The sequence below is a fragment of the Saccoglossus kowalevskii genome, chromosome 14 (assembly GCF_978046115.1).
Source record: "Saccoglossus kowalevskii chromosome 14, keSacKowa6.1, whole genome shotgun sequence".
Taxonomy (NCBI): domain Eukaryota; kingdom Metazoa; phylum Hemichordata; class Enteropneusta; family Harrimaniidae; genus Saccoglossus; species Saccoglossus kowalevskii.
Genome location: NC_140654.1, coordinates 34991562 through 35063650, shown reverse-complemented (window position 1 = coordinate 35063650; position 72089 = coordinate 34991562). Strand labels below are relative to the sequence as shown.

Sequence of the window (72089 nt, the reverse complement as noted above, 5' to 3'; positions counted from 1 at the left end):
GTAGTGCATTTACCATGTTATGTAGTGCATTTACCTTGTTGTGTAGTGCATTTACCATGTTGTGTAGTCCATTTGCCATGTTAGTAATACATTTACCATGTTGTGTAGTGGATTTATCATGTTATGTAGTACATTTACCATGTTGTGTAGTGCATTTACCATGTTGTGTAGTGGATTTATCATGTTATGTAGTGCATTTACCATGTTGTGTAGTGCATTTACCATGTTGTGTAGTGCATTTACCATGCTGTGTCGTGCATTTGCCATGTTATGTAGTGCATTTACCATGTTATGTGTTGCATTTATCATGATTTGTAGTACATTTACCATGTTGTGTAGTGCATTTACCATGTTATGTAGTGCATTTACCATGTTATGTGGTGCATTTACCATGATTTGTAGTACATTTACCATGTTATGTAGTACATTTACCATGTTATGTAGTGCATTTACTATGATATGCACTGCATTTACCATGTTGTGTAGTGCATTTATCATGTTATGTAGTACATTTATCATTTTGTGTAGTGCATTTACCATGTTATGTAGTACATTTACCATGTTGTGTAGTGCATTTACCATGTTATGTAGTACATTTACCATGTTGTATAGTGCATTTACCATGTTATGTAGTGCATTTACCATGTTGTGTAGTGCATTTACCCTGTTGTGTAGTGCATTTACCATGTTATGTAGTGCATATACCATGATGTGTAGTGCATTTACCATGTTGTGTAGTGCATTTACCATGTTATGTATTGCATTTACCATGTTGTGTAGTGCATTTACCATGTTATGTAGTGCATTTACCATGTTGTGTAGTGCATTTACCATGTTATGTAGTGCATTTACCATGTTGTGTAGTGCATTTACCATGTTGTGTAGTGCATTTACCATGTTATGTAGTGCATTTACCTTGTTGTGTAGTGCATTTAACATCTTCTGTAGTGCATTTACCATGTTGTGTAGTGCATTTACCATGTTGTGTAGTGCATTTACCATGTTATGTAGTGCATTTACCTTGTTGTGTAGTGCATTTACCATGTTATGTAGTGCATTTACCATGTTGTGTAGTGCATTTACTATGATATGCAGTGCATTTACCATGTGGTGTAGTGCATTTATCATGTCATGTAGTACATTTATCATGTTGTGTAGTGCATTTACCATGTTATGTAGTGCATTTACCATGTTGTGTAGTGCATTTACCATGTTGTGTAGTGAATTTACCATGTTATGTAGTGCATTTACCTTGTTGTGTAGTGCATTTAACATGTTCTGTAGTGCATTTACCATGTCGTGTAGTGCATTTACCATGTTGTGTAGTGCATTTACCATGTTATGTAGTGCATTTACCTTGTTGTGTAGTGCATTTACCATGTTGTGTAGTCCATTTGCCATGTTAGTAATACATTTACCATGTTGTGTAGTGGATTTATCATGTTATGTAGTACATTTACCATGTTGTGTAGTGCATTTACCATGTTGTGTAGTGGATTTATCATGTTATGTAGTGCATTTACCATGTTGTGTAGTGCATTTACCATGTTGTGTAGTGCATTTACCATGCTGTGTCGTGCATTTGCCATGTTATGTAGTGCATTTACCATGTTATGTGTTGCATTTATCATGATTTGTAGTACATTTACCATGTTGTGTAGTGCATTTACCATGTTATGTAGTGCATTTACCATGTTATGTGGTGCATTTACCATGATTTGTAGTACATTTACCATGTTATGTAGTACATTTACCATGTTATGTAGTGCATTTACTATGATATGCAGTGCATTTACCATGTTGTGTAGTGCATTTATCATGTTATGTAGTACATTTATCATTTTGTGTAGTGCATTTACCATGTTATGTAGTACATTTACCATGTTGTGTAGTGCATTTACCATGTTATGTAGTACATTTACCATGTTGTATAGTGCATTTACCATGTTATGTAGTGCATTTACCATGTTGTGTAGTGCATTTACCCTGTTGTGTAGTGCATTTACCATGTTATGTAGTGCATATACCATGATGTGTAGTGCATTTACCATGTTGTGTAGTGCATTTACCATGTTATGTATTGCATTTACCATGTTGTGTAGTGCATTTACCATGTTATGTAGTGCATTTACCATGTTGTGTAGTGCATTTACCATGTTATGTAGTGCATTTACCATGTTGTGTAGTGCATTTACCATGTTGTGTAGTGCATTTACCATGTTATGTAGTGCATTTACCTTGTTGTGTAGTGCATTTAACATCTTCTGTAGTGCATTTACCATGTTGTGTAGTGCATTTACCATGTTGTGTAGTGCATTTACCATGTTATGTAGTGCATTTACCTTGTTGTGTAGTGCATTTACCATGTTATGTAGTGCATTTACCATGTTGTGTAGTGCATTTACTATGATATGCAGTGCATTTACCATGTGGTGTAGTGCATTTATCATGTCATGTAGTACATTTATCATGTTGTGTAGTGCATTTACCATGTTATGTAGTGCATTTACCATGTTGTGTAGTGCATTTACCATGTTGTGTAGTGAATTTACCATGTTATGTAGTGCATTTACCTTGTTGTGTAGTGCATTTAACATGTTCTGTAGTGCATTTACCATGTCGTGTAGTGCATTTACCATGTTGTGTAGTGCATTTACCATGTTATGTAGTGCATTTACCTTGTTGTGTAGTGCATTTACCATGTTGTGTAGTCCATTTGCCATGTTAGTAATACATTTACCATGTTGTGTAGTGGATTTATCATGTTATGTAGTACATTTACCATGTTGTGTAGTGCATTTACCATGTTGTGTAGTGGATTTATCATGTTATGTAGTGCATTTACCATGTTGTGTAGTGCATTTACCATGTTGTGTAGTGCATTTACCATGCTGTGTCGTGCATTTGCCATGTTATGTAGTGCATTTACCATGTTATGTGTTGCATTTATCATGATTTGTAGTACATTTACCATGTTGTGTAGTGCATTTACCATGTTATGTAGTGCATTTACCATGTTATGTGGTGCATTTACCATGATTTGTAGTACATTTACCATGTTATGTAGTACATTTACCATGTTATGTAGTGCATTTACTATGATATGCAGTGCATTTACCATGTTGTGTAGTGCATTTATCATGTTATGTAGTACATTTATCATTTTGTGTAGTGCATTTACCATGTTATGTAGTACATTTACCATGTTGTGTAGTGCATTTACCATGTTATGTAGTACATTTACCATGTTGTATAGTGCATTTACCATGTTATGTAGTGCATTTACCATGTTGTGTAGTGCATTTACCCTGTTGTGTAGTGCATTTACCATGTTATGTAGTGCATATACCATGATGTGTAGTGCATTTACCATGTTGTGTAGTGCATTTACCATGTTATGTATTGCATTTACCATGTTGTGTAGTGCATTTACCATGTTATGTAGTGCATTTACCATGTTGTGTAGTGCATTTACCATGTTATGTAGTGCATTTACCATGTTGTGTAGTGCATTTACCATGTTGTGTAGTGCATTTACCATGTTATGTAGTGCATTTACCTTGTTGTGTAGTGCATTTAACATCTTCTGTAGTGCATTTACCATGTTGTGTAGTGCATTTACCATGTTGTGTAGTGCATTTACCATGTTATGTAGTGCATTTACCTTGTTGTGTAGTGCATTTACCATGTTATGTAGTGCATTTACCATGTTGTGTAGTGCATTTACTATGATATGCAGTGCATTTACCATGTGGTGTAGTGCATTTATCATGTCATGTAGTACATTTATCATGTTGTGTAGTGCATTTACCATGTTATGTAGTGCATTTACCATGTTGTGTAGTGCATTTACCATGTTGTGTAGTGAATTTACCATGTTATGTAGTGCATTTACCTTGTTGTGTAGTGCATTTAACATGTTCTGTAGTGCATTTACCATGTCGTGTAGTGCATTTACCATGTTGTGTAGTGCATTTACCATGTTATGTAGTGCATTTACCTTGTTGTGTAGTGCATTTACCATGTTGTGTAGTCCATTTGCCATGTTAGTAATACATTTACCATGTTGTGTAGTGGATTTATCATGTTATGTAGTACATTTACCATGTTGTGTAGTGCATTTACCATGTTGTGTAGTGGATTTATCATGTTATGTAGTGCATTTACCATGTTGTGTAGTGCATTTACCATGTTGTGTAGTGCATTTACCATGCTGTGTCGTGCATTTGCCATGTTATGTAGTGCATTTACCATGTTATGTGTTGCATTTATCATGATTTGTAGTACATTTACCATGTTGTGTAGTGCATTTACCATGTTATGTAGTGCATTTACCATGTTATGTGGTGCATTTACCATGATTTGTAGTACATTTACCATGTTATGTAGTACATTTACCATGTTATGTAGTGCATTTACTATGATATGCAGTGCATTTACCATGTTGTGTAGTGCATTTATCATGTTATGTAGTACATTTATCATTTTGTGTAGTGCATTTACCATGTTATGTAGTACATTTACCATGTTGTGTAGTGCATTTACCATGTTATGTAGTACATTTACCATGTTGTATAGTGCATTTACCATGTTATGTAGTGCATTTACCATGTTGTGTAGTGCATTTACCCTGTTGTGTAGTGCATTTACCATGTTATGTAGTGCATATACCATGATGTGTAGTGCATTTACCATGTTGTGTAGTGCATTTACCATGTTATGTATTGCATTTACCATGTTGTGTAGTGCATTTACCATGTTATGTAGTGCATTTACCATGTTGTGTAGTGCATTTACCATGTTATGTAGTGCATTTACCATGTTGTGTAGTGCATTTACCATGTTATGTAGTGCATTTACCTTGTTGTGTAGTGCATTTACCATGTTATGTAGTGCATTTACCATGTTGTGTAGTGCATTTACTATGATATGCAGTGCATTTACCATGTGGTGTAGTGCATTTATCATGTCATGTAGTACATTTACCATGTTATGTAGTGCATTTACCTTGTTGTGTAGTGCATTTAACATGTTCTGTAGTGCATTTACCATGTCGTGTAGTGCATTTACCATGTTGTGTAGTGCATTTACCATGTTATGTAGTGCATTTACCTTGTTGTGTAGTGCATTTACCATGTTGTGTAGTCCATTTGCCATGTTAGTAATACATTTACCATGTTGTGTAGTACATTTACCATGTTATGTAGTACATTTACCATGTTATGTAGTGCATTTACTATGATATGCAGTGCATTTACCATGTTGTGTAGTGCATTTATCATGTTATGTAGTACATTTACCATTTTGTGTGGTGCATTTATCATGTTATGTAGTGCATTTACCATGTTATGTAGTGCATTTACCATGTTGTGTGGTGCATTTATCATGTTATGTAGTGCATTTACCATATTATGTAGTGCATTTACCTTGTTGTGTAGTGCATTTACCATGTTGTGTAGTGCATTTGCCATGTTATGTCGTGGATTTACCATGTTGTGTGGTGCATTTACCATGTTGTGTAGTGCATTTACCATGTTATGTAGTGCATTTACCATGTTGTGTGGTGCAATTATCATGTTATGTAGTACATTTACCTTGTTATGTAGTGCATTTATCATGTTATGTAGTACATTTACCATGTTATGTAGTGCATTTACCATGTTGTGTGGTGCATTTATCATGTTGTGTAGTGCATTTATCATGTTGTGTGGTGCGTTTGCCATGTTATGTAGTGCATTTACCATGTTGTGTGGTGCATTTATCATGTTATGTAGTGCATTTACCATGTTATATAGTGCATTTACCATGTTGTGTAGTGCATTTACCATGTTGTGTAGTGCATTTACCATGTTATGTAGTGCATTTACCATGTTGTGTAGTGCATTTACCATGTTGTGTAGTGCATTTACCATGTTATGTAGTGCATTTACCATGTTGTGTAGTGCATTTACCATGTTATGTAGTGCATTTACCATGTTGTGTAGTGCATTTACCATGTTGTGTGGTGCATTTACCATGTTATGTAGTGCATTTACCTTGTTGTGTAGTGCATTTACCATGTTGTGTAGTCCATTTGCCATGTTGTGTAGTGGATTTACCATGTTGTGTGGTGCATTTATCATGTTATGTAGTGCATTTACCATGTTATATAGTGCATTTACCATGTTGTGTAGTGCATTTATCATGTTATGTAGTGCATTTATCATGTTATATAGTGCATTTACCATGTTATGTGGTGCATTTACCATGTTATGTAGTACATTTACCATGTTATGTAGTACATTTACCATGTTATGTAGTACATTTACCATGTTATGTAGTGCATTTACTATGATATGCAGTGCATTTACCATGTTGTGTAGTGCATTTATCATGTTATGTAGAACATTTACCATGTTGTGTAGTGCATTTACCATGTTATGTAGTACATTTACCATGTTGTGTAGTGCATTTACCATGTTATGTAGTACATTTACCATGTTGTGTAGTCCATTTACCATGTTATGTAGTACATTTACCATGTTGTGTAGTACATTTACCATGTTGTGTAGTGCATTTACCATGTTATGTAGTGCATTTACCATGTTGTGTAGTCCATTTGCCATGTTATGTAGTGGATTTACCATGTTATGTGGTGCATTTATCATGTTATGTAGTTCATTTACCGTGTTATGTAGCGCATTTACCATGTTGTGTGGTGCATTTATCATGTTATGTGGTGCATTTACCATATTATGTAGTGCATTTACCATGTTGTGTAGTGCATTTACCATGTTGAGTAGTGCATTTACCATGTTATGTAGTGCATTTACCATGTTGTGTAGTGCATTTACCATGTTGTGTAGTGCATTTACCATGTTATGTAGTGCATTTACCATGTTATGTAGTGCATTTACCATGTTGTGTAGTGCATTTACCATGTTATGTAATGCATTTACCATGTTGTGTAGTGCATTTACCATGTTATGTAATGCATTTATCATGTTATGTAGTGCATTTACCATGTTGTGTAGTGCATTTACCATGTTATGTAGTACATTTACCATGTTGTGTAGTACATTTACCATGTTGTGTAGTGCATTTACCATGTTATGTAGTGGATTTACCATGTTGTGTAGTCCATTTGCCATGTTATGTAGTGGATTTACCATGTTATGTAGTGGATTTACCATGTTATGTAGTGCATTTACCATGTTGTGTAGTGCATTTACCATGTTATGTAGTGCATTTACCATGTTATGTAGTGCATTTACCATGTTATGTAGTGCATTTACCATGTTGTGTAGTGCATTTACCATGTTATGTAATGCATTTACCATGTTGTGTAGTGCATTTATCATGTTATGTAGTACATTTACCATGTTGTGTAGTGGATTTACCATGTTATGTAGTACATTTACCATGTTGTGTAGTGCATTTACCATGTTATGTAGTGCATTTACCATGTTGTGTAGTGCATTTACCATGTTGTGTAGTGCATTTACCATGTTATGTAGTGCATTTACCATGTTGCGTAGTGCATTTACCATGTTGTGTAGTGCATTTACCATGTTATGTAGTGCATTTACCATGTTGTGTAGTGCATTTACCAAGTTGTGTAGTGCATTTACCATGTTATGTAGTGCATTTACCATGTTGTGTAGTGCATTTACCATGTTATGTAGTGCATTTACCATGTTGTGTAGTGCATTTACCATGTTGTGTAGTGCATTTACCATGTTATGTAGTGCATTTACCTTGTTGTGTAGTGCATTTACCATGTTGTGTAGTCCATTTGCCATGTTGTGTAGTGGATTTACCATGTTGTGTGGTGCATTTATCATGTTATGTAGTGCATTTACCATGTTATATAGTGCATTTACCATGTTGTGTAGTGCATTTATCATGTTATGTAGTGCATTTATCATGTTATATAGTGCATTTACCATGTTATGTGGTGCATTTACCATGTTATGTAGTACATTTACCATGTTATGTAGTACATTTACCATGTTATGTAGTACATTTACCATGTTATGTAGTGCATTTACTATGATATGCAGTGCATTTACCATGTAGTGTAGTGCATTTATCATGTTATGTAGTACATTTACCATGTTGTGTAGTGCATTTACCATGTTATGTAGTACATTTACCATGTTGTGTAGTGCATTTACCATGTTATGTAGTACATTTACCATGTTGTGTAGTACATTTACCATGTTGTGTAGTGCATTTACCATGTTATGTAGTGCATTTACCATGTTGTGTAGTGCATTTACCATGTTATGTAATGCATTTACCATGTTGTGTAGTGCATTTACCATGTTATGTAGTGCATTTACCATGTTATGTAGTGCATTTACCATGTTGTGTAGTGCATTTACCATGTTATGTAGTACATTTACCATATTGTGTAGTACATTTACCATGTTGTGTAGTGCATTTACCATGTTATGTAGTGCATTTACCATGTTGTGTAGTCCATTTGCCATGTTATGTAGTGGATTTACCATGTTATGTGGTGCATTTATCATGTTATGTAGTGCATTTACCATGTTGTGTAGTGCATTTACCATGTTATGTAGTGCATTTACCATGTTATGTAGTGCATTTACCATGTTGTGTAGTGCATTTACCATGTTATGTAGTGCATTTACCATGTTATGTAGTGCATTTACCATGTTGTGTAGTGCATTTACCATGTTATGTAGTACATTTACCATGTTGTGTAGTACATTTACCATGTTGTGTAGTGCATTTACCATGTTATGTAGTGCATTTACCATATTGTGTAGTCCATTTGCCATGTTATGTAGTGGATTTACCATGTTATGTGGTGCATTTATCATGTTATGTAGTTCATTTACCGTGTTATGTAGTGCATTTACCATGTTGTGTGGTGCATTTATCATGTTATGTGGTGCATTTACCATATTATGTAGTGCATTTACCATGTTGTGTAGTGCATTTACCATGTTGTGTAGTGCATTTACCATGTTATGTAGTGCATTTACCATGTTGTGTAGTGCATTTACCATGTTGTGTAGTGCATTTACCATGTTATGTAGTGCATTTACCATGTTGTGTAGTGCATTTACCATGTTATGTAATGCATTTACCATGTTGTGTAGTGCATTTACCATGTTATGTAGTGCATTTACCATGTTATGTAGTGCATTTACCATGTTGTGTAGTGCATTTACCATGTTATGTAGTACATTTACCATGTTGTGTAGTACATTTACCATGTTGTGTAGTGCATTTACCATGTTATGTAGTGCATTTACCATGTTGTGTAGTCCATTTGCCATGTTATGTAGTGGATTTACCATGTTATGTGGTGCATTTATCATGTTATGTAGTGCATTTACCATGTTGTGTAGTGCATTTACCATGTTATGTAGTGCATTTACCATGTTATGTAGTGCATTTACCATGTTGTGTAGTGCATTTACCATGTTATGTAATGCATTTACCATGTTGTGTAGTGCATTTACCATGTCATGTGGTGCATCCATCATGTGGTGTATTCATGTTGTTATTGTAATGTTGTTGGTCATCTTGTTACTGTAGATTTTTATGAACATTTATAAATGTAGTTGTATAGATTCGATACCACGCCCTATGTACGAAACTGGTTGAAGGGCTCTCAGATCCAATGTGATGTCACATTCAAAGTTTCTGTCGTTTGGGATGGGTTCCAACCGCGCTATGTTAAGTTTCTAAATATTCGTTAAAAATAACCACAACAACTTGTTGTTAACCTGAAATGAGTGTAAAATATTGAGAATATATCATCAGATCGATATTTGTTTTTTCTCAGCGTGACCCTTATATTTTATTTTAGTAAACAAGACACTTCGCGGTGGGCATCTTTTGCGATCAGTAATATTTACGAAAATTTGTGTTTACTATTTTATAAACTGGCCTGGCAATTCCCACCACCAATTAGACAATGTCACAGCATTTCGGCCACTTTCCCATTAAATCCAAAATCACTCGATAATTTTGTTTACTTTACATTTGTACTATGATTACATTTGAAGTTTTGATCATTTCAGTGCACATATGAACACTCACAAAAATACCCCCAAAATAAAGGAATTTAGTATATAGCCTTGACAAAAAACGCATTTTCCTTAATATTGCATTTTTTTCGATCTGTGTAACTTCATGTGGGAATCCTAATGAGATTTAAAGTTCCGCTCACAACTGACGGTTTTGCAATATTAGAGGTTGTGAGCTTGTCCATGGAGGCTGTAAACTGCATTTTTTTTTATAAATATTGTATTCACTGACATTTATTTTGTATTTACATTTGCCATGAGTTCCACAGTATCTTTGTTTTACTGGTGTAACTAGAGAGTGTAGTGTACTCGGCAGCTTTTTGTTTTGTCAATTGTTGTCAGTTGTTTTGTTTTCTGTTCTTGAAGTTTTGTACAAAAATCAACAACGGTTAAATAGGTACCGATATATTATTTCCACTTTGCAGTATATCGTAAACAGTACTTGCATACTTTGTTCTCCCGTATAAATATCGGATTGTTCAGAAGCATGAGATTGTAATGTAAATGTTGTCTATGTCTCGGGCCGTTTACTTACTTGTTGTCAGTGTCTGACTGGTATATACAACATATGACCAGGTAAACTTCAGTATATTAAAAAAAAGAAACCTAAAAATCAGTTGCCCACGCCAAGAGAGCCACAGAACCAAAACATCTGTCAGCCGTCGGCGTCCACAACAGCAATATGATTTTACACATCGAAATTGAGAATAGCAAGTGTAGACATATTGCATAGAAATGAACACTAAATACATCTATCCCAGCCAGCAATCGAATCATAAATCTTCATGAGTGATGTAATTGGTATTTCCATCTACATGCTTCTATTCCCTACAAAGGTTGTGGTATATTCTGTTAAAGGGGGAAATGTTTACAATATTGGCCAGCATATATTCAAACGTGAAATCTTGTGTCCACACCCCAAATGGAAAAAAACGAATATTTTGACTGTTCTGTAGGTATTTGGCAAGGCTGCATGTTGAGTCTTTTTTTATAAACGAACTGTCCTTTGAACTGCAGCAACGCAATGATCATGGCATACAGCTATCCCCCGACCCTGTACTTGTCTGCTTATTATTTGCAGATGATGTAGCAATGTTTTCAGATATCGTGATCAGGTTGCAAAGATCTTTTAAAATATTAAGTAGTTACTGTGACAGATGGAAAATGAAAGTGAATAGGGAAAACACAAAATTTGTGTTTTTTGAACCTAGTGGACACTTGTCTAAGAATGAAATATGGTTTTATAAAGGTGAAGAAATCGAGGCAATTTCCTACTATAAATATCTTGGGGTTATATTTTTTGTCGACTTCTATGGTCGACAGCAACAACGGTTTTAGCACAACAAGCCAAAAAGGCCATGTTTGCCATTATGAAAATAGGTGACAAAACAGGTCCGCTAAATTATGATGTACTTTTTAAACTTTTTTGACTCCAAGATTTTGCCAATTTTAACATATGGTGTTGAAATTTGGGGATTTCGACAGTATGATTGCCTCGAACGAATCCAGTTTCTTCCTTGTAGATATTACCTCGGTGTCTCACAAAAATCCCCCAAACAGTTGTTTATTAGGTGAGTATGGGAGGTATCCCATTTTTCTGTATACCGCGAAACGCTGTGCAAAATATATTAACATGCCCCATAATAGATATCCCCGCAAACGTTTCCGTTGCTCTTTCGTCAATTGTATCTTCCAAAATACTATTTCAGCCCTCCATCTTATAAATTTGTAGAATAATTAACTTCACAACAAACCAATATAATTAAAAGTTTGGCAGCCTATGCTTAACACACATTGAAACTTAGGGCGATATTGCCTTGAAGATAAAAACAAACAGACTGTTAAAAGTATATATATATACTAGTAACTGTGCGTTCAAGATATGCATTTAAATACTTAAACCCTACAATTACCGCCAAAGCTTCCATAGTTGTGTTATCCCGGTTTTAGTTTCTCCAATAGTTAAACCTTCTTGTCTCTCATATATGTCTTCATTTCCGTCTCACATTCTGATAAACATTTGAATTTTATAGTTATCTAAGGAGAAGCCAATACATTTATGACAATATTGGCATAACCAACAGAATGTTCGTAATGTAATAGCATTTATATCCCTGCACTTAAACTGAACCACTTCTGGTCATTTTGCTCTGTTTGTGGGGAGATAGACGACAATAACACAAATGAGATGGAATGAAAGGCCAAGTATTCTTGACATTTATTGAAAAATGAGAGGCTTGTAAACCATAAAAAATCCCTCGCCAGTTTCCTCAAACTGAAAGATTACAATAGAAAAACCTCCAAGGAGGTCACAGGTCAAAGGTCAACTGGCGAGGAAAACTTTCAAAACAATAAATCAGTGAAAATTAAGCACAAATTAATCTCCGACAAAGGTGTGGGCCCCAGAAACGCCCACACCCACCTGTGCCATAATTACAATGGAGGTACACGGGGTGGTGGAGGGTGACTAAAATTGTAGAAGAAACAAACTGCAAGCCGGCAAGTCGACGGTGTAGTTCAAAAGAGGTAGATCAATGTTGCTGCCCTCCCTCTAAGGCACAATTAAACAAGAATGCGCCAGCCATAGAGGGCGCTCTCCAACTGGTATTAAAATACAATTGCATGTATATAAATCTGATTATCTGTCTATAATCTATGCTTTATATCCCTGCACTTAAACTGAACCACTTCTGGTCATTTTGCTCTGTTTGTAGGAGATAGACGACAATAACATAAATGAGATGGAATGAAAGGCCAAGTATTCTTGACATTTATTGAAAAATGAGAGGCTTGTAAACCATAAAAAATCCCTCGCCAGTTTCCTCAAACTGAAAGATTACAACAGAAAAACCTCCAAGGAGGTCACAGGTCAAAGGTCAACTGGCGAGGAAAACTTTCAAAACAATAAATCAGTGAAAATTAAGCACAAATTAATCTCCGACAAAGGTGTGGGCCCCAGAAACGCCCACACCCACCTGTGCATAATTACAATGGAGGTACACGGGGTGGTGGAGGGTGACTAAAATTGTAGAAGAAACAAACTGCAAGCCGGCAAGTCGACGGTGTAGTTCAAAAGAGGTAGATCAATGTTGCTGCCCTCCCTCTAAGGCACAATTAAACAAGAATGCGCCATCCATAGAGGGCGCTCTCCAACTGGTATTAAAATACAATTGCATGTATATAAATCTGATTATCTGTCTATAATCTATGCTTTATATCCCTGCACTTAAACTGAACCACTTCTGGTCATTTTGCTCTGTTTGTAGGAGATAGACGACAATAACATAAATGAGATGGAATGAAAGGCCAAGTATTCTTGACATTTATTGAAAAATGAGAGGCTTGTAAACCATAAAAAATCCCTCGCCAGTTTCCTCAAACTGAAAGATTACAACAGAAAAACCTCCAAGGAGGTCACAGGTCAAAGGTCAAAGGCGAGGAAAACTTTCAAAACAATAAATCAGTGAAAATTAAGCACAAATTAATCTCCCACAAAGGTGTGTGTTTCGATACGGGCTTATAAGTGAAAGTAGTCACGAAGAGACCGTGGTCTGGATGCGTTGCAGACGCAACATTTATTAAGCCGACATATTGAGTAAAAAACAACAACAACACAGAGCATGCGCGTAACGGTCATAAAGGTCATGCAAACAAAAGAACATCAGCATATTGTAACATCCTTCCTTTTCAAAGAATGAGTTGATGAACTACAATTTGTTGTATATAAGAGTTCTGGCAGTGCTTGTGAATAGTTCATAATGAAACAGATCGCATTCACATTAGGGTATGAATATAAAGTACATGCTCCATCTGGATATGCTAAATACTGAATAACATTTATAATAATAACATTTCAAACAGTAAAAATACTCAACAGGTGCAAACCAATAACAGTAAACTGGCTACTAAAACAGACTTTCATGTCACATAGTCAGTCAAGTGGTGTATTGGTCAAGGTAGGCTGGTGGTTTGACAGTACGTCCACTTCGTGTCTTGGTGGGTGATTTGTATGGTGCAGTCAGCGTGGGTGTAGCTGGCATTGCAGCAGCTGATTTCAAATCAGATGTGGTATTCGACCGAGTATTTGTGGGTACTGTACGTCTGTCATGAGGTGGTGATGTTTGTCTGTCAGGAGATTCAGCAGATTTTTTCAGGTGCATTCTGTTGCGTCGGTAGGTGCCATCTGGTGTGTCTATGGTATAAGATCTCTGGTCGAGACATTGTGTCACGATGCCTTTACGCCATTTCTTCTCGCCGAGGACAAACGATTTCATCCTGATGACATCACCCTTCTCTAAAACTGGTAGATCATGGGCTTGTCTGTTGTAATACTTAGCTTGTATGAGTTGTTTGTGTCTCATTTTTTCCCGCTCTTGTTCTGAGTTGACATACCTTGGTTGTAGTAGTCTAGCTGTTGTAGGGAGTAGTGTTCTTGTACGTCGATTCATGAGTCTTTGTACTGGACTGGATTCTACTCCTTGTGTAGGGGTGTTGCGCTGGTCGAGTATGGCAAGGTATGTATCGCTATTGCAGTCCTTGCACTTCCTTAGAATGCATTTTGCTTTCTTGACTGCAGATTCTACCTTTCCATTGGCTTTGCTATTGTAAGGACTGGTGACCAAGTGTTCAAAGTCCCATGCTTGTGCAAATGTTCTAAACTCAGATGAAACATATTGGGGTCCATTGTCGGATACGACTTGTTCAGGTATACCATGTCTTGCAAAATGGCTCTTTGTTGCCTTTATCACAGTCGCTGATCGTGTGTTTGGTAGTTTGTCTAGTTCGTAAAAGTCGCTGTAATAGTCAACAGTCACGAGATAGTCAGTGTTGTCATGTGTAAAGAGATCAGTCGCAACCTTCTGCCATGGGCGTTGAGGTAACTCATGACTCATCAGTGTTTCCTTTGCTTGACTAGTCTCGTAAGTTCTGCAGGTTTCGCATGATGAGATATGATGTTTCACTTCTGCTGACATGCCCGGCCAATACAGGCTAATGCGTGCTCTTCGTAGGCATCCCTCCACACCAATATGAGATGAGTGTATGCGAATTAGCATGTCTTTTCTTATGCTATGCGGAATAACTACTCTCTCTCCTGGAAATATCAGGCCATCTTGAATAGAGAGTTCATCTCTACAGTTGAAGTATGGTGTGACCTGCGCAGGAAGTTGGTGTTTGCTGTGTGGCCATCCTGCGATAATTGTTTTCTGCAGCAGTTGTAATGACTCATCATTCTCAGTAGCGTCACGAATTTTGGCCAGTCGTTCTTCTCTGATGGGTAGGAAACTAATCATATTAATTCTGTCAAAGACCGTTTCTTTTGTACTTGCAGTGGTGGGTGGGTGTGCCCTTGACAGTGTATCTGCAATGTACATTGTTTTACCTTTGCAGTACACAACACGAATGTCATAATTCTGTAATCGTATCATCATACGTTGTAGTCGTTTGGGTGCTTTGTGTAGCGGCTTCTTCACTATTGATTCTAGTGGTTTATGATCACTATAAACAATGGTGTGGTGGCCGTATGTGTACTGGTGGAATTTCTCCATAGAGAAAACTATCGCGAGCATCTCCTTCTCAATTTGAGCATACCTGACTTCAGTAGGTGTTAGTGCTTTACTGGCATAGGCAATCGGACGACCCTCTTGCATTAGAACAGTACCAAGTCCAAACTGACTACTATCGCATTGTATTTCCAGGTCTTTGCTTGGATTGTAGTAGGCTAGAATAGGTGCTGAACCAATCTTAGACTTATGTTCAGTGAAAGCTGATTTGTGAACTGCGCTCCATTCCCATGGGGTATCAGAATGTGTCAGCAGTCGAATTGGCTTCATTATATCAGACAGATGAGGTAGGAATCGGCTGAGGTAGTTCACCATGCCATTGAGACGTTGGACGTCTTCAGTATTTCTTGGGGTAGGCATGTCTTGTATTGCCTTCACTTTATCCGGGTCAACTTTGAGACCTTCTGACGTTAACAAATGTCCATGGAAGCGAATCTCAGAACAACAAAGTTCAAGTTTTTCCTTATTGAGCTTTATCCCTTTCTCACGACATCTGTTCAGCAGTTTCTCAAGGTGAGTATCATGTTCAGTAACAGTCTCGGAGTGAACAATAACGTCATCAGCAATACATATTACACCAGGCAAGTTTTCTAAAGCTTGATGTAATCGTTTTTGAAATATCTCACTTGAGACATTGAGACCAAATGGGAGTCTAAGCCAACGGTATCTGCCATATGGAGTATTGAATGTAGTTAAAAGACTAGATTCTTCGTCAAGGACTAGATGCCAGTATGCAGAAGACAGATCAACTTTTGTGAAGACTTTAGACTTTGCTAAATCAGGTAGGTACTCGTCAAGTGTTGGCAACTGGTACCTTTCTCGTCAAAGAGCTTCGTTGAGGGGTTTCGGGTCAATGCATACTCGGATTTCACCTGATTTGTTAGTGGTAGTAACAAACTGACTAGACCATTCTGTGGGTTTGTCTACAGGGGCTAGAGCTCCTAAGTTCTCAAGTCGGTCAAGTTCAGCTTTCAGTTTACTTCGAACTGAAACTGCGACTGGTCGACACAGAAGAGTGACAGGGACTGCAGCAGGATTCACATGGAGGTGCACTTCGCCCTCAAACTTGCCTGGGCAGTGTCATCGAACACATCAGGATAGTTTGCGATGATATTATCTTTGCTGTCAGTCTTCACTGCATTGACTTGCTTGAAATTTCCCCTATGTATTGACAATAAGTTCATTTGTTCAGTAGCACGAAGACCAAGTAGTGGAGTTAAGTTATCTCCCACTATGATGAACTCTACGGAAAATTTCCTGCCCGACTTAGGATTGCAAATATTCAATCGACAAACTCCAACAGGCTTTACTTTAGTACCATTCCACATTACTAAGGTTGTGGTACAAGGCTTGATTTGTCTCTCTTTAACGTATCTAGCAGGCAAAAGGTTGACACTAGCTCCACTGTCCAAATGAAATTTCACTGGTTGCCTATCAATGACCATTTCAGCGTAGACTTGTTTCCCTTGAGAACCAACAGTGTAGACTTTTACACAGGATATCCACTCAGGGTCAGAGTCAGAGTCACTGTCAGGTCGGTTGTTAGTGTCATAGTCGCAGTCAAGTACAGCATGTGCCCTACTAGATTTCCTACATTTCTTTGAAAAATGATTTCTACCCTTACAGAATGAACAAGTTTTACCCCACGCTGGGCATTTCAATTTGTCAGAAACATGTTTATAACCGCAAAATTTACAGTCAATATCCCTAGTTTTTGCTTCAGGCTTTGAATATTTGTTCTCCATTTTCTTTCGTGGCTCTCTGGACTGAGTTGACTTCACCTTGTGCACTTCATGTTGACCTCCCATTTCCTTCAGTTGTGAGGCAGTTGCTTCAGCCCTGCGGCAAATATCAATACAGGCGTTTAATTTCAGGTCACGCTCTTGTAGTAGACGTTTACGGACTGCGTTGTCTTTTATACCAATCACTATCTGGTCGCGGATGATGGAGTCATGCAGACACTGACAAAAATTACACGTTTTTGCTAGTGTTCTGAGAGCAGTTACATATACATCAATACTCTCACCCGGCTCTTGGACTCTCTTGTTGAATAGATATCTCTCGTAGGTTTCATTCGTTTCTCCAATAAAATGCTTGTCAAATTTCTTGACAACTGTATCAACTAGACTTTTATCTTCCCCAGCACCATAATCAAAGCTGTTGTATACACTTAGAGCTTCAGGCCCAATAGAATGTAAAAACAGTGCTAGTTGGTACGCTGGAGCTTGGTTCTGCAGGTTAGTAATAATGCTATAATTGCTCCAAATCTGTTTCCAGAGTTTCCATTTGTCAACACTGGTGGCGCTGTCACCCATATCCAAGTGGGCAGGCAATGGAATTTGTGGTGCAGTTGGTGGTAAGACAGGGTTTGGTACATTCTGGCTAGGTTGTTGATCGATAACAGGGGGGTCAGCCATAATTAATTCAACAATGTCTATATTTTGATGTCACTGGCTAATTATGTAGAGTTTTTAACTCGACACGACCAGGTCACGTGATTACAGTAATGCGGGAAAGTTCAATTCACTCACTGCGTTTTGTGATCAGAATTCAGTTCTATCGACAGTCTGTGGATTCTTTCACTTGTTCAGAAATCTTCAAGACTTCCAGTCGCTACGCTGCCACCATGTTTCGATACGGGCTTATAAGTGAAAGTAGTCACGAAGAGACCGTGGTCTGGATGCGTTGCAGACGCAACATTTATTAAGCCGACATCTTGAGTAAAAAACAACAACAACACAGAGCATGCGCGTAACGGTCATAAAGGTCATGCAAACAAAAGAACATCAGCATATTGTAACAGTGTGGGCCCCAGAAACGCCACAAGCCACTTTATTGTGTGGCCGCCCCACCCAAAATGACCAGAAGCAGAGGTAACTCCTTATGAAAGTACATTACTTAAGTGAACACTAACTAAATTGCTTGAATCCGAATACAGCGGCCCCTGCCTGACCTATATCGAATACAAGGAAAAACAGAACAATATAAGGTACCCATATATAGCGGCCCCTGCCTGACCTATATTCAAGTGCAAAACATGTTTCGTCTATTCCTGTAAACATGTTACCATACTGCTGGTTGCCTAATATATCCCTTGAATGCATCTGACTTCCATCTACCTAAAACACAGATCTGAGCATCAGACAACCCATCTGAAGCAGCTTGTGAGGCTGCTCCTATACAAAAACTATGTCCCTTGAACCTATCAACATTAAAGCCACAAAACTCAAGAGAACGCCTAAGCTGAGCTGTGAAATCACACCGTCCAATGCCCAATGCTACAGGCAGGCAAAAAAGTGGGCCCGCATCTACTCCCCGTAACTGGCAAAAATCCCACATTGTCTGCACAGGCGAAGATCAGTCACCTTCCTCCTACAAAATGAAATAACAAATGCTGTGCCTGGTTTGCAATGCTTAAATTTGGATAAGGTTAATCTCATTGACTGAGGTTTACCCATGTTTCCAATGAACTGCAACTGATTGAAAAGAATGGCCCCACCCACATCTTGTCTATTTTTAATTGTAATTGTCCTAATCCAGAGGAACCCATGGAATGCTGTTAAAAACATTGCTCTAAATAAACACCCTTGATAAGCAGATGAAATAACGTGTGGAATAGCCTTAACTAGACAATGCAAAATATCACGAGTGATAGAAAGACGGTCATCCAGTTGAAGTTTTAACTTTCGATATGACTTCACCAATTTGTGTACCATAAAAGACTTGGTTGGGTCTGAAAAACCTGCAATTTTATGAACGTAGCTAATGGCTGACAAGTAAGTTGAAACAGTGGATGGTGCCAGGTGCTGCCTAGAAAGGTAGCCAATAAACAGAGCAATGGTTGTTTCCGGAAGTGGTAATGATGGACAATGTACCCCCAACTGGCTATACAAAAATTGGGCAAAAACCCACCATGCACGCTGATATGTTGTCCTAGAAGAGCTGCAAATGGCCTGCTGTAAAAAGTCTGCCTACTTCCATTTCCAATTGACTGGTAGCAAATGTGATGGAATTGGGGTTGGATTGGTATCCATGCCATAAGCCATTGATCTGAACTGATCCACCTGCAAATGAGAAAGACAATGGAATATGTTTTGCTCTAAAAAGAATGTTAAACTGAAGGCCAATGAGCACGATCCGACGAACCAAAACCATCAGGTCTTTATCCTTTGCCGACTGCTTATTCAAGACTGACATTAGGGCCTCATTGTCAGTGAACAACACCTGCTTGTTACTGAGATAATGCCCCCACACTTCAAGAGCCAGCCTGATTGGAAATAACTTCAAGACTGCAATATTAAGAACTTTCCAGTCAGCTGGCCACTCCCCAAAAAACCAATGAGAACTAAAAATGCCACTGCACCCCAGTGACCCAGCTGCATCTGTGAACAAAGTAAATCGGACGAATGCCAGATAGCATCCATAAAAATTGTCTTCCTATTATAACTATCCAAAAACTGCTTCCACACAAGCAGGTCTGCTTTAACCTCTTTGGTCAACCGGATATACCTTTTGTCAAATCAATTAACCTACGCAAAAATGCCAGGCCTGGAACCACCACAATACATGAAAAATTTAAGGTCCCCACCAAAAACTGAATTTCCTTGAGTATCACCTTTTTCCTTACTAAGAAAGTATCAATTAAGCTGCGGCAACACAACAGTTTATCCTGTGGCAGTCGATACTTGCTTTGAACTGTGTCTAACTCAATACCTGCAAACACCATGGAAGTGTTAGATTTCATAGTCTTTTCCTGTGCAATTGGAACCCCAAGGACAGCACACAAATCCAAAAAAGCCTGCAAAACTGAAAAAACAGCGCTCCCTAGTTCGTGCCAGAAATAAGAAATCATCCAAAATGTGGATAGTTGCCTCAACACCCACAACTTTAAGCAAAAATCCACTCTAAAGCTGAACTAAAATGTTCAAAAATGCGGCATGATGTTGAGCACCCCATTGGAAGACATCTATCGAAAAAGAAATTATCATCCCACCTGAAACCCAATAAACAACGGTCATGTGGAGCTACTGGAATAATTCTGAATGCTGATTTGATGTCAGTTTTAGCCAAGAAACTGCCTAGACCCAGATCCCTAATAATCTTAACTGCATCATCAATATTGGCATACTGAACAGTTGCCAACTCGGCTGGAATACCATCATTTATTGATTAGCCTGATGGACAATATAAGTGGTGTATTAAGCGAAACTTGTTATGTTTTTCCCCAAATGTAATGCTTGTAACCATAATTCCCAGTGTGTTTTGTCCCAGGGTAGTGGGGTTGACTGCTTCAGAAAGCGAAATTGCTCATCATAAAACATCCAGCCAGCCTTTTTTGGCTGCCAGGTCACGCACCACCTCTCCATATTTCATAAGACCTGAAATATCCTCAGGCTTCTTTAGAGTATACATTGCTACAAAAATGTTAAATGTAGAAATCCACTACTCAATTGACGCAATTTTCTTAGTACTAGCAGCGGGCTCAAGACAAAGCGGAGGCCTACCCACACCATCAGATAATGCAACGGTGTACCTACCATCCCGCAGGAAGGGATTACTAAGCAGAGTAGCGAAATCAATATAATCACCTGCCCGGATTTTAGATTTAACCTTATCTGACACTCTTGCTACCAAAGGTACAGACTGGCTAGTGAACAGTGTGGTTGGCTGTAGCTCTCTCTCTCTCTCTCTGAATCCTGAATTATAGGTTGCTGTGTAACCTGAATTACAGACAAATCACTAATCTAATCCAGTGGCTGTCTAGCAGCCTGAACCCCCTGTACATTACCCGTAATGTCATTGACAACTGGTTGGACGACTTGAGATGCAGTAGCTGCTGCTGGGCTTGCAACGTTGCAAAGAGCAGCATCCTTCAAACCTTGAATGACTGCACGTGAGATAGAGGCTGCTAACCCTTCTGGGTCCAAGTGTTGCTCTGCAGCATTATTACGTATTGTGACTGCAGCAGCTCGCTGTTCACCTTGTTGATTGGTAGTGGGGACTTGCAGCACCGCAGAAGGATTACTTGATGTTTCCACTGGATCAGAAAATGTGGTTGTCGCTGCCTAACGCTTTGCTGTAGCTGCCCTGGTGACTGGTGCTGTACGCTTTGGTGGCATACTGTTGACAAAATAAATTATTGACAGAAAATAAACTGTACTAAATATTCTATCGCATGATAAAAAACCATGGTAAGAAGTGAAAAGGATACCGTTAAAAATTACATGCACGTAATTATGAATAAACAGAATCAATTTTGTACAGACAATTAAATAATAATAAATGTTTAGCAAAACAAAATGCATGCTAACTAAAGATAATAACCTTCTAGTTTCAAACAGAAGGTACATACAACCAATACAATTGGTAAAACCACTCTGCCATAACAAGGTATGTCATTGGGAGAAGGTACAAAAACAGTTTCAAACAGAAGGTACATACAACCAATAAAATTGGTAAAACCACTCTGCCATAACAAGGTATGTCATTGGGAGAGGGTACAAAAACAGTTTCAAACAGAAGGTACATACAACCAATAAAATTGAGCATCAGACAACCCATCTGAAGCAGCTTGTGAGGCTGCTCCTATACAAAAACTATGTCCCTTGAACCTATCAACATTAAAGCCACAAAACTCAAGAGAACGCCTAAGCTGAGCTGTGAAATCACACCGTCCAATGCCCAATGCTCCAGGCAGGCAAAAAAGTGGGCCCGCATCTACTCCCCGTAACTGGCAAAAATCCCACATTGTCTGCACAGGCGAAGATCAGTCACCTTCCTCCTACAAAATGAAATAACAAATGCTGTGCCTGGTTTGCAATGCTTAAATTTGGATAAGGTTAATCTCATTGACTGAGGTTTACCCATGTTTCCAATGAACTGCAACTGATTGAAAAGAATGGCCCCACCCACATCTTGTCTATTTTTAATTGTAATTGTCCTAATCCAGAGGAACCCATGGAATGCTGTTAAAAACATTGCTCTAAATAAACACCCTTGATAAGCAGATGAAATAACGTGTGGAATAGCCTTAACTAGACAATGCAAAATATCACGAGTGATAGAAAGACGGTCATCCAGTTGAAGTTTTAACTTTCGATATGACTTCACCAATTTGTGTACCATAAAAGACTTGGTTGGGTCTGAAAAACCTGCAATTTTATGAACGTAGCTAATGGCTGACAAGTAAGTTGAAACAGTGGATGGTACCAGGTGCTGCCTAGAAAGGTAGCCAATAAACAGAGCAATGGTTGTTTCCGGAAGTGGTAATGATGGACAATGTACCCCCAACTGGCTATACAAAAATTGGGCAAAAACCCACCATGCACGCTGATATGTTGTCCTAGAAGAGCTGCAAATGGCCTGCTGTAAAAAGTCTGCCTACTTCCATTTCCAATTGACTGGTAGCAAATGTGATGGAATTGGGGTTGGATTGGTATCCATGCCATAAGCCATTGATCTGAACTGATCCACCTGCAAATGAGAAAGACAATGGAATATGTTTTGCTCTAAAAAGAATGTTAAACTGAAGGCCAATGAGCACGATCCGACGAACCAAAACCATCAGGTCTTTATCCTTTGCCGACTGCTTATTCAAGACTGACATTAGGGCCTCATTGTCAGTGAACAACACCTGCTTGTTACTGAGATAATGCCCCCACACTTCAAGAGCCAGCCTGATTGGAAATAACTTCAAGACTGCAATATTAAGAACTTTCCAGTCAGCTGGCCACTCCCCAAAAAACCAATGAGAACTAAAAATGCCACCGCACCCCAGTGACCCAGCTGCATCTGTGAACAAAGTAAATCGGACGAATGCCAGATAGCATCCATAAAAATTGTCTTCCTATTATAACTATCCAAAAACTGCTTCCACACAAGCAGGTCTGCTTTAACCTCTTTGGTCAACCGGATATACCTTTTGTCAAATCAATTAACCTACGCAAAAATGCCAGGCCTGGAACCACCACAATACATGAAAAATTTAAGGTCCCCACCAAAAACTGAATTTCCTTGAGTATCACCTTTTTCCTTACTAAGAAAGTATCAATTAAGCTGCGGCAACACAACAGTTTATCCTGTGGCAGTCGATACTTGCTTTGAACTGTGTCTAACTCAATACCTGCAAACACCATGGAAGTGTTAGATTTCATAGTCTTTTCCTGTGCAATTGGAACCCCAAGGACAGCACACAAATCCAAAAAAGCCTGCAAAACTGAAAAAACAGCGCTCCCTAGTTCGTGCCAGAAATAAGAAATCATCCAAAATGTGGATAGTTGCCTCAACACCCACAACTTTAAGCAAAAATCCACTCTAAAGCTGAACTAAAATGTTCAAAAATGCGGCATGATGTTGAGCACCCCATTGGAAGACATCTATCGAAAAGGAAATTATCATCCCACCTGAAACCCAATAAACAACGGTCATGTGGAGCTACTGGAATAATTCTGAATGCTGATTTGATGTCAGTTTTAGCCAAGAAACTGCCTAGACCCAGATCCCTAATAATCTTAACTGCATCATCAATATTGGCATACTGAACAGTTGCCAACTCGGCTGGAATACCATCATTTATTGATTAGCCTGATGGACAATATAAGTGGTGTATTAAGCGAAACTTGTTATGTTTTTCCCCAAATGTAATGCTTGTAACCATAATTCCCAGTGTGTTTTGTCCCAGGGTAGTGGGGTTGACTGCTTCAGAAAGCGAAATTGCTCATCATAAAACATCCAGCCAGCCTTTTTTGGCTGCCAGGTCACGCACCACCTCTCCATATTTCATAAGACCTGAAATATCCTCAGGCTTCTTTAGAGTATACATTGCTACAAAAATGTTAAATGTAGAAATCCACTACTCAATTGACGCAATTTTCTTAGTACTAGCAGCGGGCTCAAGACAAAGCGGAGGCCTACCCACACCATCAGATAATGCAACGGTGTACCTACCATCCCGCAGGAAGGGATTACTAAGCAGAGTAGCGAAATCAATATAATCACCTGCCCGGATTTTAGATTTAACCTTATCTGACACTCTTGCTACCAAAGGTACAGACTGGCTAGTGAACAGTGTGGTTGGCTGTAGCTCTCTCTCTCTCTCTCTGAATCCTGAATTATAGGTTGCTGTGTAACCTGAATTACAGACAAATCACTAATCTAATCCAGTGGCTGTCTAGCAGCCTGAACCCCCTGTACATTACCCGTAATGTCATTGACAACTGGTTGGACGACTTGAGATGCAGTAGCTGCTGCTGGGCTTGCAACGTTGCAAAGAGCAGCATCCTTCAAACCTTGAATGACTGCACGTGAGATAGAGGCTGCTAACCCTTCTGGGTCCAAGTGTTGCTCTGCAGCATTATTACGTATTGTGACTGCAGCAGCTCGCTGTTCACCTTGTTGATTGGTAGTGGGGACTTGCAGCACCGCAGAAGGATTACTTGATGTTTCCACTGGATCAGAAAATGTGGTTGTCGCTGCCTAACGCTTTGCTGTAGCTGCCCTGGTGACTGGTGCTGTACGCTTTGGTGGCATACTGTTGACAAAATAAATTATTGACAGAAAATAAACTGTACTAAATATTCTATCGCATGATAAAAAACCATGGTAAGAAGTGAAAAGGATACCGTTAAAAATTACATGCACGTAATTATGAATAAACAGAATCAATTTTGTACAGACAATTAAATAATAATAAATGTTTAGCAAAACAAAATGCATGCTAACTAAAGATAATAACCTTCTAGTTTCAAACAGAAGGTACATACAACCAATACAATTGGTAAAACCACTCTGCCATAACAAGGTATGTCATTGGGAGAAGGTACAAAAACAGTTTCAAACAGAAGGTACATACAACCAATAAAATTGGTAAAACCACTCTGCCATAACAAGGTATGTCATTGGGAGAGGGTACAAAAACAGTTTCAAACAGAAGGTACATACAACCAATAAAATTGAGCATCAGACAACCCATCTGAAGCAGCTTGTGAGGCTGCTCCTATACAAAAACTATGTCCCTTGAACCTATCAACATTAAAGCCACAAAACTCAAGAGAACGCCTAAGCTGAGCTGTGAAATCACACCGTCCAATGCCCAATGCTCCAGGCAGGCAAAAAAGTGGGCCCGCATCTACTCCCCGTAACTGGCAAAAATCCCACATTGTCTGCACAGGCGAAGATCAGTCACCTTCCTCCTACAAAATGAAATAACAAATGCTGTGCCTGGTTTGCAATGCTTAAATTTGGATAAGGTTAATCTCATTGACTGAGGTTTACCCATGTTTCCAATGAACTGCAACTGATTGAAAAGAATGGCCCCACCCACATCTTGTCTATTTTTAATTGTAATTGTCCTAATCCAGAGGAACCCATGGAATGCTGTTAAAAACATTGCTCTAAATAAACACCCTTGATAAGCAGATGAAATAACGTGTGGAATAGCCTTAACTAGACAATGCAAAATATCACGAGTGATAGAAAGACGGTCATCCAGTTGAAGTTTTAACTTTCGATATGACTTCACCAATTTGTGTACCATAAAAGACTTGGTTGGGTCTGAAAAACCTGCAATTTTATGAACGTAGCTAATGGCTGACAAGTAAGTTGAAACAGTGGATGGTACCAGGTGCTGCCTAGAAAGGTAGCCAATAAACAGAGCAATGGTTGTTTCCGGAAGTGGTAATGATGGACAATGTACCCCCAACTGGCTATACAAAAATTGGGCAAAAACCCACCATGCACGCTGATATGTTGTCCTAGAAGAGCTGCAAATGGCCTGCTGTAAAAAGTCTGCCTACTTCCATTTCCAATTGACTGGTAGCAAATGTGATGGAATTGGGGTTGGATTGGTATCCATGCCATAAGCCATTGATCTGAACTGATCCACCTGCAAATGAGAAAGACAATGGAATATGTTTTGCTCTAAAAAGAATGTTAAACTGAAGGCCAATGAGCACGATCCGACGAACCAAAACCATCAGGTCTTTATCCTTTGCCGACTGCTTATTCAAGACTGACATTAGGGCCTCATTGTCAGTGAACAACACCTGCTTGTTACTGAGATAATGCCCCCACACTTCAAGAGCCAGCCTGATTGGAAATAACTTCAAGACTGCAATATTAAGAACTTTCCAGTCAGCTGGCCACTCCCCAAAAAACCAATGAGAACTAAAAATGCCACCGCACCCCAGTGACCCAGCTGCATCTGTGAACAAAGTAAATCGGACGAATGCCAGATAGCATCCATAAAAATTGTCTTCCTATTATAACTATCCAAAAACTGCTTCCACACAAGCAGGTCTGCTTTAACCTCTTTGGTCAACCGGATATACCTTTTGTCAAATCAATTAACCTACGCAAAAATGCCAGGCCTGGAACCACCACAATACATGAAAAATTTAAGGTCCCCACCAAAAACTGAATTTCCTTGAGTATCACCTTTTTCCTTACTAAGAAAGTATCAATTAAGCTGCGGCAACACAACAGTTTATCCTGTGGCAGTCGATACTTGCTTTGAACTGTGTCTAACTCAATACCTGCAAACACCATGGAAGTGTTAGATTTCATAGTCTTTTCCTGTGCAATTGGAACCCCAAGGACAGCACACAAATCCAAAAAAGCCTGCAAAACTGAAAAAACAGCGCTCCCTAGTTCGTGCCAGAAATAAGAAATCATCCAAAATGTGGATAGTTGCCTCAACACCCACAACTTTAAGCAAAATTCCACTCTAAAGCTGAACTAAAATGTTCAAAAATGCGGCATGATGTTGAGCACCCCATTGGAAGACATCTATCGAAAAAGAAATTATCATCCCACCTGAAACCCAATAAACAACGGTCATGTGGAGCTACTGGAATAATTCTGAATGCTGATTTGATGTCAGTTTTAGCCAAGAAACTGCCTAGACCCAGATCCCTAATAATCTTAACTGCATCATCAATATTGGCATACTGAACAGTTGCCAACTCGGCTGGAATACCATCATTTATTGATTAGCCTGATGGACAATATAAGTGGTGTATTAAGCGAAACTTGTTATGTTTTTCCCCAAATGTAATGCTTGTAACCATAATTCCCAGTGTGTTTTGTCCCAGGGTAGTGGGGTTGACTGCTTCAGAAAGCGAAATTGCTCATCATAAAACATCCAGCCAGCCTTTTTTGGCTGCCAGGTCACGCACCACCTCTCCATATTTCATAAGACCTGAAATATCCTCAGGCTTCTTTAGAGTATACATTGCTACAAAAATGTTAAATGTAGAAATCCACTACTCAATTGACGCAATTTTCTTAGTACTAGCAGCGGGCTCAAGACAAAGCGGAGGCCTACCCACACCATCAGATAATGCAACGGTGTACCTACCATCCCGCAGGAAGGGATTACTAAGCAGAGTAGCGAAATCAATATAATCACCTGCCCGGATTTTAGATTTAACCTTATCTGACACTCTTGCTACCAAAGGTACAGACTGGCTAGTGAACAGTGTGGTTGGCTGTAGCTCTCTCTCTCTCTCTCTGAATCCTGAATTATAGGTTGCTGTGTAACCTGAATTACAGACAAATCACTAATCTAATCCAGTGGCTGTCTAGCAGCCTGAACCCCCTGTACATTACCCGTAATGTCATTGACAACTGGTTGGACGACTTGAGATGCAGTAGCTGCTGCTGGGCTTGCAACGTTGCAAAGAGCAGCATCCTTCAAACCTTGAATGACTGCACGTGAGATAGAGGCTGCTAACCCTTCTGGGTCCAAGTGTTGCTCTGCAGCATTATTACGTATTGTGACTGCAGCAGCTCGCTGTTCACCTTGTTGATTGGTAGTGGGGACTTGCAGCACCGAAGAAGGATTACTTGATGTTTCCACTGGATCAGAACATGTGGTTGTCGCTGCCTAACGCTTTGCTGTAGCTGCCCTGGTGACTGGTGCTGTACGCTTTGGTGGCATACTGTTGACAAAATAAATTATTGACAGAAAATAAACTGTACTAAATATTCTATCGCATGATAAAAAACCATGGTAAGAAGTGAAAAGGATACCGTTAAAAATTACATGCACGTAATTATGAATAAACAGAATCAATTTTGTACAGACAATTAAATAATAATAAATGTTTAGCAAAACAAAATGCATGCTAACTAAAGATAATAACCTTCTAGTTTCAAACAGAAGGTACATACAACCAATACAATTGGTAAAACCACTCTGCCATAACAAGGTATGTCATTGGGAGAAGGTACAAAAACAGTTTCAAACAGAAGGTACATACAACCAATAAAATTGGTAAAACCACTCTGCCATAACAAGGTATGTCATTGGGAGAGGGTACAAAAACAGTTTCAAACAGAAGGTACATACAACCAATAAAATTGGTAAAACCACTCTGCCATAACAAGGTATGTCATTGGGAGAGGGTACAAAAACAGTTTCAAACAGAAGATACATACAACCAATAACATTGGTAAAACCACTCTGCCATAACAAGGTATGTCATTGGGAGAGGGTACAAAAACAGTTTCAAACAGAAGATACATACAACCAATAAAATTGGTAAAACCACTCTGCCATAACAAGGTATGTCATTGGGAGAGGGTACAAAAACAGTTTCAAACAGAAGATACATACAATCGGCCAGTGCAAGATCAGGTGTACCCTTTGTGTTTCACAGAAGGTGATTTTTTTTCTCCCTGAATTTGAGGCAAATATGGATAAGATCTGGTAGCAACATATATCAGCTATATAGCAGTGAATTGTTTGAGTTGATCATGTATAGTTTTATTTTTATCTGGAATTTAGTTGATGATAGTCCACACTCAAAAATGGTACTACGGAGACTACACACGCATACATTATAACTATATTATTAAAAGAAATACATTACATACATGAGATAATTTAATCAAATTTTATTCAGTGCAAACCATTGAACAAAAAAACTCAGGTTTGAGTATTCATATAAAACATTTTCTCTTTATTCGATACATTTGAAGTTATTATGTATTTTGAAAAAAATGACCCAAAAAAATGATTTTTTGAAATTTTACTCACAGCAAGACATAATGCACTATTTGAAGACATAATGAAAACAGAGAGAATAACTAGTTAGGCATCATTACTGACAACAGTCTTGAATCACAAAGTACAATGATTTTTTTTATAACACTTGCGCCAACTTTGCATGTCTTGTTGGAAAATTTAACCTACTACGGAGACTACATTATCACAAGACAATATATTTCAATTGTAACATTAAATTGACAAGTTTATCAAATTTTTTGTGGCTAAGTTACACATTTATGAAGATAATTAATGGAAATTGGATGTATGGAAATGTAAGCAATGTAACAATTTTAAGAAAAAATCAACACGTGTAGATGTTAACTATCTGGTAGTTTTATATTGGGTTGGAAAAAATTCAAACATTATCCTGCATTATAAATCCATTCTGGAAAAATATGCTATGACAGAGTGATGTTGAATACTTTCAGATTTTAAATTGCAGCAAAATTCTCATAATAACCCTTGTAATGAGGTTGAATGTTATTGTGTTAAGCTACTACGGAGACTACAAGTACAAAATATACAAATATGTGACACTTGTTTTGTAAAAATTAAACAAAAACACATATAAAGTACATGTACATGAAGTTAACACCAAATTATGAAATCATGTAATGTTGCACCTTGCAACATTACCCTGCACACCTTGTTTGCTGTTTGGATTAATAACATTTTTATTTGAAGTGAACATTTTAAAATTTCATCCTGATGTCATCTTTTGCAAACCTGAATTGAGCATGGTTGGTCAAAACTGGAAGTTGAACAGCACAAACACTATATTCAAATAGCTGCTATGAGATGTTGGGCTTATTTGATCAAGCATACAGACCTTCTGATATTGTTGACTTCACAAAATTCAAATATATGGTTACAAATATTTTTAAGTCGATAGTCATTGTATATAGTAGTGCAGTGATCCCATTTGATTGGTTCATGCTTTGAGATCAGCTGGCTATCAATGTTAAAAAGGTGAAAATATTATATATTTGTTTAAAATGTTACTTACTTCAGCCATGTACACTGTTGTGCAATTTTTTTCCTCTATCACACTCAAGCATTCTTTTTGAGCTGCAGAACCCTGACAATGTTGTATGTTGCTTGTAATATCAGGGGGAAATTCTTCCTCTCTCGGGGTTCTCCACACGTGTCAGGGGGCAAACTCGTCTCGTCTCTCTATCGCGTCCCCTTGAGGTACGGGATCGGGAAAGTCACTTTAACTTGACAGTCAAATAAGACACACACAACGAAATACGTTTCAGCTCTCGTCTTAGTCGATCTTTTGGAGCACTCTATAAGACACAGCGCCCTGGGGAAAAGTCCCCAAGACTCTCACAAGGCTGAACCAAGACTCGCCCAAGACTGGACTGCGTCAAGGCTCGCCCCAAGACTCTCTCGGACTGACTGCGTCTGTCGTGGAGTATTCGCCAAGACCAACTCAAACTCTCTTTATTCATTTTCAAAACTCTAACCAATTACAAAACAGTAAAAAGACTCTAGGGCGTAACCTTCAATCATAAAGCCAATCACACTAAGTACTGAATACGTCATATCTTTTGATTAATCGTTCACTACATTAATAACTATGGATACCAACTGTCAGAATCTTAGTCAGAATAGCGGCGGTTATCTGGTAATTAGTTCCAAATCACTGAGCCAAGTTCCGTCCAAAACTTCAAATAGGCCTAAACGATGACAGACATAACACAGCAATTCGCTAATAATCAGCTAATTAAGTCGGTTAACAGATACGCAAAAACAAATTCATGACAACAGTTTCAGATAAATTGTCATTCTTGTAGTAATGTCATGAATTTGTTTTTGCGTATCTGTTGATCGACTTAATTAGCTGATTATTAGCTGAATTGCTGTGTTATGTCTGTCATCGTTCAGGCCTATGTGGACTTATGTACCGCTATAATTAGTAATTTTCGTCCGCTTTTGGAAATCTGCGTGTTATTGAAAATATTAAATCCCGTGTAGAAATCGATGCAATAAGTTATTAGTAGCGTTGGATAAACCTTGTTTTAGTCACAGAATTTAAGGTAGATATGCAGGTTCGTGGGCACTTTGGAATGAATGTTTTTTTTGCTTTTTATTATACAAACAGACTGTTAAAATTGTGTAGAATTGTGAATAATGGAACACACTCAGAAAACTTTTAAATATAAAGAAAACAGGTGCAAACATTCTCTTTTTTAAATGCTTAGCAAGATTTAGCAATGCTGTACATATACGAGGCGCGGAATGTAAATTTATTATTTTGTGTACGTTCCGAGCGCCTGTGAGACCAGTATGAGTACTTTGTTCTGCCCCATTGTACCAGACGTCCACGCATTGTCTTCAGCAACCAACCACACGAATAAATCACCAGGTCTCTGAGGTATACACAGTGTCGGTAAATTTATAGGGCAAAATGAATAAAACGTTCGTGCTGGTCAAGTTACTTTTTACGTATCTTTTTGACGTTATAAAATATCAACAAACGAAAATGGCTACCACTTGAGACGACGCCTCCACAGGCGTGAATAGATTAATGCACGCGATTTTTTTAACACACACATGAAATAAATCTCTCAAATAGCGCCCCCACAGGCGTAAAAAGGTTAACGCACGCGTTTTTTTGCACACACACGCGAAAAAAAATCATTCAAAACAGCGCCCCCACAGGCGTAAATAAGTTAATGCACGCGTTTTATTTTATTTTCACACACGAAATTTTCATTCGACCTCACACACGTTATTTTTAAAAACACGCCATTTTTTAAAACACACACGTCAATTTTTAACACGCACGTCGTTTTTAAACACACGCCATTTTTAAAAACACACACGTCGTTTTTAAACACACGCCATTTTTAAAAACACACACGTCGTTTTTAAACACACACGTCATTTTTAAACACACACGTCATTTTTAACACACGCCATTTTTAAAAACACACACGTCATTTTTAAAACACACGTTTTTTAAAACACCCACTTCATTTAATATACACACATGATTTTTTTAAAGCACATACCATTAAAACGCACAGTCACGCCGTTTTATTTAAATGCACACATCATTTTAAAACACACACGCCACGGCCTCCAATACGTACGTAATTTTGAATTATTAGTACGTTTTCTTCTAGTATACAAAAAATAATAAATTTACATTCCGCGCCTTGTATAGTATACAAAAAATAATAAATTTACATTCCGCGCCTCGTATACATAAATAATAAAAAAGAACAAAATAATAAAAAAGAAATGACGGGATCCCCAAATTATGCAGTATATTTAACTTAACTTAACAAAACGATAATACATTTAAATTTGTAACTGTTACAGCCATTTTAATTATGGGCATTAGCAAACTTCTTACTGGGTGATTTGTTATGCAAATTAGCAATTATCTCAGCTTCTTTTCAGTGCACATCTCCTAGACGCTTTGACCTTTTGTTCACAAATCTTCAAAACGGCGTCGGGGCATTGTTTTTGGTTGAACAGTGTTACAACAATCATACAGACAACTAGCCTGGGTGTTAATTTATGCATAAACTTGAAGTAGTGAAATTTGAGCTTCTGCCCTGCAAAATTGACAACTGGTAGACAGTTTTCAAGACGGCACTTTTTTCATGGTAAACAGATGTACCCATAAACAAATTTTGACAGGAAACAGAAGCACGGTTTCGAAGCTAATTTTTTTAAAATCACTTTTGACCAAAAAAAGCACATTTTTGTGCACATTTCAAACTACAGTGTCCATAAAATTTTAAAATTCATACGATAAGCTTTCCGAAAATATATAGGTTTGTGGACAAGGGAGATCATCTTGGTTTCCTAATTAACTAATTAAAATACCTGTCAGGTAAACTGCATCTCTACCTTAATTTTTAATTAAGAATTATGGTGTGTTGATTGGACGATGACTTGTGGAATGCATCGTCCACTGTTGTTTTTTTGCTGTCTTTTTATTCTTTTTTATGGTTCAGGATATGACATTGTTCCATTGTTTCTGTTATTATGTCACAATTATTATGTAACTTCTGGTTCAAGTCAAATTGTTCTTGTCTATGTAGTGATGTGTCTCAAAGCATTGTAAAATTGTCACTTTGGAACAAAGTCAGTATACATTGTGTTTATTTTATAACATTTTTGAACTATATATTTATAGTATATACCTTAAACATGTAAGTTGTTGAAACTGAATAATACTGCAACGTGTTGTGAAACATACTATAGTAACAGTGATAAACCCAAATTTGTGAAATATTAATTTTCCTGATATGCGTGGCGGTGATACATCAAATTTACAAAATGTCATCATGTCGATTGATATACAAAGTGATACCCCCACTGTGCAAAAAGTCATCAAGATTCATAATTGATCGTTTACTTTGAGATGATAAATTCAAATTTTAACATGACATTGTTAATGTTCAGATACAGTAATAGTGTAATATCAACAAAGACACTTATTTCATTTCCTTGTCTATGTGTGATTATATGTATAAAAGTTATCAATTTACTTTTCATTATACTTTCTAATTAAGTAGTACACATCTTGTTTACCCGGGCATTCATCATCACGTTCATATTTGCCCCACGCTGACAGAACAGCCCTTCCACCAGCATCCACTACCACTAATACACGTATCGGTTCTTGTATATATATATATTTTTTGACTGATTTTTCATTTACTTTAATGTTTTTATTTAATGTTATTGTTGTTTATTGTTCTAGTTGGTTAATTCGTCATTGAAACTGAGCTTAAATGACCTTTTAACATGGGGTTGAATGCATCCAAGCTTTTGGTTATGTTCACATTAGTAATGATAATTCATAGAATGTCACACTGTTTTGTCACTGGACCACTAACATATAAATAGAAGTCTTGTCAGCGTACACTCTATAAAGATACAATGACGGTCAAGGTAGTGTGTTGCATAGCCATACTTTTATCGATTTGCGGCGACATTTGTTGCGAGGATCCGCCAGAGCCATTTGAAGAACCCCCAGTTCGTTGGCCGGAAGATTTTTCTGAAGAAAAGAAATGGGTGGAAGATTTTCCTAATGTCGAAGGGGCATCTGATGAGGCACATAGACACAGACGAAACAGTGAGTATACAATTCAATTGGATCGCTTGTTGCCATTCATATTGAGTATTTATATGGACAAATCAATGATGTTTTTATGGGATTCATTATATTATTCAAATTGTAATTTAATTAGTTAATAGTTAATTTTAGTGTTATACTGCTGTTTGGTTGCAGTATTAACTATTGTTTTATTTGCCCTAAACTCACCCTAGTTCACATACTTTTCATTCATAGTTTTAACATGATGATCCTTTCCCTAACAATAGTTGATTAGCATAATATGAAGTTATACCACGGGGAAGTATGTTACAGTATTTTGAATATAACCCCACTATTAAACGACTTTTGTAGTCTAGAACGACAGGAAAAACGAAACAGAGTGGTCTACGTTTGTTGAGTGTAATGTTGTGTCTGCGGCTGACAACTCTCATTTGCATGATATCGAACGCCGTTTTGGCTTTTTGCCTCTTTAAAATCACATTTTGGTGAAGTGGCTAACCCCGGGGTTAGTATTCGACAATTTACAATTGTTTTCTGTATCAATATCTTACAGTGTTCAACCCAAAAGTTCACTTTTTCGTTTAAAGATAGTCCTAATGAATTGTGTAAACCAATTGGAATCATTTTTTAAATGACGGCCATTATTCCAATTCCGTAGTTGTCTGTTGCACTTTGTCCTTCCAATTGTTACATAGTCAGAGCAATAATTTCGAGGAAGCGCTGTCAGTGCTAGTGTTACAATTGTGTCATTTGACACCGATTACGTGTTGGTTTCCTTGCAGGTTATATGTACATCAATACTGCATTTGTTCTAGTGCCGTATATACGATTAGACATTGCTTCAGCCAATATTGCTAGATTCATAGTAAGGCCACACCGACTTAATTTTATGGATGACATCCGCGCGCGCATTAGTTTTCGCCTGTTCTAAAAAAAAATAATTCCGACGACGAGTCTCCACAGATCGGTTTTCTGTCCGGAACTTGCCGACTCATATTGTCGCAAAGCGCCGGCTTGTCATAAAACTCGTTTTCAACTACCTCAAAACCAATTTTGCCAATTTTGTCGTAAATAATCTTCTTATTGCCGGGAAGTCCAACATGGCGACTACGCCACCAAAATACGTGAGCATGAAAGTTCAGAGGTAAAACGGGGGGATTGTTGTAGACAGTAGAGAGGAGCAAGCAAGGACATTTTTGTATCATTGCAATATTTTGTTAATTATTGTCATAAAGTAGCGATATGTACATTCCGCCTTGACTTGTACTGAAAATGGTGTTCATGCTGTACCTTGAATGCAGTGTTTCTGACTGAAGGTACTTCATTATGACTACATGTACTAGAGCTTGTCTGAAATGGTTATACCTGTGATAGTAATACTGTACATCTGCATGTGCCTCCTACAAATAAAGACTTCTTGTTGTTTTGTTGATACACTGTGTTCTGTGGTTCAATTCGTAATACCAGCTTTTTGGGGGGGGGGGCAGGATTTTGTTTTCGCCATCTCGCATTAGTTTTGGGATTTCCATAAAGTTAAATCAGTGTGGCCTAACCATGTTATAATAGGTGACATTTCCACACTTCAACCTGTCACCTGAAGTCAACCGATGACAAGTGTGGGAATTCAAGACATACCTCAATTGTATTTGTTTTATCACCAGATATTCCGCACGATTACGCCCTCCTTATAGAAAACAGTCTAAGGTTTTATGAAGCCCAGCGTTCTGGAAAACTGTCCGACGATAACCGGATTAAATGGCGCGGCGATTCTGCTTTGGGTGACGTAGGTGACAATGGAGAAGATTTGACGGGTGGCTATTATGACGGTAAGTTGCCAACCAGCAAACCCATTTCAATAATATCTACTTTAAATAAAAAAAAATATCTATATCTATATTCAATGGCAGTTGAATCGAACCACGTAAATAACGAGCGGCATGACGTCATTTGTCAATTTTCAAATGTTATTCTATGGGGTAATATAAACCTTTCGTTTCATTTTGAATTGTGACGATGATTTGTAAACGGATTTGTGCCGAGAATATTACAACATCTTTGTTTCTGTCAGTAATATCTGAATAATTTTCTCAAAAAATATTATAAATTATTAAAGTATTAGTTAATTAGTTAAACACTGTATAGGTACTACACAGATGAAGGACATTGACCTGAAACGTGTACTTGGGAATGACAAGAACTACATTAACATTATTATAATAACAGCATAGACGAGTAAGTGTACATGTTAGTGTGGTGTCAACCCGGTGTCAACTATGTTGATATGTTGGAAGTGGGTTTGTACAGATTGAGCTGGAGCAGACATGTTGGCCCATTGTGAGTTGAATGAAGACATACATATCTAGAATACGAAGTATGTCTTTAACCATCAACCATGTTGTTATTCACAGCTGGGGACAACCTGAAATTCAATTTACCCATGGCATACAGTACTTCTGTTATTGGTTATTCATTAATGATATGGAAAGATGGTTATAAAGCAGCTGCTCAATATTGGAAAGCAATGGACATGATCAAGTGGGCATGCGACTATTTTATTAAGTGCTATGACAAAACGACCAATGTATATTACTATCAGGTATACAATTCGGCTTTTTCAACTTTTTCATTGTGCCCCCCCTATTTCTATTTTCATTCTATTCTGCTCCCCGAAGAGGGCATTTTGTGTTGCTGAAATGTCAGGATTTTAGTAACTGAGCAATATAGTGCATATATGCATATATGCCACATAATAATATATATATATATATATACTATATACATACATTGCTTATTCCACTCGAGACGTATATTACAATACAGTTGTAGTGACAGTAGTGATTTTTATTTGCATGTTATTGCATATATTTTACTGCCAATTTAATCTGCTTTGATGTGTCATTTCCCGTTGAGGGAAACAATTGTTGAAGTGAAATAATTTCTCTAATGAATCGAGATAGAGCTAATAGTTCTATATGTAAACTATCGTTTTAAATTCAAACAAGGTTTAGCTTAGACTGAAATCATAACAATCAGCCATTTTTTCTTCTCTACAAATTACAAAATCACTGTATGAATCCTTGTTGGACTAGAAAAGGGAGTGATACGCTATGGGTTTGTCTGCCAATGTAAATACATGTATATGACGTTAAATGTTATGTGAATAGGAATTATTTTATGTTTGTTCTTGTATACATTCCATTTTCATTGTCTTGAATGTGTTCTGTAAGATAACAATGACTTATTTTTTTCAGGTTGGAAATGATCATTCTGAGTGGCAACGTCCAGAAGATATGCAAGCACCAAGACCTGCATATAAATGTGATACTGATCACCCAGGATCAGATGTGGCAGGTGCTACTGCTGCTGCCTTGGCAACATGTGCTGCAGTGTGGAAAACAAGAGGTGAGACACAAAAACAGCATTTATGTTGGCGACGTATTTACTATTATCTACTGAGTCCAGATATCTCAATAATTTCACTAAATATTAGAACACTGTGTAATTCATAACTCATGAACCATCGTATAGCACACTGCTTCATGCCCTATTCCATTAACATGTTTTCAAATTTCATTAAATAGATCCCGATTATTCCACGGAGTGTAGATCATATGCCGAAAGTCTGTATGAATTTGCCATGACATATCGAGGGACATACCCTTCTATGTTATACTATATGTATGTATATTAATATATCATATGCATGTTACATTACATGTCATCAGAATCCGAGTACATCATCTTTAACATAACCAACATATTGTTCAGTTTGTAAATACAACACAGCACTAATTAAAAATAAATTCCTCAGTACTCATTTACTTTAACACCAAAGTTTAACAAGTAAGAGTAACAATGCGAAATGCACAAGCTTATTCGGCAAATTAAAATTGAACCAGTTTGTCCGGTAATATTAAAATGCGGTGGTCGTCGCGCAGAGCAAACCACCCAAATATATTTAATAACTTTTAACTGTTTTTTCATAGGTCTACAAGGTTTGGTGATGAGTTAGCATGGGCAGCAGGGCTACTCTACCTTGAAACTGAGAACACAACTTACCTCGATGATGCAGAAGAACTTTATGTGAATTATACACTGTATACACGTTCTTATGCATTTGGTTGGGGAGATGTTCGTGAAGCAGTGAAGGTAAAATATAACTTTCTTTCTATGGGATTTTTTTTTTCTTTTAATTGATATAATTTATCCAAAATTCTGGTAGCGATTTAGTGTATATATGTTCGGAAAAAACAGAGACAATAAATTCGCCAACTAATCCGTGCCTTAATCTGATTTGTACCATTCTACTGATGTTTTGCATTAACGAATAAATGTTTTCAAATAAACCCTTCAAAACCACAAAATATACCTCAATGACTCATCAAATACATGGATTTACAATACACGTGTACCTATTATGTATTGTATTATGTACCATCTGATTCTATTTTTTCCTTTTTATCGCTATAACTAAAGCTTAACTAAATCTAATTACATTTATTTAACTAATTGAGCAATAAGGCATAATGAAATATATGCAAAACGTTGTGATATGCTTTAATAACTCATGTGAGACAATATTGTGTCTGATACGTGGCAAATTGGTTAGCGTGTCCGTTCATATTCAAAAAGATTGTCTGTTCAACTCTCATAGTTGGCAAACTTAACAGACTCGTTACTATTTGGGAGAATGGCGTCCTTTCGGATAGGACGTAAAGATGTTGATTGTATGTGCTAAAGATTTCTAACTCAACCTGCATTTGTGGATTACATTGCTATCGGAATGTTTAGTCAGAGGCGATTTACTTAATCAAAACATTTCAGATTATCCTACAGTATATAAGTGTTTTTTACTGATACAATGAATTCTTATTCTATGTATGGTCTTTATTCACAAATATTATATTATATTCGGCCCATAAAGTGATTACAAAACAAAGAACATTTGTGCGTTTGTATAGTAAATATTACAATAAACCTAACATTTAATGTATGAAATACATATTCACCAAGACGTTTCAAAATGACATCGTCATGTGATTTCATTAAAAGAGTAACCGGGTAAGATATCTATTACGAAATTCGTTATAAAAAGGGCAGACTAACAGGAAGTGGTACTCATCTTCTATTTGGTTTGTTTCACAAAGTTGACATATCCTTTGGTTTCTTTTGATTGCCCCTCTGCCTACTTCAATGCGAAGACAGTGTGCCGAGCAGCGAAAGCGTGATAAGACATTTTTGTGTGAAATAACAGTTATGCAAGTAATATATTTCTCTAATGTTAGATTTGTTTTAAATTCACGATATGTATCTAATTTAGTCATGGTACAAATATCACTAAACCACTTACTGTACAAATTATTTTTGAAATCTTTCGCAAAACATTTCCAAGATTAAATTGATATTACCAACTTCTTGGGAATACCAAAAATGGTCAAGATTGCATAAAGACAGCAATCTTTTAACTTCTGCAACCCACGTACCTTTTGATCGTACCCCAGGTTCTTCTATGGTATACAACATTTCATAACATTTACGTGGACATATTGATAATTTTAGCCCAGTACTTCACACAACGTTTGGCTGTATAAAACCAGATTGGGTATCTGCCACATTCCCCCAAGACACTGTTATTCGGTGGTCTATTTGACACACCAAGGAAATGCCTACAGAATAAATACTGAACTCTTTCAAGACAGTGATATTTTTTGAACCCCCAGATTTCTGATCTATATGTCAGTATTGGCAATATCATTGAATCAAATATTTAAAAAAAAATACTTCATATGTTAAAGGCCAGACTTTGTTGGTGTTTCTAAATATTGTGAAAATTGTTTTTTTTTTTTTTTTTTTTTTTTTTTGCTTGTTGGGCTAAAAGTTTAGTGGCAGACGACCATTGCAATATACATGAAAACAATACACCTAGATATTTGTAGTAAGAAACTACTTCTATGTGTTTACCGTCATAAAACCACTTTTCATGCTTTGACAAAAGGCCGCCGTTTTTAAATTATTTTTGTCTTTTCTAGGTTTACGGTCATTTCCCATTTGTCACAATATGCTCTTAAGGCGTTTAATAGTCGCTGGAGCCCCATAACATTGTCTGAAAAGATGGCAACATCATCTGCAAATAGCAAACAGAATAGTTCCAAATCTGGGTACAGTTGAACGCCATGCTGTTCAGTTTGTTCCCTTACTAACTCATTGATAAAAAATGAAAATCGAAACGAGCTCAGCATACAGCCCTGGCGTTTTACACTAAAAAAAACTCAGTTAATCCACTCCCAGTTCTGACACGATTTCACGTTAGAATACATACTAAACAAGATTTTAAACATTTTGCCCCTCACACCTCCTTTAAGTAAAGTATACCAAAGCCTCTGTCTTTCGACAGTATCGAAGGCCTTGGGAAAATCGACGAATGCACAGTAGAATTTGCCACGCTTTTTTGGAAGATATGTTTGCACTAATGATTGCAGTACAAATATACTGTTAAAAGTGGAATAACCTTTTTTGAATCCGGCTTGTGATTCGTCAATTTTTCCAAGGGCCCGGCCCAAAAACATAGACGTCTATTCAAAGTGGAGATGAATATTTTCCCCAAAACACTTAGTAAGGAGATGGCTCTGTAATTTCCGGGGTCGTTCATGGAACCTTTTTTGTATATGGGAATAATTATTGCTTTTGACTACTCACATGGACATTTGCCAGAATCAAAAATATGATTAAACAGAATACTTATTCATGGGACTATTTTCTTCGATGCCTCCTTAAAAAATTCCCCAATAAGCTCATCAGGTCCGGCTGATTTGCCATTTTTGAGACATCGAATACTTTCATGGATTTCCTCTTCGATAATAGGACCATTTAAAATGTTCCAATCAATTTTAATTTTAGTACCAGGGAGGAGATCATCTACGGAATCAAACATCTTTTACAAGTCACTTGCTAGAGCAAATTCTCCCTCTTTGGGAACGAATAAATTACTAAAACCATTGGTCGGATGTGATAACTCCACGCGATCTACCCAAACTCGTCAAACAGTTAATGCGCCGAAGGGTTGACCAGGACAATTTAGTATCGGTGGCCACGAGCCCAGATTTTAGGTGGTTTATATAATCTCTCTTTTTGGTGCAACATTCATTTTTAAACTGTTCACGAATTGCCTGGTATTCTTGTAAGTTTAGTGAAATATTTGTATTGCGGAACTTACGTAATGATTTGTACATTTATTTTTAATTCTCTTAAAACTGAGAATCAAACTATTGAGATTGCGTTGTTGGCGAATTAGTTATGTGCTTTATCATATGACATTTCGATGCTGCCAATCGGAACTCATTTTCTATGATAACTTTAGACTTGATACCTCTAACATTCCACGGTATAAAACGCATATCATGTGTTGGTGAGCCTTGGCCAGCATCCTAGCTTGAATCAATGTTAATGTCATCAGTATTTACTGGTTCATCAGCTGCGCGGGATAGTCGATTTTGAAGACGTGTTCTTGGCCCTGTTCTATGTAGCACTGGTTTTTGTTTCCGTTCTGTGTTCCTGTGTCCACAATGATGACAAATTTCCCGGATTTGTAATATCCCTTTTTCCCTTGACTTTTAAGCTTGGATAATTTCTCTCGTTGACGGCGAGTCAAATCGTTACCAATTCCAATTCCTTCCTTTTTCAACACAGGGCGGGCAGCAAGTGATACAATCTTTAATTTAATAATTATTGATAGCGTGCGTCCTGGTTCAGGTCTATTTGGTACGCGATGGGCCCTTACGATATCGCGCTTAACCCACATCTTCCTTTTCACATACACGTTTAGTATATTAACTTTTCTAAACATTTTTCGGGCGACTCTCCCTTCTCTTCCGCGATACAATATAGTCGGACATTGTCTCGTCTTGAGAAAGATTCCTGCCTGTCAGCATCCTCATCCAAGATACTCAGGCGTTCAGTAATTTCATCTAATTTTTTATTAGTGGCAGACACGTCGATGTCATTTATATTACATGCTTCGTGAGATTTGTTAACATCATTTTCTAATTTTTAAACCGTTTTCTTCAAAGCTGAAACTTAGCCATCTAGATGAGAGTAGCTTTCTTGCTTTTGTTTAATTTTTTTTAGTTCTTGTCTGATTTCACAGCCGTTTCGTTTTTTTTTTCTTTAAGAAGGTCGCTTTTAATTTCTTGCATAGCCTTTATAATTTCTTGTTTGGGTCCCGGGTTTTTTTCGATATTACCCGCGTACAAGAGCAGAGCAATAATACCTGGATGTTTTGTTTTTTTAAATGTTCACCTTGGCAATTTGCCAATGCTGTATTTAAAGTCAAGGTCATTGACTGGTTGACTGGTCTTGTTACGTAATGAGAGACACGTGTAAACGGTATTATGTATGACGTTACGTTCGTTCAAACCTAACAATAGAATATGTGGCCGAGCTTTCATCTCCGTCATATCATCAAAAGCAAAACTTTAATTTTCTATTTGTTGCTTCAAGCCATGAATAAGTACACAATCTTGTGTTCAGTAGCAAAGATCTACCGCCAAGAGTCAAACTTATAACAAACATACAACAAATCGTCCAATATGAAAAGTCGTTCATTGGCGACCATGTTGTTTCAGACATATAGCTTCCGTCCAGCAGGAAAGACTTCCAACTTATAGGTTGGCAAAATACCCCAATAACAGCTCTCCACTGATTTACTTCTACTCCCATAGTTAAAGTAGACTAAATTCACTTTTTTACAGTCAAGTAAAACTTCATATATACTCACACTCTGGAAAAAAACGTGAATTTTGTCGGAGCACGCATTTATTGACATAGTTGTAGTCACGTGACCATCCGTGAATTCATAGTAGATACCACGACTTTAAATAATGAATATAACTAAACAGTTCTATTTTTTAACTTTAAACAATGACAATAACAAAGTTTCAAGCTCCCATGTGATCTATTTCATTATAATGTAACAAAATACTCTGAGGGGGATAAGTGAAACATGTTTGGTCATACATTTGGGCTCATGAACTAGGCCACGTTTGGTCAAATCAAGAATAAAAGAACATCCATACTTTGTAGATCAACTGCAGGGCAGTTCCCCTAATTGGAAACTAATAGTGCTGCCAGACTTCATTTTTGTTACCCAAAACAAAATAAAAATAACACGTACGAGTACATGTACAGTACAACACAAATTGAATTGTTTCATTAATAAATAGTGTTTTTTAGCCTCAAATAAGTTATGGTATTTGTGTGCAATCATATTCGTTTTTGAGTACTTTAATAACTATTAACTTTTAAAGTGGTTCAAAGCGAACATAATATTCACTAGACTGAACCAGATTAACGTCTATATCCATTCCGATGATTGCATTGGCTGCATTCTAATATTCAAAACAATCTGTCTGCTCCAGTCCAAGATAGGATATACTTTAACAAAAATATCAATATGCGTAAAATACAACGAAGTCTGTAACACCTTATGTACTTTTCACAGTGATTTTTATTCCTATTCAAATTCCACACGTCTTTCAACATGATTATAAAACGCGTAAATGATTTACAAATTCAGCACAGCATTGGGTAAAGCCTGCCATGCATGATACTCACAGCGATCTTCTGTTATTCATGTATGCACGCCCACCTTATTCCCGCCTTCTTTTCCCAGTCTTTGCTGGAATTCCCTTCAAATGGTGTTCGATAGCGCTCACGCGTTTGAGTTGTGACCATGTTAAATCCCAGTTATTCAAGTAGGTTTGATATAGTAGTGTTACTTGTACTTGTTTTAACTGTGATGCCATTAGAAACCACTGAAGGGACATTTTTTGCAAAATATTCTTCACTTAGTTTTGTGCTATTACATTTACAGGATAAATATGTTGTACAATTTGTTATTTTTTCCAGTGCAAAATATTTTTGCTTTTCAATTCTGTCATCGCCAACCCATTCTAAATCTTGATTTAGACACAATTGCACAGGCGATGTGGTCCTACCCAAGCCCAATGTTACATCAAATGTGATATGAAAACTAAGGGTCGAGTGGTCGCCACTTCCTTGAAAATTATGACGAATGACGCGCATTATTATGGGAAGTGACACGTGAAACAATAAGGCTTAGCCTCTTAAGATGGTAACATATTAGATATTTTACCCAGGGCCCCCAGTAAGATATTATCTTGTACCGTAATTACTGAGATTCACTTTAATAGAAATTTTAATTTTATTAGAGAACGCTTTAATTTTAATAGAAGCTGGACGCAACCCCGCGGCCATCTTTTTTTACTTGCAAGTGATTTAAGGTAGCGGGACTATTATTTGCATGCTTGTTTTCATCTTCTAATTGTGACTAAATGACTACAAATAGACCTGGGAAAGTATATATTTTTAGAATCGCCAGACTTCAAGCTTTTCACAAGTGTATTTTGCATGCCCGTATCTGCATTCTACGACGCGTTACTCAATCAAAGGTGGAAAATTACTTTTTCTGTAAAAAAAAAAAAATTACGCATTTATGCTGGCGATAAGAAGTATTTTTTTTTACTTTTCCTAGTTGTTCAATAGTCTGGTAAATTGAATGTGTCTGGTTAGTTTTATTCAAGCAACGCATTTTAAAAAATAGTGTCCTGAATTTCAATTACTGTTTTAGTCGCATTGCCCCCAACTCAAACCACAACTCGTTGGTAAATAATCGATGAAATAGTTTGTCTGGACACATTCAAGTTCCTCTCATTGTCAACTTAAAGCTGTGAAAATTTTGTGTTAATCCGACGACAATAAGTATACGTTATTTTTTGTTGAAGACCTTGTATTTTGAAAAACATAAACTCCTAGAAAACGTCCATGAAGTAACAGCAAAGATTTTCAAGCTTGTTTATCGGCACAATCAATTTGTTTTCCCATCAAGGTCTGCTTTACCATGTGTAGGGACATCCAAATGTGTAAGGTTATTGGAAACCAAAAAAATAAAGGAATGGGATAGCTATAATTGGATAAATTCGGCATATGAAAACACAAAAATCAATGATTTGTTTCAGTGGCTGTGTGGAAACGCTCATTGTGTGTCAGATAGCTACTGATAACACATCCTAACATTGCGTTGTCTTGAGTTTATCTTTGAAACTTATAGGCACACAGATTAAACCTGTGTTGTTGATTTTGGAAAACACTACTGAGGCTGCCTTGCTTCCCTTCAGAAAATCTACATTTTAACCAACTTACATGACATTCTATGTTATATTGACTTTATCATATGAACGTTTATGGTGCATTTCATCAATTAATAAATAAATGTGAAAATCGTAATTTTCAACACAAATAATAGTCTCGCTACCTTAATATACAGCATCATTATGTGGTTTTACATACTAATCTTTCAATTGTGTTATAATTTTTATATTTCGGCGATGGTCTTAATTACACAGGTTATGTTGTTTTAAAACGAACGATAGTTACAGCTATTGCCGGTTTAACATGCACTAACATAAGTGATACGTTTATCCAATAGTGTTCTGTACTCTTTGACGAGGGACTCACTTTTTTTCTTGTTGCGCGTTTCTTTGTTACGATTTTTCCATCAAGAATCACTGGAGTGTCGCGCTCTATGCGCAATAGCAAAAAACTATAAACGCGCAAAAAATATAAATTCGGGAATCAGGAATTGGCATAACAGCCGACACCTGACATCACGGCAAACGTCCTGAAATGAACTAGATTGGGTTTGCCGGTATATGTACTTATTATATTGGGAATTTATTTGGGTTATTTGGGTCCGTTGCAGTCACAGTTATTATGATATAGGAAACACATTGACTATCGTATAATATTTAATAAGATACCACATTATAAGTTATAGGTGTAGCAATTTACAAACAATCATTCAGTGAATGCCTAGATAACGTTTAACAATACTTCAAACAAATTAGTTTTAATTTGTAGATAGAAACCCTTCTGAAATTTCTGTTTTTTCTTTGTTCTGGTCGTGCACACATCTGAAACATTGATAAAATGAAGCAAACACCACAGCACTTTTAGTAAATATAATGTATTCCAAAAACGTGGTGTTTGATACAGTATTGAAAACGTGATTGCTATATTTCCCAATGAAAAAGGTGAAATTCATGATTTGTTTGTTTTTGTTCATATATTATTTCATGAAGTGTCATAAATTAACATCACAAACATATCCACAATTACAAATATAGATGGAAGGAAATGTGATCGATGATCAATTTTTAACAAACAGTTAGACATTGGATACAGTAATTTGAGAATCCTTTGCAAAATGTGTCTCACCCATGTCCATAGAACAGTTGACAAAAAATGGAATGCTACATCCAACGGTACGCATCAACATAATTGTCTTCCCTGTATTTGTGTCTTACAGTGATACACAGGTACATTAAATTATATTAAGTTTAAAGGAATAAGTATCAGATTTGTCCGTATAATCAACTAGTTTCAAATTATTTGTTTTTAATTACACAGGTGCTTTTATGGCGAGCTACAAATGATGAGAAATATAGCAGTAAAGTAGGGAAGTACTTAGATCCGTGGATGCCTGGAGTGAGGATGCGATATACAGCTGGGGGAATGGCATATCGTCATAAATGGGGATCATTAAGATATTCTTGTAAGAAATATAATCATTGTAAAGTGTATATAAACATATTTCAATAACGATCGGTGAGAACAGTTAGGTCAGAAATTATATTACAAATCAGGATAATATGGTATAGCATAGATTTGTGCATATCGTATACCAATGAAAAGGACAAGTCACCAGTCACGTCGTAGCCATGAGTATTTTCAATGCACACATTTATATGAATCGCAACTTTACAAATAACACGTGTGAGCAATGTGAAAATGCTGCATATAAACAAATAATTTATGTTTAATATTTTTTAATGCAAAGACTTTTGAAACTGACAGAGCGTTGTCTATATGCAGGCTATGAGACCTTATAACTGTGTGTCTAGGTGAAAGAATGACAGAATGTTATGAGACCCTTATAACTGTATATCTAGGTGAAAGAATGACAGAATGTTATGAGAACTTACAACTGTATATTTAGGTGAAAGAATGACAGAATGCTATGAGACCTTACAACTGTATATCTAGGTGAAGGAATGACAGAATGCTATGAGACCTTACAACTGTATATCTAGGTGAAAGAATGACAGAATGTTATGAGACCTTACAACTGTATATCTAGGTGAAGGAATGACAGAATGTTATGAGACCCTTATAACTGTATATCTAGGTGAAGGAATGACAGAATGCTATGAGACCTTACAACTGTATATCTAGGTGAAAGAATGACAGAATGTTATGAGAACTTACAACTGTATATCTAGGTGAAAGAATGACAGAATGCTATGAGACCTTACAACTGTATATCTAGGTGAAGGAATGACAGAATGGTATGAGACCTTACAACTGTATATCTAGGTGAAAGAATGACAGAATGCTATGAGACCTTACAACTGTATATCTAGGTGAAGGAATGACAGAATGCTATGAGACCTTACAACTGTATATCTAGGTGAAAGAATGACAGAATGTTATGAGACCTTACAACTGCATATCTAGGTGAAGGAATGACAGAATGTGATGAGACCTTACAACTGCATATCTAGGTGAAGGCATGACAGAATGTTATGAGACCTTACAACTGTATATCTAGGTGACAGGATGTTATGAGACCTTACAACTGTATATCTAGGTGAAGGAAGACAGAATGCTATGAGACCTTACAACTGCATACCTAGGTGAAAGAATGACAGAATGTTGAGACCCTTACAACTGCATATCTAGGTGAAGGAATGACAGAATGTTATGAGACCATACAACTGCATATCTAGGTGAAAGAATGACAGAATGCTAGGAGACCTTTACAACTGTATATCTAGGTGCAGGAATAACAGAATGTTATGAGACCTTACAACTGTATATCTAGGTGAAGGAATGACAGAATGTTATGAGACCTTACAACTGTATATCTAGGTGCAGGAATAACAGAATGTTATGAGACCTTACAACTGCATATCTAGGTGAAGGAATGACAGAATGTTATGAGACCTTACAACTGCATATCTAGGTGAAGGAATGACAGAATGTTATGAGACCTTACAACTGCATATCTAGGTGAAGGAATGACAAGAGGCTATGAGACCTTACAACTGCATATCCAGGTGAAGGAATGACAGAATGTTATGAGACCTTACAACTGCATATCTAGGTGAAGGAATGACTAGAGGCTATGAGACCTTACAACTGCATATCTAGGTGAAGGAATGACAGAATGTTATGAGACCTTACAACTGCATATCTAGGTGAAGGAATGACAGAATGTTATGAGACCTTACAACTGCCTATCTAGGTGAAGGAATGACAGAATGTTATGAGACCCTTACAACTGCATATCTAGGTGAAAGAATGACATATGTTATGAGACTCTTAAAACTGTATATCTAGGTGAAGGAATGACAGAATGTTATGAAACCTTACAACTGTATATCTAGGTGAAGGAATGACAGAATGCTATGAGACCTTACAACTGTATATCTAGGTGAAAGAATGACAGAATGTTATGAGACCTTACAACAGCATATCTAGATGAAGGAATGACAGAATGTTATGAGACCTTACAACTGCATATCTAGGTGAAGGAATGACAGAATGTTATGAGACCTTACAACTGCATATCTAGGTGAAGGAATGACAGAATGTTATGAGACCCATACATCTGTATATCTAGGTGAAGGAATGACAGAATGCTATGAGACCTTACAACTGTATATCTAGGTGAAGGAATGACAGAATGTTATGAGACCTTACAACTGCATATCTAGGTGAAGGAATGACAAGAGGCTATGAGACCTTGCAACTGCATATCTAGGTGAAGGAATGACAGAATGTTATGAGACCTTACAACTGCATATCTAGGTGAAGGAATGACAAGAGGCTATGAGACCTTACAACTGCATATCTAGGTGAAGGAATGACAAGATGCTATGAGACCTTACAACTGTATATCTAGGTGAAGGAATGACAGAATGTTATAAGACCTTACAACTGCATATCTAGGTGAAGGAATGACAGAATGTTATGAGACCCTTACAAGTGTATATCTAGGTGAAGGAATGACAGAATGTTATGAGACCTTACAACTGCATATCTAGGTGAAGGAATGACAAGAGGCTATGAGACCTTGCAACTGCATATCTAGGTGAAGGAATGACAGAATGTTATGAGACCTTGCAACTGCATATCTAGGTGAAGGAATGACAAGAGGCTATGAGACCTTACAACTGCATATCTAGGTGAAGGAATGACAAGATGCTATGAGACCTTACAACTGTATATCTAGGTGAAGGAATGACAGAATGTTATAAGACCTTACAACTGCATATCTAGGTGAAGGAATGACAGAATGTTATGAGACCCTTACAACTGTATATCTAGGTGAAGGAATGACAGAATGTGATGAGACCTTACAACTGCATATCTAGGTGAAGGCATGACAGAATGTTATGAGACCCTACAACTGTATATCTAGGTGACAGGATGTTATGAGACCTTACAACTGTATATCTAGGTGAAGGAAGACAGAATGCTATGAGACCTTACAACTGCATACCTAGGTGAAAGAATGACAGAATGTTGAGACCCTTACAACTGCATATCTAGGTGAAGGAATGACAGAATGTTATGAGACCATACAACTGCATATCTAGGTGAAAGAATGACAGAATGCTAGGAGACCTTTACAACTGTATATCTAGGTGCAGGAATAACAGAATGTTATGAGACCTTACAACTGTATATCTAGGTGAAGGAATGACAGAATGTTATGCGACCTTACAACTGTATATCTAGGTGCAGGAATAACAGAATGTTATGAGACCTTACAACTGCATATCTAGGTGAAGGAATGACAGAATGTTATGAGACCTTACAACTGTATATCTAGGTGAAGGAATGACAGAATGTTATGAGACCTTACAACTGTATATCTAGGTGAAGGAATGACAGAATGTTATGAGACCTTACAACTGTATGTCTAGGTGAAGGAATGACAAGAGGCTATGAGACCTTACAACTGCATATCCAGGTGAAGGAATGACAGAATGTTATGAGACCTTACAACTGCATATCTAGGTGAAGGAATGACTAGAGGCTATGAGACCTTACAACTGCATATCTAGGTGAAGGAATGACAGAATGTTATGAGACCTTACAACTGCATATCTAGGTGAAGGAATGACAGAATGTTATGAGACCTTACAACTGCCTATCTAGGTGAAGGAATAACAGAATGTTATGAGACCCTTACAACTGCATATCTAGGTGAAAGAATGACAGAATGTTATGAGACTCTTAAAACTGTATATCTAGGTGAAGGAATGACAGAATGTTATGAAACCTTACAACTGTATATCTAGGTGAAGGAATGACAGAATGCTATGAGACCTTACAACTGTATATCTAGGTGAAAGAATGACAGAATGTTATGAGACCTTACAACAGCATATCTAGATGAAGGAATGACAGAATGTTATGAGACCTTACAACTGCATATCTAGGTGAAGGAATGACAGAATGTTATGAGACCTTACAACTGCATATCTAGGTGAAGGAATGACAGAATGTTATGAGACCCTTACATCTGTATATCTAGGTGAAGGAATGACAGAATGCTATGAGACCTTACAACTGTATATCTAGGTGAAGGAATGACAGAATGTTATGAGACCTTACAACTGCATATCTAGGTGAAGGAATGACAAGAGGCTATGAGACCTTGCAACTGCATATCTAGGTGAAGGAATGACAGAATGTTATGAGACCTTACAACTGCATATCTAGGTGAAGGAATGACAAGAGGCTATGAGACCTTACAACTGCATATCTAGGTGAAGGAATGACAAGATGCTATGAGACCTTACAACTGTATATCTAGGTGAAGGAATGACAGAATGTTATAAGACCTTACAACTGCATATATAGGTGAAGGAATGACAGAATGTTATGAGACCCTTACAACTGTATATCTAGGTGAAGGAATGACAGAATGTTATGAGACCCTTACAACTGTATATCTAGGTGAAAGAATGACAGAATGTTATGAGACCTTACAACTATATATCTAGGTGAAAGAATGACAGAATGTTATGAGACCTTACAACTGCATATCTTGGTGAAGGAATGACAGAATGTTATGAGACCTTACAACTGTATATCTAGGTGAAGGAATGACAGAATGTTATGAGACCCTTACAACTGTATATCTAGGTGAAAGAATGACAGAATGTTATGAGACCTTACAACTGTATATCTATGTGAAAGAATGACAGAATGTTATGAGACCTTACAACTGCATATCTAGGTGAAGGAATGACAGAATGTTATGAGACCTTACAACCGTATATCTAGGTGAAGGAATGACAGAATGTTATGAGACCTTACAACTGTATATCTAGGTGCAGGAATAACAGAATGTTATGAGACCTTACAACTGCATATCTAGGTGAAGGAATGACAGAATGTTATGAGACCTTACAACTGCATATCTAGGTGAAGGAATGACAGAATGTTATGAGACCTTACAACTGCATATCTAGGTGAAGGAATGACAAGAGGCTATGAGACCTTACAACTGCATATCCAGGTGAAGGAATGACAGAATGTTATGAGACCTTACAACTGCATATCTAGGTGAAGGAATGACTAGAGGCTATGAGACCTTACAACTGCATATCTAGGTGAAGGAATGACAGAATGTTATGAGACCTTACAACTGCATATCTAGGTGAAGGAATGACAGAATGTTATGAGACCTTACAACTGCCTATCTAGGTGAAGGAATGACAGAATGTTATGAGACCCTTACAACTGCATATCTAGGTGAAAGAATGACATATGTTATGAGACTCTTAAAACTGTATATCTAGGTGAAGGAATGACAGAATGTTATGAAACCTTACAACTGTATATCTAGGTGAAGGAATGACAGAATGCTATGAGACCTTACAACTGTATATCTAGGTGAAAGAATGACAGAATGTTATGAGACCTTACAACAGCATATCTAGATGAAGGAATGACAGAATGTTATGAGACCTTACAACTGCATATCTAGGTGAAGGAATGACAGAATGTTATGAGACCTTACAACTGCATATCTAGGTGAAGGAATGACAGAATGTTATGAGACCCATACATCTGTATATCTAGGTGAAGGAATGACAGAATGCTATGAGACCTTACAACTGTATATCTAGGTGAAGGAATGACAGAATGTTATGAGACCTTACAACTGCATATCTAGGTGAAGGAATGACAAGAGGCTATGAGACCTTGCAACTGCATATCTAGGTGAAGGAATGACAGAATGTTATGAGACCTTACAACTGCATATCTAGGTGAAGGAATGACAAGAGGCTATGAGACCTTACAACTGCATATCTAGGTGAAGGAATGACAAGATGCTATGAGACCTTACAACTGTATATCTAGGTGAAGGAATGACAGAATGTTATAAGACCTTACAACTGCATATCTAGGTGAAGGAATGACAGAATGTTATGAGACCCTTACAAGTGTATATCTAGGTGAAGGAATGACAGAATGTTATGAGACCTTACAACTGCATATCTAGGTGAAGGAATGACAAGAGGCTATGAGACCTTGCAACTGCATATCTAGGTGAAGGAATGACAGAATGTTATGAGACCTTGCAACTGCATATCTAGGTGAAGGAATGACAAGAGGCTATGAGACCTTACAACTGCATATCTAGGTGAAGGAATGACAAGATGCTATGAGACCTTACAACTGTATATCTAGGTGAAGGAATGACAGAATGTTATAAGACCTTACAACTGCATATCTAGGTGAAGGAATGACAGAATGTTATGAGACCCTTACAACTGTATATCTAGGTGAAGGAATGACAGAATGTGATGAGACCTTACAACTGCATATCTAGGTGAAGGCATGACAGAATGTTATGAGACCCTACAACTGTATATCTAGGTGACAGGATGTTATGAGACCTTACAACTGTATATCTAGGTGAAGGAAGACAGAATGCTATGAGACCTTACAACTGCATACCTAGGTGAAAGAATGACAGAATGTTGAGACCCTTACAACTGCATATCTAGGTGAAGGAATGACAGAATGTTATGAGACCATACAACTGCATATCTAGGTGAAAGAATGACAGAATGCTAGGAGACCTTTACAACTGTATATCTAGGTGCAGGAATAACAGAATGTTATGAGACCTTACAACTGTATATCTAGGTGAAGGAATGACAGAATGTTATGCGACCTTACAACTGTATATCTAGGTGCAGGAATAACAGAATGTTATGAGACCTTACAACTGCATATCTAGGTGAAGGAATGACAGAATGTTATGAGACCTTACAACTGTATATCTAGGTGAAGGAATGACAGAATGTTATGAGACCTTACAACTGTATATCTAGGTGAAGGAATGACAGAATGTTATGAGACCTTACAACTGTATGTCTAGGTGAAGGAATGACAAGAGGCTATGAGACCTTACAACTGCATATCCAGGTGAAGGAATGACAGAATGTTATGAGACCTTACAACTGCATATCTAGGTGAAGGAATGACTAGAGGCTATGAGACCTTACAACTGCATATCTAGGTGAAGGAATGACAGAATGTTATGAGACCTTACAACTGCATATCTAGGTGAAGGAATGACAGAATGTTATGAGACCTTACAACTGCCTATCTAGGTGAAGGAATAACAGAATGTTATGAGACCCTTACAACTGCATATCTAGGTGAAAGAATGACAGAATGTTATGAGACTCTTAAAACTGTATATCTAGGTGAAGGAATGACAGAATGTTATGAAACCTTACAACTGTATATCTAGGTGAAGGAATGACAGAATGCTATGAGACCTTACAACTGTATATCTAGGTGAAAGAATGACAGAATGTTATGAGACCTTACAACAGCATATCTAGATGAAGGAATGACAGAATGTTATGAGACCTTACAACTGCATATCTAGGTGAAGGAATGACAGAATGTTATGAGACCTTACAACTGCATATCTAGGTGAAGGAATGACAGAATGTTATGAGACCCTTACATCTGTATATCTAGGTGAAGGAATGACAGAATGCTATGAGACCTTACAACTGTATATCTAGGTGAAGGAATGACAGAATGTTATGAGACCTTACAACTGCATATCTAGGTGAAGGAATGACAAGAGGCTATGAGACCTTGCAACTGCATATCTAGGTGAAGGAATGACAGAATGTTATGAGACCTTACAACTGCATATCTAGGTGAAGGAATGACAAGAGGCTATGAGACCTTACAACTGCATATCTAGGTGAAGGAATGACAAGATGCTATGAGACCTTACAACTGTATATCTAGGTGAAGGAATGACAGAATGTTATAAGACCTTACAACTGCATATATAGGTGAAGGAATGACAGAATGTTATGAGACCCTTACAACTGTATATCTAGGTGAAGGAATGACAGAATGTTATGAGACCCTTACAACTGTATATCTAGGTGAAAGAATGACAGAATGTTATGAGACCTTACAACTATATATCTAGGTGAAAGAATGACAGAATGTTATGAGACCTTACAACTGCATATCTTGGTGAAGGAATGACAGAATGTTATGAGACCTTACAACTGTATATCTAGGTGAAGGAATGACAGAATGTTATGAGACCCTTACAACTGTATATCTAGGTGAAAGAATGACAGAATGTTATGAGACCTTACAACTGTATATCTATGTGAAAGAATGACAGAATGTTATGAGACCTTACAACTGCATATCTAGGTGAAGGAATGACAGAATGTTATGAGACCTTACAACCGTATATCTAGGTGAAGGAATGACAGAATGTTATGAGACCTTACAACAGCATATCTAGATGAAGGAATGACAGAATGATATGAGACCTTACAATTGTATATCTAGGTGAAGGAATGACAGAATGTTATGAGACCTTACAACTGTATATCTAGGTGAAGGAATGACAGAATGTTATGAGACCTTACAACAGCATATCTAGATGAAGGAATGACAGAATGCTATGAGACCTTACAATTGTATATCTAGGTGAAGGAATGACAGAATATTATGAGACCTTACAACTGTATATCTAGGTGAAGGAATGACAGAATGTTATGAGACCTTACAACTGTATATCTAGGTGAAAGAATGACAGAATGCTATGAGACCCTTACAACTGTATATCTAGGCGAAGGAATGACAGAATGTTGAGACCCTTACAACTGTATATCTAGGTGAAGGAATGACAGAATGTTATGAGATCTTACAACTGCATATCTAGGTGAAGGAATGACAAGAGGCTATGAGACCTTGCAACTGCATATCTAGGTGAAGGAATGACAGAATGTTATGAGACCTTGCAACTGCATATCTAGGTGAAGGAATGACAAGAGGCTATGAGACCTTACAACTGCATATCTAGGTGAAGGAATGACAAGATGCTATGAGACCTTACAACTGTATATCTAGGTGAAGGAATGACAGAATGTTATAAGACCTTACAACTGCATATCTAGGTGAAGGAATGACAGAATGTTATGAGACCCTTACAACTGTATATCTAGGTGAAGGAATGACAGAATGTGATGAGACCTTACAACTGCATGTCTAGGTGAAGGCATGACAGAATGTTATGAGACCTTACAACTGTATATCTAGGTGACAGGATGTTATGAGACCTTACAACTGTATATCTAGGTGAAGGAAGACAGAATGCTATGAGACCTTACAACTGCATACCTAGGTGAAAGAATGACAGAATGTTGAGACCCTTACAACTGCATATCTAGGTGAAGGAATGACAAGAGGCTATGAGACCTTACAATTGCATATCCAGGTGAAGGAATGACAGAATGTTATGAGACCTTACAACTGTATATCTAGGTGAAGGAATGACAGAATGCTATGAGACCTTACAACTGCATACCTAGGTGAAAGAATGACAGAATGTTGAGACCCTTACAACTGCATATCTAGGTGAAGGAATGACAGAATGTTATGAGATCATACAACTGCATATCTAGGTGAAAGAATGACAGAATGCTAGGAGACCTTTACAACTGTATATCTAGGTGCAGGAATAAAAGAATGTTATGAGACCCTTACAACTGTATATCTAGGTGAAGGAATGACAGAATGTTATGAGACCTTACAACTGTATATCTAGGTGAAGGAATGACAGAATGTTATGAAACCTTACAACTGTATGTCTAGGTGAAGGAATGATAGAATGTTATGAGACCTTACAACTGCATATCTAGGTGAAGGAATGACAAGAGGCTATGAGACCTTACAATTGCATATCCAGGTGAAGGAATGACAGAATGTTATGAGACCTTACAACTGCATATCTAGGTGAAGGAATGACTAGAGGCTATGAGACCTTACAACTGCATATCTAGGTGAAGGAATGACAAAATGTTATGAGACCTTACAACTGCATATCTAGGTGAAGGAATGACAGAATGTTATGAGACCTTACAACTGCATATCTAGGTGAAGGAATGACAGAATGTTATGAGACCCTTACAACTGTATATCTAGGTGAAAGAATGACAGAATGTTATGAGACCCTTAAAACTGTATATCTAGGTGAAGGAATGACAGAATGTTATGAAACCTTACAACTGTATATCTAGGTGAAGGAATGACAGAATGCTATGAGACCTTACAACTGTATATCTAGGTGAAAGAATGACAGAATGTTATGAGACCTTACAACAGCATATCTAGATGAAGGAATGACAGAATGTTATGAGACCTTACAACTGCATATCTAGGTGAAGGAATGACAGAATGTTATGAGACCTTACAACTGTATATCTAGGTGAAGGAATGACAGAATGTTATGAGACCTTACAACAGCATATCTAGGTGAAGGAATGACAGAATGTTATGAGACCTTACAACAGCATATCTAGGTGAAGGAATGACAGAATGTTATGAGACCTTACAACTGCATATCTAGGTGAAGGAATGACAAGAGGCTATGAGACCTTGCAACTGCATATCTAGGTGAAGGAATGACAGAATGTTATGAGACCTTACAACTGCATATCTAGGTGAAGGAATGACAAGAGGCTATGAGACCTTACAACTGCATATCTAGGTGAAGGAATGACAAGATGCTATGAGACCTTACAACTGTATATCTAGGTGAAGGAATGACAGAATGTTATAAGACCTTACAACTGCATATCTAGGTGAAGGAATGACAGAATGTTATGAGACCCTTACAACTGTATATCTAGGTGAAGGAATGACAGAATGTGATGAGACCTTACAACTGCATATCTAGGTGAAGGCATGACAGAATATTATGAGACCTTACAACTGTATATCTAGGTGACAGAATGTTATGAGATCTTACAACTGTATATCTAGGTGAAGGAAGACAGAATGCTATGAGACCTTACAACTGCATACCTAGGTGAAAGAATGACAGAATGTTGAGACCCTTACAACTGCATATCTAGGTGAAGGAATGACAAGAGGCTATGAGACCTTACAACTGTATATCTAGGTGAAGGAATGACAGAATGTTATGAGACCATACAACTGCATATCTAGGTGAAGGAATGACAGAATGTTGAGACCCTTACAACTGTATATCTAGGTGAAGGAATGACAGAATGTTATGAGACCATACAACTGCATACCTAGGTGAAAGAATGACAGAATGTTGAGACCCTTACAACTGCATATCTAGGTGAAGGAATGACAAGAGGCTATGAGACCTTACAACTGCATATCTAGGTGAAAGAATGACAGAATGCTAGGAGACCTTTACAACTGTATATCTAGGTGCAGGAATAACAGAATGTTATGAGACCTTACAACTGTATATCTAGGTGAAGGAATGACAGAATGTTATGAGACCTTACAACTGTATATCTAGGTGAAGGAATGACAGAATGTTATGAGACCTTACAACTGTATATCTAGGTGAAGTAATGACAGAATGTTATGAGACCTTACAACTGTATATCTAAGTGAAAGAATGACAGAATATTATGAGACCTTACAACTGTATATCTAAGTGAAGGAATGACAGAATGTTATGAGACCTTACAACTGTATATCTAGGTGAAGGAATGACAGAATGTTATGAGACCTTACAACTGTATATCTAAGTGAAGGAATGACAGAATGTTATGAGACCTTACAACTGTATATCTAGGTGAAGGAATGACAAAATGTTATGAGACCTTACAACTGTATATCTAGGTGAAGGAATGATAGCAGGCTTTGAGTATAATATTTAGTGTGACGTTACGACACTAGTGATTAGCTTATTGTTAGAAGGTTGTGAAACGAATGCATTAGAGTATGGAGTGAGTCTATCTAGAGTCATGAAGATTGTGAGTTTAAGTCACGTGGTCGACTGCACATGTGAAAAGAAAAGTAATTAGTAGTTGCCCGTTAGTGACATTCAGAGCTTGGAATATGGCGTCAAGTCAGAACGGATGTAAAACTACTGGTTCTGTGTGGTTTAGTGAATGTATAAAAGCAGCCTCTCTATTGCCACAGGATGAGTGTTCATAATTGTTAATATATAACAGAAGATGGCTGCATTGGCTTTTGAGTTACAGTGATTCAGTTCACTTAATAAGGATACCCTGGCCTCTCTAAACTTGGTCAGCGAATAATTAAATAAATCTTGGATGTAGTTGAAGATATCACGGCAGCCTGTGAAACTATACAATACAATATTGCAGACGTATATTGGACAAGCTTTGACATATCCACTATGTACAACTCTAGTTTTTTTTCACATCCATATGTTTCTTCTTTTTATCAAGCTGCCAATGCATTTATTGCACTACTTGCAGCCGAATCGGGAATCAATCCTGATGGTAACTATACAGACTTTGCTTGTAATCAAATTAATTACATATTAGGAGAGAATCCAAACGATCAGAGTTATGTTATTGGCTATGGAAACAATTATCCTAAACAACCTCATCATCGTGCAAGGTAAGTTATGCCACATTATGTGGTTTAGCTAATAACTACTTATTAGATATAAGTAAGAACACTTATATGCATACACTATTTTTCAATTGTCAATTTTACAATACATGGTTAGTACCAAAAATAATTACGATTATGAAGTTCAATTAGAACTAATCTGAAATACCACAACACAATATAACGCTAGACTGACAAGGTCGCATGAGTTGCGCCCTCCACGGTGCTCAAAACCCTCTGATGCTATTCGGCTGGCGAGGGCACCACTTACTCCTACATGTCAGGCTAAATATAACATTACATTGTTTCCCTTCACCGCGACACAATCTACCGCCTTCATGTTTACATGGGTTTCCCTTCACCGCGACACAATCTACCGCCTTCATGTTTACATGGGTTTCCCTTCACCGCGACACAATCTACCGCCTTCATGTTTACATGGGTTTCCCTTCACCGCGACACAATCTACCGCCTTCATGTTTACATGGGTTTCCCTTCACCGCGACACAATCTACCGCCTTCATGTTTACATGGGTTTCCCTTCACCGCGACACAATCTACCGCCTTCATGTTTACATGGGTTTCCCTTCACCGCGACACAATCTACCGCCTTCATGTTTACATGGGTTTCCCTTCACCGCGACACAATCTACCGCCTTCATGTTTACATGGGTTTCCCTTCACCGCGACACAATCTACCGCCTTCATGTTTACATGGGTTTCCCTTCACCGCGACACAATCTATCGCCTTCATGTTTACATGGGTTTCCCTTCACCGCGACACAATCTACCGCCTTCATGTTTACATGGGTTTCCCTTCACCGCGACACAATCTACCGCCTTCATGTTTACATGGGTTTCCCTTCACCGCGACACAATCTACCGCCTTCATGTTTACATGGGTTTCCCTTCACCGCGACACAATCTACCGCCTTCATGTTTACATGGGTTTCCCTTCACCGCGACACAATCTACCGCCTTCATGTTTACATGGGTTTCCCTTCACCGCGACACAATCTACCGCCTTCATGTTTACATGGGTTTCCCTTCACCGCGACACAATCTACTGCCTTCATGTTTACATGGGTTTCCCTTCACCGCGACACAATCTACCGCCTTCATGTTTACATGGGTTTCCCTTCACCGCGACACAATCTACCGCCTTCATGTTTACATGGGTTTCCCTTCACCGCGACACAATCTACCGCCTTCATGTTTACATGGTTCTGTACTGTCTTCATTCAAATTTGTCAATAGTTCATGTCCAGCAAAATTCCAGCCATGTACACCTTCTGAGAGTTTCGGTTTGGAAGGTGATAACCCTAATGAACTGACTGGTGCCTTGGTTGGTGGTCCTGATGCAAATGACTTTTGGGAAGACAGTAGATACGACTATGAACAGAATGAAGTTGCATGTGACTATAATGCAGGATTTCAAGCTACTCTGGCAGGTATTGTATTAGTTTAAGTTATTGGAAACTAACTTTAGTATTTTATTCACTTATTGATTCATTTATATGTCCACTTTTTTATATTGAAGGCTTGATGTCAATGGAAGCAAGAGGTATTCTTCCAGATTCTTGTAAAGTCTTAGCGGGTGTTTAATTTCAGTATATGGTATATATCAACCTGATCTCTCTTCAGAAAATAAAACTTTTATTTCAAGTCATATTTAACAAGTTGGACATTTTTTCATGTATTCAGTAAATTCAATAAAGTGAATTGTTATATTCATCATTATCAGATACAGATTTGACAAGATAAATGAAATGAAAGGATGGCTCGAAAAGTCTCAGCAATAATATACTTTTTAGACAGGTTGTTGCTGGCACTTTGATTGCCTGGCAGTAAAAGTGTGAAGAACTGCTATGTGAGCCTTGGGTCACAGGTCACCTCTGTGACATGTAGGACACAGGTCATCTTTGTGATGTGGCGTGGAGCCACCACGGGTCACAGGTCATCTCTGTAATGTGATTATGGGAAAGCTAATAAATATCTTGAATAATTGTGTAGCAATTACTACAACTATTTAAACAGATAGACATGTCTAATTATTGACTAATATAAGTTGTATCTGAATCATTAAGCAAATTTGCAGGCACATACTGCCATTGAATCTTGTCAAAATAAATGCAAGTAGTGTGAGATGCATGATCCTATGCACTTACATGTACTTGGTCTTGGCTGACAAAACATAATTTTAAAATATAAAAAACAGGCACAAACATTTTCTTTGTGGAATGCTCCATGTGTGTGTTTTTTCAGTTTGCCCGGGACGTTCAAATCTGAATCTCTCTCACAATTGTGTTTCATGAGAACCTTTCACGCTATCTTTGTTGATTTTTCAATTAACAAGCAGCCTGTCGGCTGAGATAGCTCCGCTGTTAGCAATACACATTTCAATTAAAGAACTGAAGATATCATTAGAAAATGAACAATATGTTTAGTATTAAAGCAATCGGACTTGCTGTTTTCAACAAGAGTTCGAAAATATCACTTTTCACCAAAAAAATAGTCACCAAAATTAGAGAATTGAAGATATCTTCACAAAATGAACAAATCTGAGGTCCACATGTAGTACAGATATATATAATATCAAACCAAACAGACTTGCAGTTTTTAACAAGAAGTCGAAAATATCACTTTTTACCAAAAATATTCACCTAAATTGGAAAATTGAAGATATGATCATGAAATTAACACATCTAAGAGAAGTCTGCCCAATGTACGTACACACAAAGTATCAAAGCATTCAGGCTTGTAGTTTTCAAGAAGGACAATCACTCATATGATAAGCTAATAAATGGGCGTCCAGGCATCCTGGTCAGTATTTAACACTTCGGATATCATTGTCTAAAATGCGGGAAAACATGAATGATCATAATGCCCGTTTTATGGAAGTGACGCTTATCGCCAACAAAAATGGCTATCGCATCACAAGTAAATGTCAACATTCACCCACCAGACTCTGATGTGTGCTGATGTTCAATCGTCAGTTTATCACCGAGGGAGGGTGCAATGGATTACGTGAGGCCGATGATACAGTTATAAACATAGTTGAACTCTGGTGACCTTGCCCTTTGTTATACAATATCATTCCCTTTACCATAGTTTGTTTCAACGTGAATATGCATTGTCATAATTAATTTTGAATACAAACAAGTTTTGGGGTTGAAACAACAGTTGGAAAGCAGTCTACCGAATGTTCTTGATAGATGTTAATATCTTACAAAAAATTTGTTTAATTAGTTTAAGGGGCATAGTTTCCAGCTTTATTCAAAGTATTTCAGATATTTTAGTATAAAAACTAGTAGCTTCGCGGTGAGTGGCTTTCGCGATAAAAGTGGGTTTCATATCTGGTGGGTTTCGCGGGGAGTAGGGCTTTGTCCCAGTAACTGGTCCTTTCATCCTTGTTGAGAATTAAAGTTTTATGGTGCTATTCTGGGAATTCCATCCTGGCAGGAGTTCCAAAATAAGACCCATGCTCTGATAATGTCTCTAGTTTCAAAGACCAATAAACATTGCCATTATGATCTTATTGGTGTTGCAAAGGATAGTTGAATATTGTTTATTGAAATTAATAATTCCCATAATCGTTTTGCAATATAGATAAATTGTAGTACGTAACAAATATATAACTCAGTCTCAACAATGAAATAAAGAAATGTATATATATATATTTACATTATTACTAATGCATTGCAATACAACTAATTCAAAATGAAAGACATTGCAATATAAAATATTCCATCAGTAATACTTCTCAAAGGCGTAGTTCAAGGTCAGTGTTATTTACGAAATATTTGTTTATAGGTTTATACCCACCCCAATTGTATATAATGTGTACATACTTTAATAAATAAAAATGAAATATTAATTATTTCATATTTTATTATATAACCTGCACAAAAGTTATCAATATTTTTCCTTGCTAGAATGATGTGTAACTTCATACGGGAATCCTGATAAAGTTCACAACTGGCGATTTAGCAATACATGTATATGGATTGTCAACTTCCAGTGAATTTGATTACCTAACGTTTTTAGGTTTATGCGCTGCAAATTACAGAACACGTACCTAAGCAGCCGTCCCGCAGCAAATAATTAAGCCAAGGCGGTTTCGATATCGAAATCAAGAAACTCTCTGTTTTTACACAATCTGGGAAGTTTGAATTACTAAATGAAGTACAGGACGACGAAGCTGAAATATCCAAGAACCAACACATACCAAAAATCTCAAAAGTGAATATTCGCGGTGTAAATTAAGTCTAACCGGACCCGAAGTGCACAAAAGTAATCAATATTTGTCCATGGTAGAATGATGTGTAACTTCATACGGGAATCCTGATAAAGTTCACAACTGGTGATTTAGCAGTATTAGGGATTGTCAACTTTCTGTGAATTTGATTACCTAACGTTTTTAGGTTCATGTGCTGCAAGTTACAGAGCACGTACCAAAGCGACCGTCCCCCGGCAAATAATTAAGCCAAGGCGTTTTCGATATTGAAATTAGGAAGCTCTCCGTTTTTACACAATCTGGGAAGTTTGAATTACTAAATGAAGTACAGGACGACGAAGCTGAAATATCCAAGAACCAACACATACCAAAAATCTCAAAAGTGAATATTCGCGGTGTAAATTAAGTCTAACCGGACCCGAAGTGCACAAAAGTAATCAATATTTGTCCATGGTAGAATGATGTGTAACTTCATACGGGAATCCTGATAAAGTTCACAACTGGCAATTTAGCAATATGTATTAGGGATTGTCAACTTCCTGTGAATTTGATTACCTAACGTTTTTAGGTTCATGTGCTGCAAGTTACAGAGCACGTACCAAAGCGACCGTCCCCCGGCAAATAATTAAGCCAAGGCGTTTTCGATATTGAAATTAGGAAGCTCTCCGTTTTTACACAATCTGGGAAGTTTGAATTACTAAATGAAGTACAGGACGACGAAGCTGAAATATCCAAGAACCAACACATACCAAAAATCTCAAAAGTGAATATTCGTGGTGTATTTTAAGTCTAATCGGACCGGAAGTGGGAAATTGTCAGTACTCTAAATACTGAGTGGCTGAAAATGAGTATGCGCACTTGATTTACCCAGAACTCTGTGTGAGTCCCCCTTGATTCTGGCTGCTGGCCATTTTTGTCGTCATCTCCTCCAGTCCTTTTACGACCAATTAAAACACTAGTTCTTTTATTTACTGGGTTGTAACTTCTACTTACGTCGGATATCATCAGAAAACGCAGGATTTGTGCAATTTTGAATAAAACCAAGTTAGTGATTATGAACAATGGTTATTAACGTAACACCTGATCCCCTCTAAAATTTTTGTTTCGAATTTTAAGGTAAGTAATCAAAATTTGAAACAGGATGTCGATTTACTAGGTGCCATGTTTCACAACTTGTTTATTTATATACGCATAGCAGATGACTTTTTTAAAAACAAATAGTATTTATTGATTTTTCAGCCCCCAAGTGACTGTGATTTAATTGGAGTGAATTTCCCTACTAACTTCCTTAGTTGTAATTTGTATGCGGTGTCCAATATGGCGACCAAGGGCAAAAACAGTGTTATGCAAATTAGCTTTAGTTGAAAATTTGAGTTTTCTGGCGATAGGTACCGGTACTTTAATTTGAACCAAAATGTTATCGGCAAGACTCAGAGTACGACAGCGACAGCCACAGAGACGTTATTGAAGGCAAATGAACACATCAGGCAAACAAGAATGTTTCGAGTCATGGCGTAAAATGGAGACACATACCATTTTGACGCTTGAGGGGAATGGAAATCAGTTGATTTGAGGATGTCACAATAAGCGAGGAAGCAAATCATTTTTATGCTAGGAAAAATGCAGACATTGAACGTACTTTTTGGACTTTAGTACTACGTCATTTTTGTTTGATAACCTAAGGTTTTTAGGTTCATGTGCTGCAAGATACAGAGCACGTACCAAAGCGGCCGTTCCTCAGCAAATAATGAAGCAAAGGAATTTTCGATGCCGAAATTGCGAAACTCGCCCTTTTTACGCAAACTGGGAAGTTCGAATTACTAAACGAAGTACATGACGACGAAGCTTAGATATCCAAGAAGCAATATTTGTTATGTATTTTACCTCTAACCGGACCGGAAGTGAAATTTTGTTATTAATCTAAATACCCAAATATATTTTAGTATAAGGTAGTAACAAATGCCTCATCTATGAACAAATATGAACTGCCTTATTATATTCATTGTGTGATTATTATTTGAAAAGTAAAAAAACGCCCACTATGAATAGCTATTATGTTGCAAGCTATGCTTTGTATGTAAATCAACTTAAATACTGTAAAATACTTTACTTTTGCTGAATGATTCAGTGAAAATAAAATCCAGCGAATATACCCTTTTTTCCTATATTTCACATTCAGCTCGTTAGAAATCTGTGAAAATAATTTCCATACAAAACACCCAAAAACATATTTCAACAAAAATTAATTCCAGCTAAATAAAGTATTTTACAGTAGTTGGTGTCCAGTGGAGAGAGAAGTCAACAGTACTTTGTCTACTGAGAATCTACATCTTCAAACACTGCAATCTTTGTTTTTGAAGTGCGTTTGTAAATTAGTTTTATAAAAGCTTTGTCATTCTGTTCTCAAACAAATTTCTGTGAATTTTCATTTGTCGAATCAACTGTTTTCAACAATTTTCTTTTCAAAATGTGGATGCAACATTTTGCTATTTATGTATTGTTTTTGATTCGATAACTTTGGACTAAATAGATTTTCTATTAGCTCCAATTTTGATCAAAGTTTGGCACCCAATTTATAGGAGTGCTTATATTAATTTTCTGACATCTTGTTTTCTGTAAAGATTTTATTGGTAGATTTTTAAATGTGTATCAGACTGTGCAATCTCTCCATGAGTTGGTTTTGAAAACCAGTCCAGTATTCCCATGGGATTTGGGAGATACATTACTGAGGATATTATTACAAGATAAAAGATTTGCTTCTTTGACCACATACAACAATGCACATTTCCACTGAGATCAGTGACCTTTGATGTGTATCACCAGTGATCAGTCAAGTAGAAACAGTCAAAATATTTTATCAGATTTTCTCAATTTTTGCATGATATTTTCATACAGGACATCTGTTGTTCATACTCAGGGAAGAGTTTATACTGATGAATAAGGTGACATTTGATAAAGTTTGGAATAGAATCAGTAAAGTTATTGTGCACACAATATCAATTATTAATGACGACAACGCCGCCATCGCCGGACAGAAATTTTTCCCTTAATATACTTTTCCCTTCCATCTTTGATGGTACGGGCAAGGTAAAAACAGCAGCATAGTGATCGCTATGGGTGGTTCGAGTAGCAGCATAGTGATCGCTATGGGTGGTTCGAGTAGCAGCATAGTGATCGCTATGGGTGGTTCGAGTAGCAGCATAGTGATCGCTATGGGTGGTTCGAGTAGCAGCATAGTGATCGCTATGGGTGGTTCGAGTAGCAGCATAGTGATCACTATGGGTGGTTCGAGTAGCAGCATAGTGATCGCTATGGGTGGTTCGAGTAGCAGCATAGTGATCGCTATGGGTGGTTCGAGTAGCAGCATAGTGATCGCTATGGGTGGTTCGAGTAGCAGCATAGTGATCGCTATGGGTGGTTCGAGTAGCAGCATAGTGATCGCTATGGGTGGTTCGAGTAGCAGCATAGTGATCGCTATGGGTGGTTCGAGTAGCAGCATAGTGATCGCTATGGGTGGTTCGAGTAGCAGCATAGTGATCGCTATGGGTGGTTCCAGTAGCAGCATAGTGATCGCTATGGGTGGTTCAAGTAGCAGCATAGTGATCGCTATGGGTGGTTCGAGTAGCAGCATAGTGATCGCTATGGGTGGTTCGAGTAGCAGCATAGTGATCGCTATGGGTGGTTCGAGTAGCAGCATAGTGATCGCTATGGGTGGTTCGAGTAGCAGCATAGTGATCGCTATGGGTGGTTCGAGTAGCAGCATAGTGATCGCTATGGGTGGTTCGAGTAGCAGCATAGTGATCGCTATGGGTGGTTCGAGTAGCAGCATAGTGATCGCTATGGGTGGTTCGAGTAGCAGCATAGTGATCGCTATGGGTGGTTCGAGTAGCAGCATAGTGATCGCTATGGGTGGTTCCAGTAGCAGCATAGTGATCGCTATGGGTGGTTCGAGTAGCAGCATAGTGATCGCTATGGGTGGTTCGAGTAGCAGCATAGTGATCGCTATGGGTGGTTCGAGTAGCAGCATAGTGATCGCTATGGGTGGTTCGAGTAGCAGCATAGTGATCGCTATGGGTGGTTCGAGTAGCAGCATAGTGATCGCTATGGGTGGTTCGAGTAGCAGCATAGTGATCGCTATGGGTGGTTCGAGTAGCAGCATAGTGATCGCTATGGGTGGTTCGAGTAGCAGCATAGTGATCGCTATGGGTGGTTCGAGTAGCAGCATAGTGATCGCTATGGGTGGTTCGAGTAGCAGCATAGTGATCGCTATGGGTGGTTCGAGTAGCAGCATAGTGATCGCTATGGGTGGTTCGAGTAGCAGCATAGTGATCGCTATGGGTGGTTCGAGTAGCAGCATAGTGATCGCTATGGGTGGTTCGAGTAGCAGCATAGTGATCGCTATGGGTGGTTCGAGTAGCAGCATAGTGATCGCTATGGGTGGTTCGAGTAGCAGCATAGTGATCGCTATGGGTGGTTCGAGTAGCAGCATAGTGATCGCTATGGGTGGTTCGAGTAGCAGCATAGTGATCGCTATGGGTGGTTCGAGTAGCAGCATAGTGATCGCTATGGGTGGTTCGAGTAGCAGCATAGTGATCGCTATGGGTGGTTCGAGTAGCAGCATAGTGATCGCTATGGGTGGTTCGAGTAGCAGCATAGTGATCGCTATGGGTGGTTCGAGTAGCAGCATAGTGATCGCTATGGGTGGTTCGAGTAGCAGCATAGTGATCGCTATGGGTGGTTCGAGTAGCAGCATAGTGATCGCTATGGGTGGTTCGAGTAGCAGCATAGTGATCGCTATGGGTGGTTCGAGTAGCAGCATAGTGATCGCTATGGGTGGTTCGAGTAGCAGCATAGTGATCGCTATGGGTGGTTCGAGTAGCAGCATAGTGATCGCTATGGGTGGTTCGAGTAGCAGCATAGTGATCGCTATGGGTGGTTCGAGTAGCAGCATAGTGATCGCTATGGGTGGTTCGAGTAGCAGCATAGTGATCGCTATGGGTGGTTCGAGTAGCAGCATAGTGATCGCTATGGGTGGTTCGAGTAGCAGCATAGTGATCGCTATGGGTGGTTCGAGTAGCAGCATAGTGATCGCTATGGGTGGTTCGAGTAGCAGCATAGTGATCGCTATGGGTGGTTCGAGTAGCAGCATAGTGATCGCTATGGGTGGTTCGAGTAGCAGCATAGTGATCGCTATGGGTGGTTCGAGTAGCAGCATAGTGATCGCTATGGGTGGTTCGAGTAGCAGCATAGTGATCGCTATGGGTGGTTCGAGTAGCAGCATAGTGATCGCTATGGGTGGTTCGAGTAGCAGCATAGTGATCGCTATGGGTGGTTCGAGTAGCAGCATAGTGATCGCTATGGGTGGTTCGAGTAGCAGCATAGTGATCGCTATGGGTGGTTCGAGTAGCAGCATAGTGATCGCTATGGGTGGTTCGAGTAGCAGCATAGTGATCGCTATGGGTGGTTCGAGTAGCAGCATAGTGATCGCTATGGGTGGTTCGAGTAGCAGCATAGTGATCGCTATGGGTGGTTCGAGTAGCAGCATAGTGATCGCTATGGGTGGTTCGAGTAGCAGCATAGTGATCGCTATGGGTGGTTCGAGTAGCAGCATAGTGATCGCTATGGGTGGTTCGAGTAGCAGCATAGTGATCGCTATGGGTGGTTCGAGTAGCAGCATAGTGATCGCTATGGGTGGTTCGAGTAGCAGCATAGTGATCGCTATGGGTGGTTCGAGTAGCAGCATAGTGATCGCTATGGGTGGTTCGAGTAGCAGCATAGTGATCGCTATGGGTGGTTCCAGTAGCAGCATAGTGATCGCTATGGGTGGTTCGAGTAGCAGCATAGTGATCGCTATGGGTGGTTCGAGTAGCAGCATAGTGATCGCTATGGGTGGTTCCAGTAGCAGCATAGTGATCGCTATGGGTGGTTCGAGTAGCAGCATAGTGATCGCTATGGGTGGTTCCAGTAGCAGCATAGTGATCGCTATGGGTGGTTCCAGTAGCAGCATAGTGATCGCTATGGGTGGTTCGAGTAGCAGCATAGTGATCGCTATGGGTGGTTCCAGTAGCAGCATAGTGATCGCTATGGGTGGTTCCAGTAGCAGCATAGTGATCGCTATGGGTGGTTCCAGTAGCAGCATAGTGATCGCTATGGGTGGTTCGAGTAGCAGCATAGTGATCGCTATGGGTGGTTCCAGTAGCAGCATAGTGATCGCTATGGGTGGTTCCAGTAGCAGCATAGTGATCGCTATGGGTGGTTCGAGTAGCAGCATAGTGATCGCTATGGGTGGTTCGAGTAGCAGCATAGTGATCGCTATGGGTGGTTCGAGTAGCAGCATAGTGATCGCTATGGGTGGTTCGAGTAGCAGCATAGTGATCGCTATGGGTGGTTCGAGTAGCAGCATAGTGATCGCTATGGGTGGTTCCAGTAGCAGCATAGTGATCGCTATGGGTGGTTCGAGTAGCAGCATAGTGATCGCTATGGGTGGTTCGAGTAGCAGCATAGTGATCGCTATGGGTGGTTCCAGTAGCAGCATAGTGATCGCTATGGGTGGTTCGAGTAGCAGCATAGTGATCGCTATGGGTGGTTCCAGTAGCAGCATAGTGATCGCTATGGGTGGTTCCAGTAGCAGCATAGTGATCGCTATGGGTGGTTCCAGTAGCAGCATAGTGATCGCTATGGGTGGTTCGAGTAGCAGCATAGTGATCGCTATGGGTGGTTCGAGTAGCAGCATAGTGATCGCTATGGGTGGTTCCAGTAGCAGCATAGTGATCGCTATGGGTGGTTCGAGTAGCAGCATAGTGATCGCTATGGGTGGTTCGAGTAGCAGCATAGTGATCGCTATGGGTGGTTCGAGTAGCAGCATAGTGATCGCTATGGGTGGTTCGAGTAGCAGCATAGTGATCGCTATGGGTGGTTCGAGTAGCAGCATAGTGATCGCTATGGGTGGTTCGAGTAGCAGCATAGTGATCGCTATGGGTGGTTCCAGTAGCAGCATAGTGATCGCTATGGGTGGTTCGAGTAGCAGCATAGTGATCGCTATGGGTGGTTCGAGTAGCAGCATAGTGATCGCTATGGGTGGTTCGAGTAGCAGCATAGTGATCGCTATGGGTGGTTCGAGTAGCAGCATAGTGATCGCTATGGGTGGTTCGAGTAGCAGCATAGTGATCGCTATGGGTGGTTCGAGTAGCAGCATAGTGATCGCTATGGGTGGTTCCAGTAGCAGCATAGTGATCGCTATGGGTGGTTCCAGTAGCAGCATAGTGATCGCTATGGGTGGTTCGAGTAGCAGCATAGTGATCGCTATGGGTGGTTCGAGTAGCAGCATAGTGATCGCTATGGGTGGTTCCAGTAGCAGCATAGTGATCGCTATGGGTGGTTCCAGTAGCAGCATAGTGATCGCTATGGGTGGTTCCAGTAGCAGCATAGTGATCGCTATGGGTGGTTCCAGTAGCAGCATAGTGATCGCTATGGGTGGTTCCAGTAGCAGCATAGTGATCGCTATGGGTGGTTCGAGTAGCAGCATAGTGATCGCTATGGGTGGTTCCAGTAGCAGCATAGTGATCGCTATGGGTGGTTCCAGTAGCAGCATAGTGATCGCTATGGGTGGTTCCAGTAGCAGCATAGTGATCGCTATGGGTGGTTCGAGTAGCAGCATAGTGATCGCTATGGGTGGTTCGAGTAGCAGCATAGTGATCGCTATGGGTGGTTCGAGTAGCAGCATAGTGATCGCTATGGGTGGTTCGAGTAGCAGCATAGTGATCGCTATGGGTGGTTCCAGTAGCAGCATAGTGATCGCTATGGGTGGTTCGAGTAGCAGCATAGTGATCGCTATGGGTGGTTCGAGTAGCAGCATAGTGATCGCTATGGGTGGTTCGAGTAGCAGCATAGTGATCGCTATGGGTGGTTCCAGTAGCAGCATAGTGATCGCTATGGGTGGTTCGAGTAGCAGCATAGTGATCGCTATGGGTGGTTCCAGTAGCAGCATAGTGATCGCTATGGGTGGTTCCAGTAGCAGCATAGTGATCGCTAT

General features: G+C 38.3%; 2 protein-coding genes across 2 annotated transcripts; one reads left to right on the top strand and one right to left on the bottom strand.

Annotated features, from left to right (window-relative positions):
• Positions 1–13984: 13984 nt before the first annotated feature.
• On the bottom strand, positions 13985–18027 carry LOC146734695 (uncharacterized). The gene is made up of 2 exons (XM_085507606.1): positions 16681–18027; positions 13985–16417 (listed from the first exon to the last, which is right to left on the bottom strand). Exons 1-2 carry the CDS (start codon positions 18025–18027, stop codon positions 13985–13987), a joined length of 3780 nt encoding a protein of 1259 aa, XP_085363732.1.
• Positions 18028–34565: 16538 nt separating this feature from the next.
• Positions 34566–61858, top strand: LOC102801675 (uncharacterized). Its single transcript, XM_085508179.1, has 10 exons — positions 34566–34764; positions 36408–36572; positions 37155–37342; positions 37998–38148; positions 38328–38424; positions 38733–38895; positions 47230–47374; positions 59652–59826; positions 61078–61271; positions 61361–61858. The coding sequence occupies exons 1-10, from the start codon at positions 34569–34571 to the stop codon at positions 61423–61425; spliced, it is 1539 nt and encodes a 512-aa protein (XP_085364305.1). The 5' UTR covers positions 34566–34568; the 3' UTR covers positions 61426–61858.
• The last annotated feature ends 10231 nt before the right edge of the window (positions 61859–72089 follow it).

Bases quoted from the DNA above. Each gene is read 5' to 3' on its own strand.
- LOC102801675 (XM_085508179.1), top strand. From the start codon at position 34,569: ATGACGGTCAAGGTAGTGTGTTGCATAGCCATACTTTTATCGATTTGC. The intron at 34,765-36,407 runs GTGAGTATACAA...TTTTATCACCAG, and splicing joins ACATAGACACAGACGAAACA to ATATTCCGCACGATTACGCC. The intron at 38,149-38,327 runs GTGAGACACAAA...TTCATTAAATAG, and splicing joins TGCAGTGTGGAAAACAAGAG to ATCCCGATTATTCCACGGAG.
- LOC146734695 (XM_085507606.1), bottom strand. From the start codon at position 18,027: ATGGCTGACCCCCCTGTTATCGATCAACAACCTAGCCAGAATGTACCA. The intron at 16,418-16,680 runs GCAAGTTTGAGG...GAAAGGTACCAG, and splicing joins TGTTCGATGACACTGCCCAG to TTGCCAACACTTGACGAGTA.